This window comes from Malania oleifera, chromosome 11 (genome assembly GCF_029873635.1).
Source record: "Malania oleifera isolate guangnan ecotype guangnan chromosome 11, ASM2987363v1, whole genome shotgun sequence".
Classification (NCBI taxonomy): domain Eukaryota; kingdom Viridiplantae; phylum Streptophyta; class Magnoliopsida; order Santalales; family Ximeniaceae; genus Malania; species Malania oleifera.
The window spans coordinates 31,883,165-31,955,253 of record NC_080427.1 but is presented as its reverse complement, the minus strand read 5'-3'; the positions used below and the strand labels follow the sequence as shown (position 1 = coordinate 31,955,253).

The 72,089-nt window shown below is 36.7% G+C and overlaps 2 protein-coding genes across 6 annotated transcripts; one reads left to right on the top strand and one right to left on the bottom strand.

Moving 5' to 3' along the window:
- The first annotated feature begins 28,543 nt into the window (after nucleotides 1-28,543).
- On the top strand, nucleotides 28,544-55,145 carry LOC131167392 (mitochondrial fission 1 protein A). 2 transcript variants are annotated; one of them, XM_058126200.1, is made up of 6 exons: nucleotides 28,544-28,676; nucleotides 28,791-28,894; nucleotides 43,060-43,195; nucleotides 46,944-47,065; nucleotides 54,569-54,632; nucleotides 54,727-55,145. In XM_058126200.1, the coding sequence occupies exons 2-6, from the start codon at nucleotides 28,802-28,804 to the stop codon at nucleotides 54,810-54,812; spliced, it is 501 nt and encodes a 166-aa protein (XP_057982183.1). In that variant the 5' UTR covers nucleotides 28,544-28,676; nucleotides 28,791-28,801; the 3' UTR covers nucleotides 54,813-55,145. The 2 variants fall into 2 exon arrangements, with proteins under 2 accessions (XP_057982183.1, XP_057982184.1); XM_058126201.1 differs by having other exon boundaries at nucleotides 28,656-28,894.
- A 1,122-nt stretch (nucleotides 55,146-56,267) lies between these two features.
- Nucleotides 56,268-67,244, bottom strand: LOC131168147 (AUGMIN subunit 1-like). 4 transcript variants are annotated; one of them, XM_058127395.1, is made up of 8 exons: nucleotides 67,026-67,244; nucleotides 66,817-66,895; nucleotides 66,454-66,700; nucleotides 66,000-66,132; nucleotides 65,788-65,922; nucleotides 65,529-65,652; nucleotides 56,590-56,727; nucleotides 56,268-56,495 (listed from the first exon to the last, which is right to left on the bottom strand). In XM_058127395.1, the coding sequence occupies exons 3-8, from the start codon at nucleotides 66,692-66,694 to the stop codon at nucleotides 56,388-56,390; spliced, it is 879 nt and encodes a 292-aa protein (XP_057983378.1). In that variant the 5' UTR covers nucleotides 66,695-66,700; nucleotides 66,817-66,895; nucleotides 67,026-67,244; the 3' UTR covers nucleotides 56,268-56,387. The 4 variants fall into 4 exon arrangements, with proteins under 4 accessions (XP_057983378.1, XP_057983379.1, XP_057983381.1 ...); XM_058127396.1 differs by having other exon boundaries at nucleotides 67,056-67,230; XM_058127397.1 differs by lacking the exon at nucleotides 56,268-56,495 and having other exon boundaries at nucleotides 56,589-56,723; nucleotides 67,026-67,217.
- Nucleotides 67,245-72,089: the final 4,845 nt, after the last annotated feature.

Genomic DNA, 72,089 nt, shown 5'->3' with positions numbered 1-72,089 from the left:
GGTTGTACATGCATTGAAGATATGAAGACATTACTTATATGGTGAGAGGTGTGAAATATTTTCTGATCACAAAAGCCTAAAGTATTTCTTTACACAAAAAGAGTTGAATATGTGCCAGATAAGGTGGTTAGAACTCATCAAGGATTATGATTGTACCATCAGTTACCACCCAGGTAAAGCAAATGTGGTGGCTGATGCTTTAAGCTGTAAATCAGAGGGTATAACGCAGTTAGCAGTTGCAATTCAGCACCCGATTCAAATGAACTTGGAAAGGTTTAGTGTAGAGTTAGTAGAAGATGATCCTCAGGCATTTATTGCCAGTCTGGTTGTTCAGCCTGCATTGTATGAAAGGATTAAAGCTGCTCAAGGAAATGATCCCGAATTAGTGGAGGTGCTAGCTAGAGTGCACAGTGGTCAGGGAGAGGCATTCAGTATTTTCAATGATGGAGCTCTTAGATTTCGTACCAGATTGTGTGTGTAATGACCCGAAAAATAATGATATTTAAATATTGAGAGAGTGGAAAATGGAAATAGAAACGGAAGGAGGCAGCAAGTTTTGTCGACGACATTGCATTTTGGGAAAAATAGTCCGGAAGATTTTCCACAAGTCCTCGTCGACGAACATAGGGAGTTTGTGATGAGTGCATGAGGGAACTCGTCGACAAAGCTACACCTCATCGACGAGAAAATACCAAGAGATGGATTTGGGCTACTCTAAATTTCGTCGACAAAGGGTAAGATTTGTCGACGAATTTATTGAAGGACTCGTCTACGAGGTGACGTGTCTTGTCGATGAATCAGACCCTATAAATAGATAAAACTCGGATTTTTATCCATTTTTAACGCCGCTCTCTCTCTCCTCTCTCTCTACATCCCTCTCTCACTTCTCTCTTCGTTTTCGAGCCTATTTCTCGCCGGATCGAAGATCTGAGGCTACCACGACGCTCCTAGTAAAGTTCTTTACAAGTCTGCCAGAGCTGATCGTTGAAAAAGTTAAGTTGGATTTCGTCCCAATCTTAGGGTAAGACATTTTACTCAATATTTGTCTTTCCCTCAGTTATGAGAAATGTTGTAAGTAAGAAAATACTGATATTTTGTTATGGGGGATTGTGTTTTCAGAATATTGAGCTAGGAACCCTGCGGGTATAGAGCCAGAATTTTATAAGGGCTTTTCAGAGTTAAGGTAAGGGAAATATGCTATGCTAGGGTTTTAAGAATATTAACAGAGTTTTCATATACACATATATACCAATTAATATGCAGTTTCTATAGAATGAATGTTTTAATGTTGTGTGACCTGAGTAGATATTTATCTGATGTAGATTTATATAGATTTTTATTCAGTTTAGTATATCATAGTTTCACAGAATGTTATGTTTTCTTGAATACCATAACATACAGTTTATAAAGACAGATTATACAGTTATAGCATCGAGATGCTACAGTTACTTAGATTTTACAGTATAGAATTATAACGTATGGTTATTTTGGGAACATAATGAAAACAGCAAATGTATAAATATATATATAGATGTACTTATATAGTATCAGATTCCTGTGGAGTTATTACAGACAGATATAGTTTATAGAGCACGGTACCGTTGCTATATACAGATAGAGTGCAACCACATATCTTAGATAGTGTGTGGGTACCATCTAACTGTGCTCGGAGAGGATGCAGCTCCCCAGTACACTGGGTAGAGGGGGCCAGTTAGACGAGGTAGCAGCCAGTCCCGCACTTAGGAGTGGATGCAATTTGGCCGGACTGAGGTAGTGTAGAGTATGATGACTTATCTAGAGGGCCGACCAGATTAAGTCCCGCCTATGGGCCGTACAACCCTGTCATGAGAGTTTAAATCTTGACATACAAAGTCCCGGGGAAAGAACACAATTATATATATATATATATACGTATATAGATTTATAGTTTTCGTTGTATATAGTATGTTATAGCAGTATGAATGATAGAAATCTTAGATGATACAGATGTTTTAAGCTTTTATACATGTGTTTTATAGATTTGCTAAATCATGTAGTTTTTTTTAAATACTATTATTATAATTTTATGATTCAGTCACCACACACTAGTAATAACATATTTCCACTTACTAAGCGTTGTCTCACCCCATTACATTATCATTTTTCAAGTGAGACAGTTGGGCGAGCAAATTAGGCTCGCGGATAGAGAGTATATCGATTACCCTGGTTTAGAGGGTAAGTTTTGTGTAGGGTTTTTATTTTTGTGTAATGGGCACTAGGGAGAGAGATGTATTATAAAGCTATGGTTGGAAATACTGAATTCTGGTATTGTATATACATGTATGTGTGGTTATGTGATTTATGTTTTTCCGTTGCATAGGAATGCCCATTACATGCAGGTGTTGGAATAATTTATTATATCATAAAAAAAAACAGTGAAAATTTTGAGGATGTTATAGTGTGTGCCTGTAGATGACAGTATCAGGAGGACGATTCTACAAGATGCACACAGATCTCTATACACTGTTCATCCTAGCAATACGAAAATGTATAGTGATCTGTGAGAGTATTTCTGGTGGAGTGGCATGAAGAGGGAAATAGCAGAATTTGTGCAGCAGGGTTTGACGTGCTAGTAGGTTAAAGCTGAGCACCAGAGGTCAGCTGGTCAGTTGCAGCCACTTTTAATTCCTGACTGGAAACGGGACCACATATCCATGGACTTTATTACTGGGCTACCGCCGGCGCCGCATAGTTAGAATGCCCTTTGGGTGGTGGTTGATAGGTTGACAAAGACAGCTCATTTTCTGCCCATTAAGGTTAGCTACCCTATGAACAAGTTAGCAAGGCAATCAAGAGGTTACTCTATCTGCGAGCCTAATCTACTAGCCTAACTGGCTCACCTGAAAATGTTAAAGTAACGGGGTGAGACGACGCTCAGTAAGTGGAAATATGCTATTACTAGTGTGTGGCGATTAAGTTGCATAACTACTTTAATAATATCTAAAACTGTATAAAATGGTAAATTTGTATAAAGTATATCATGCATTTATTGTGGCTTAAATTATAACTATATCATCTAATTTTCTACTTTTCATACTTCTAGTATCATACTATATTTATCAATGTTGTAAAATTGTATACATATACATATCTATGTTTTTTCCCTGAATTTTTATATGTCATGACTCGACCCCTCATGACAGGGTTGTGTGGCCCATAGGCGAGACTTAACTCTGGTTGGCCTATCAGGTAAGTCACTGTACTTTACCCTTCCTCAGTCTGGCCAAACTGCATCCACTCCTAAGCACAAAACTAGAAAAACTACCTCGTTAAACCGGGCCCCCTCAACCTAGAAACAGGGGAGCTACATCCACTTTGGGCGCGGTTGATGGTACCTACACACTATCTGAGATATGTGGTTGCACTCTATTCTGTAAATAACAATGGTACCGTGCTGTATTATTTGTATCTGTCTGTAATATTTTCTCAGGGATTTGATACTGTATATATATATATATATATATATATATATTCTATTGTAATTACCTTACTGTTTTCATCATGTTTCCAAAATAACCATAATACTATAATCTGATATATATATATATATATATATATATATATATCTATATATACTGTGATATCTGATCACAAATCTATAGTAACTGACTGTAATAACTATATATCTGTCTGCATAATTTGTCTACAATATCTGACTATATAATCTGAGTGTTATGGTATTAGGAACATGGAAGTCTGTAATTATTGTAATATACTGATCTGAATAAAAACTGTAATGTACTGATCTGAATAAAAACTATAATACTCGTCTAATAAATATCCGTCTACATCAGTATATACTGTAAATCATGATATATGCTGGAAAAACTATATGAATTTTATATCAAGTAAACATCCTCTCAAGCCACACAATTATTAAAACTCATAATTTGTAAAACTAGATAATAAACTGGTATAAATATAATTCTACATAAAATTTCTGGTATCTCTGCTAAAATTTCCTAGTATAGCATATTTTCCTTACCTAATTTCTGAAAAACCTTTTTCTATATCTGGTCCCAAACCAGCAGGGTTCCCCACTCAACACCCTGAAAACCCCATCTCCCAAAACAAAACATCAGTATTTCTTCGTATACTACATTTCTTATAACTATGAAAAAGATAAATATCAAATAAAATGTCTTACCCTAAGATTGGATTGAAATTCAAACGAGCCCCACCAACGATCCACTCCAGCAAACTTATAGAGAACTTGCCCAGGAGAATCGTAGTGGCCTCAGATCATCGATCCGGCGGGCAATGAAGTTGGAATCGAAGAGAGAAGGGGAGGGGAACGTTTAGAGAGAGAGAGAGAGAGAGAGAATAATTTTCGGCGCAAATTTATCGTGAAAAATCGATTTTAAGAGTACTTATAGCCTCGAATTCGCCAATGAGACACGTCATCTCGTCGACGAGTCCTTGAAGAAGTTCGTCAATGAACCTAAACCCCTCGTTGACGATTTCAGACTGCCAAAACCCTCCTCTCGGTATCTTCTCGTCGACGAGATCCTCATGTACCCTCGTCGACGAATCCTCAGTGTTTGTCGATGAGGTCTTGATTAATTTCTTGCGTTATTACAATTTGCTTATGTATGTTTTGAATCAAATACGCACAACTACCTTTTAATACATGGCGGATTGACTGTGGTTCTACTATTCATGTTTCAAATTCAATGCAGGGATACCTTTCAATACATAACATAAAATAAAATGAGCATTTTATAGTCTTGGGAAATGGGACTCAAGTACTAGTTGTTGGTGTTGGAGCTTTACGTTTGGTTTAATAGTCAGGTCACTATTTGGACCTGTTTGATACTTTTTATGTTCCTATTATCTTTAGGAATTTGATTTCCATGTCAAGACTTTATTATGATGGCCATGCTTTGTATTTTAAACATAATGCAAGAACCCAAACAGTGATAAATGGGTTTAAATATTAAAGAAAGGGACATTTTGGTAAAATGGCAGATTTCGTCGACGAAGCCTTTGTTCTTCTCATCGACGAAATTCAGAGACTCGTCGATGAGGAGAAACCGAGAAGTTTCGGAAATCAGGAATATCATGATTCGTCGACGAGGCCATCAATTCGTCAGCGAAGTTAGTGAAAGATTCGTCGATGAAGGCACCATTTCGTCGATGAAATTAGGCTAGGTCAAAGGGCTATAAAAGGAAATTTTCATTACTTCTTCATTAAGTAACTTCAATCTCATCTCTCTCTCTCTTTCTAAAACTCTCCCTACTCTCTCTCTCTCTAGATTTTTTCGCCGATCGTTGATAGAATCAGAAATCTGAAGTTACCACGAGGATTGTGGAAGGATTCTTTACAACTTCTATGGATCGGAATCTCGTTTCAGAGATTTTCGGGTTTATGCAGAAAATCGAGGTAAGGCTCGGTTTTCATTTCTGATCTGGTAGTTTTGTAGATAACTATCTAGTGAGCATATTTTGTACTGTGATTTGTAGGTTTTGGAACTCGGTTCACTGTTTAGGGGCCTTGGAGTTTGAGATTGGTTATTTGGGGAAAAGGTAAAGGGAACTATGTTTATATTAGTTATTTTTGAAATCGGACTCGGTGGAACTATGGTCCACGGTCCTGTGTGCATTTTGGCTACTCATTTGGGGGGATCTAATGGTTAAAACTATAGGTTTTTCATTATCACAGTTTTGCGAAAAAGGGGGCGACGGGCTGAATCCCGGGTTTTGTTGAAAATTGAGTATATGTGTGATTTATACTGTGATATTGGGATGACTGTGTCTTAACTTCTTTAAGTTGTATTTGTTTGAAAAACCATGATTTAGATTACCAAATGGGTGTGGTTTGCTTGGTTATATGAGCATGCATGTGTGTGTGATATGTTGAAATGCTTGTAGGAACTGGGTTCTGAAATTGTTTCCTGTACTGAGAGTGTTCGACTCTATATCCAAGGGCGTGGGTTTATCTCCTGCCACGTAGGCAAGAGTGTTCGACTCTATATCCGAGGGCGTGAGCCTATATCGGTAGATCAGGCCGAAGGGTGTGGATCCACTAGTTAGCGCCAGTACGATGCCATGGGAGTCGGGGACTAGCCATGTGCCGGTGGCGCCATACTTCGCGGGTTGGTTGGGCCAACGCCGGATGTCGCAGACCGGCTTCAGGCTGAAGGATGTGATGACACCGGGTTGCTAATCATGTGTGCGTGTGCGTGTATGCACTGTGTGGATTAGTACTGGATTGCATTCAACTACGTGTATGTTATATCATAATAACAATCAAATGCCACGCACGGATATAATTTGTGTTCTTCCTTACTGAGAGGTGTCTCACCCCTGCTGTACGTACATTTTTACAGGTCCTTCGAGTAACCGAAACTAGCGTCTTGGTGTAGGGAGTGTAGTGGCCGGTGTACTGCATTTAGTGCTTGGGTAAGTGTTAGGACTATATTTTTGTTGGGTTGCCATTTTGAGATGTGTTTGGGCACCCATTTGTACTTTTTTTATAGAGCCATGTTCTGCTCTTGTATAGACTCAGGTATGGTATTGCATATGTGTATATAGATGACCTTTTTTCACTGCGTATATGATTGTGTTTGGATGTGTTTAGGGTGTCTGGGAACCCCACGGGGTTGGACCCTCATCTGTTGTACTGTATCTTTGGTTGTTTTATCAGATATAGGGACAGGTTAGATTACATTTTCACCTTTGGGTCCCATTTCGGGATTCGAGGCGTGACACATAAGGGTTTTCGTTTGTTAAGAAATGGTTTATTTGTTGGTGGTGGCATTTTATTTTAGGGGTTATATAAATTTAATCTTAGTTAGAATTTTGCTAAAACACTCCTCACCCTACATCATGAAGTTGGAAATAAACGTAGCAGAGTTAATGAAAATTGCTCTTTCTTGTTCCATAAAATATTGGGTTATATATCCAGAGAAAGAATGGAAAGATTGGTAAAAGATGAGATTCTTTCAAACCTTGATTTTACTAATTTCAATGTATGTGGAAAACTTTTGGAGATTGTTCATACTGATATTTGTGAACCTTTCGACTCAACGTATTTTGGTGGAGAAAAGTATTTTATCAGTTTCATTGATGATTTTTCACGTTACAATTATGTCTATTTGTTGCATGAAAAGTCTCAAGTAATAAATGCTTTAAAGACATATATTGCTGAAGTTGAGCAACAATTATATAGAAAGGTGAAAATCATTAGATCAGATAGAGGTGGTGAGTATTTCAGAAGGTATGATAGAATAAGACAATGTACAGGACCGTTTGCTAAATTCCTAGAAGAGCATGGTATTTGTGCACAATACACAATGTCAGGTACTCTTATGGAAACAGTTAGGAGTATGTTAAGTAACTCCTCAATACCCATTTCATTGTGGATGGAAGCTCTTAAGACAATCATTTATTTGCTTAATCGGGATTTTAGTAAGGCAGTTCAAAAGACTCATTTTGAATTATGGATGGGAAGGAAACCGAGTTTAAGACACTTCTATATTTGGGGTTGTCCAGCAAAGGTTGGAATTTATAATCCACATGAAAGGAAATTGGACTCTAGAACTGTAAGTGGGTACTTTATTGATTACCCAGAGAAGTCCAAAGGGCATATTTTTTACTGCCCTAACCATAGTATAAGAATTGTTGCAACCGAAAGTGTTAAATTCCTTGAGAATGGTGAAATTAATGGGAGTGATGTATCACGTAATGTGGTTATTGAAGAAGTTCGGGTGCTTATTCCTATGCCTAGCACTTCAACAAAAATTGTTGTTTCTCCAGTTATTGAACAGTATGATAACACTGAATAACAATCTAGTGATAAGTCACTCCATAATGAGAATGTCACCAATGAACTAGTTACAATACAATCATAAGAAATATCATTAAGGAGATCTCAAAGGGATAGGAGATCAGCTATTTTAGATGATTATTTGGTATATCTACAAAAATCTAATTATGATTTAGGGACAAGTAAAGATCCGGTTTCATTTTCACAAGCCATTGAAAGTAGTGATTCCGAAAAATGGATCAATGCTATAAATGATAAGTTGAAATCAATGGAGCAAAATGAAGTTTAGGACGTCATTGATTTGCCTGATGATTTTAAGACAGTCAGATGTAAGTGGGTTTTTAAGACCTAACACGACTACAATGGCAATGTTGAACAACATAAAAGCCATAACCTAAACCCTGTTTGAAAATCTCAAATCTTTGAACTCCAAGTAATTTGTCAAAATTCTCCTTTCTATTGGTAAACTTGTAAATGATGTTGCTTTCGTCCTTAATTTTCTTCTTCAAAGACAAGTTTTGCTTAATACTTTCATTAATTTTATTTTTCAAATTTTCGATTTTCTTTTGGAAAAACTCATGATCTATTCGAGAACTTTCATCAGGTTCTTCAATTTTTGTATTCAAAGATGCATTTTCTTCCTTTAAATTATAATAAAGACATATCTATTTTCTCTTACATTTTGAGTGTGTTTCTTCAAGATGTTTATCTCTCCTTTTAGTTGCAATTAATTCATTATAAAGTTTTCTACAAGTTTCTTCTAACTCATCATATGAAAGAAAGTATTCATCATCGGAATTTACCTCATCTTGCTCATCCGCCATGAAGTAGAAGTTTGTATCTTCTTCATTTTCTCCGTCAGCATAGAGTCCATTAAGCATGTCCCACTCAGTTGCATTCATGAAATTATATTTATCTTTATCCCCTTGTTGATTGTTGCCCTTTTTGAATTAGGGACATTCAGTTATACGGTGTCTAAGCTTCTTGCAATTGAAGCACTTTACGCTTGATTCTCCTTTATCCTTTTGCTTACGAGCCTTTTTGTTCAATAAGTATCTTCTGATTTTCCTAGTGATGAGAGCTATTTCTTCATCATCGTCGCTCTCTTCTTCTTCCTTAATTTTCTTTTTGCTTGCTGTTTTTAAAGTCATATCCGTTATTTTTTTCGACTTTTCTACTTCAACTGGGGCATTCTTCTTTTTGATCTTATGAGTCATGAGAGACCCGATGAATTCATCAAGAGTGACCTTAGATAGGTCATTTGCTTCTTCACTTGTTGTATACTTTGCATGCCACGATTCCAGCAATGAACAAAACACTTTCTGCACATTGTCTTCCATAGAGTATTCCCTACCAAGTGCTTTCAAGCCATTTGTTATATGTGTAAATCGAGTAAACATGGAAGTAATTGACTCACCTTCTTCCATTTTAAACATTTCATATTCTTTAACCAACATGTAAATTTTTGAATTTTTAACTTAACACATACCTCCATACATTACCTGGAGCTTTTCCCACATTTCTTTTTTTGCATCCGCAAATACAGTTGTACTCTTCATCACTTACAACACAATAGAGAAAATTCTTTGTTTTGTCATTTAGTTGAACTAACCTTGATTCGGTGTCCGACAACTTCTTGATTGGTATGAGCTCACCCTCATTATCTTTGAATACATAATCTCCTTGGGTGATCACATTACACATTTTCAAGTCATATGATTGGATGAAGATTGTTATTCGGTCCTTCCATGTTGGGTACTTGCTTCCGCTGAACTTTGGTGGACGATCGATAGTTTGTCCTTGGGAAAACATATTCGTCATTTGATCTTTGCGCGCTAGATGTTACTCCGAAGGTCTAGTGACTAGCTCTAATACAACTTGTCGGCTTGGGTGTGACAGTAACCCGAGCCCTTATTCCTCTTCTTCCACGATCCTTGACGAGACCCTGTCTGAGAACCAGAAGGTATTGTCCTCTTCCCCGATTCCTGATCCACCTCATCCTTTCGGATACGGTCTCAATCACCGTGGCCTTATCCACCAATACCAAGAACTCGCGGATCTGAAGCATACTCACTAGTCTGCGGATATCCTTCCTCAAACCCTTCTCAAACCTCCGAGTCTTCTCATACTTGCTCGAGATCAAACATGGTGCAAAGCGGGACAACTCCATGTACCGAGTCGCATACCCCTGCACTGTCAAACTCCCTTGAGTCGGAGTAGAAAACTCATCCGCCTTCGCATCACATACTGAAGCTGGGAAGTATCTGTTAAAGAACACCTCCTTGAAATGGCTCCACGTCATCTCCTCAAGACTGGCTCTCTGCTTCTCCAGCAGACTCACCGCAGTCCACCATTGACCAATCTCCCTAGATAGCTAGAAGGTAGCATAGAGGACTTGCTGCCTATCCGTGCAGTGCAGAACTTCCAGAATCCTTTTAGTCTTCTCCACCCAATCCTCTGCTATTGTTGGGTTAGGTCCTCCAGAGAACGTAAGAGGATACATGTGTGTGAACCTCTCAATGGTGCACCCCGTAGTAGTAGGAGACCGCTTGCGTCTCCTCACACTCCACCCGATCTCCCGTAATACCTGCCTCGTCAAACCTTAAGGCATAAAAGGGGACTCATCACTCGCAGTCTCCTCGAAACCACTTCCCAAGTCATTGTCCTTGGGCTCCATTCTGTAACACAATAGGAATCTATCAGTATTCCTACAACACATACAATTAACACAATGATCTACACTAATCGTGTTAACTACTCCCTGCCAGTTCCAAGTCTTTCCTATCGCACTAACACAAGAGTCGTCAATGATCTGCCCTACTTTTACTGAAATTGTCATTCCAGGAAAAACACGGAATACCGTCGACAATTCCCGGTCTAGCAACCGAACAACCCTAAACCAACTCTACCCGTATCCAACATCCTATACTCTGGTATGTACTCACAGCTAAGCCTAATCAAGTCTACAAGACCTAACAACCTGGTTAGCTTTGATACCAAGTTGTCATGCCCCGAACCCTGAAATGGGATCCAGGGGTGAAAATGTAACCTAACCTGTCCCTGTATCATTCAAATCATCCACAAATACAATATAAAGAACAAGGGTCCGACCCCGTGGGGTTCCTAGGCACCCTAAACACATCCAAACACAATCATATACACAGCGGAAAAGGTCATTCTATATATACATATGCAGTACCATACCAGAGTCTATACAAGAGCAAAGACATGCTCTATCATACCACGTACAATTAGGTGCCCAACACGTCCCAAAATGGCAACCCATCAAAACATAGTCCTAGCACTTACCCAAGCACTAATCGTAGTACACTGGCCACTACGCTCCTTAGACTAGGATGCTAGTTTCGGTTACTCGAAGGACCTGTAAAAATGTACGTACAGTAGGGGAGAGACACCTCTGAGTAAGGAAGAACACAACTTATATTGATGTGTGACATTTGAGTGTTATCACGACATACTAACATGCATAGTTCAAAAAGCAAAACAATCAAAACTAATTCTAGTATTTTCACAAAACAAGCAATACAATATGGTGTCGTCACACCCTTTGGCTCGAAGCTGGACTGTTTGGTGGTATTTCACACCCTTCGGTAAAAATCGACAATTTTGTGATATTTCACACCCTTTGGCCAACGCTGATAGTCTGGTGATATTTCACACCCTTCGGCAAACTCCGGTGCCCCCGGTAACCTGGCATAGCATCAGCGTCGAACCGGTGCAGATCTGGTGTTCACACACCCTTCGGCTCAAAAGTCGGCCAATCTAGTGGTATTGCGCACTCTTCGGCAAAAGTCGGATTTTCAAACCTGGAACAATTCGGAACCTTGTTTTTATTTCACCAAGATACAACATATGCATGCTCGTATAACCAAACAAACCACACCTATTTGGTAGTCTAAAATCACAATTTTCCAAACACATACAGTTTAAACAAGTCAAGGCACGACCATCCCTATAACATAGTATAAATCAACATATACGTTTGGTTTTCAAAAAAACCAGGGATGCAGCCCCTCGCCCCCTTTTTCCCAAAACTATAATCATGAAAAACCCATAGTTTTCCCCGTTAAATTCCCCCAAATGAGTAGCCAAAACATACACAGGATCGTGGACCACAGTTCCACCGAGTCCGATTTAAAAAATAACTGACATAATCATAATTCCCCTTACCTTTTCCCCAAATAGCAAATCCTGAACTCTAAGGTCCCTAAACAATGAACCGAGTTCCAAAACCTACAAATCACAGTACAGAATATACTCATAAGACTGTTCCATACAAAACTATTGGATCAGAATTGAAAACCGAGTCTTACCTCGATTTTAAACCGAAATCCAAAAGTCTTCAAAACGGGGTTCCAATCCATAGAACTTGTAGAGAATCCTTCCACGATCCTCGTGGTAACTTCAAATTCATGATTCTAACGACAAACGAAAAAGAAATCTAAAGAGATAGAGAGTAGGGAGAGTTCTAGAGAGAGAGTGAGAAAGAGATTTGAAGTTTCTTAATGGTTAAGTAATGAAATTTCTATTTATAGCCCCTTTGACCTGGGCAAACTCGTCGACAAGATGGTGTCCTCGTCGACGAGGCTTTATAGTCCTCTCGTCAACGAGACGGAGGATTCGTCGACGAATCCTGATATCACCGGTTCCCGAAACTCCTCGACTTCTCCTCATCGATGATCCTCTGAACTTTGTTGATGAGAGATGCATGGCCTTCGTCGCTGAACTCTGGCTTTGTCGACGAAGCCTGTTCAAATACCAATTTTACCCCTCTCTTAATTATTTAAACCTATCTATCACAATTTGGATTCTTACACTTCTCTGCAAGTTTTACGAGGTTCGACTTATGCCCATCCTATGTCCTCGCCTTTGGCAAACCACCAAAGAATTCACTAAAACCAGTTCCTTTTTGGGCGAAACAACACCTTTTTTGCACTCTTTCAGTAGGCTAGAGCCTGCCTCTCCAAGTGATATCCCCTCACTCGGTCACTCCTTCAATAGGCTAGAGCTTGCCTCTTTAAGCAATATCCTCTTGCTTAGCCAAAGATCTAAACACCTTGGAATCATCAAGAATACTATAAGAATACCAAAGATACAAGTTGCATACAAGTATACTCTCACAGAGAATATATTAGTACCATTTTAAAATTATATACTTCAATGTAATTCAAAATATAAAGAAATTAAAGCTCGATTGAATTAAATCAACGAATTTATCTTCCTTGGATTGAAATATTTAGACTTTGAAGACACAATTCGGAGTTAGGATCAACAGTAACTCAGTAGTAAAAACAAGATGTGAACAAGAGAGTTTTAGAGCCCTTTGAGAATTATTGATTGCTGAAAGATTTTCTTGGTTGATAAAATCCTTGCATTGGGGCCTATTTATAGATGTTTAAAAGTTAATTCCTTGTCCCCCAAGTTTGCTTGGAGTATGAACCAAGTTTTTGAAAAGAGTAGTGCTCAAGAAACCAAAATTAAAAATATGCTCGTTGGAATTTTTGAAGCACTGTTCGAGTGGCAATAGCCTGCGATGATCTAGCAGTCCCCTGCCATAGTTCAATCTTGAAACTCAGAAGGTAGGCAATTGCTTGCCAAAGCACAGGCAGGTGCTTGGCTTAACGACCCAGGTGCTTGGCAAGTTACAGGCAGTCGCCTAGGACTCTACTGTCTGTCAAATTTTAAATATTTAAAATGAGCAGTCGCGTGCTTGAGTTGGCAATTGCCTAGCTATTAGAAAACTGATTTTAACTTTGAAAACATATTCTTATCTAAGACCTTCATGATTTTAATTTTAAGAAAACATATTTTAAGGTCTTTATAATTGGTTTCTTAGTTTCTTTTTCTTAAAGAGCTTCAATTCAATTTATATTGAGTATTACATGAAGTACTTACATAGAGACTTCCTTAAGACTCTTAAACCCTTCAACTCTTGAAGTCTTCATACATGTCCTTGCTTTGAGTCCATCTTTTGTTCAAGCTTTTAATGTACTTTATGCTTTTAGTAAGTTCACTTTAATATACATGCTCTCATAATCTTCAAGCTCTATTAAATCATAAATCATCTTTGAATTCATGTCATAAGCTTCATATGATCATCCTTGTGAACACTTGACCTTGCTTTCATCATTGAATCCTGAAATGACATTACTCAACCAAATATATTAAGTTTCACTTGTTTGTTAGCATCAAAACAGGATGTTAAGCCTTGTAAGGCCAACAAAGGGAATAACAAAAAGTGAGTATATAGGCTTGGTATAGAAAAAATATGCTCTAGGAAATTCAAAAGATTTTTTAATAATTGAAAATTCTAATCACCCTTAATTTTTGCTAATGAACTCATATATATAGAGAAGGCTAAAAATATAATTGTTTAGGACATACAGGGAATTATTCAAAAAGTTTTAAATGAGTTTAAGAAATTAACTCTGTTTTATCCTAATTAACTGTGGTAAAATTTTTGCCAACTTGAGAATTTCGATCGACTGAGCCATAAGTTCGGTTACCTGAACAAACACAACAGGAAAAGTGAATTTTGAACTTTGGGTGCCTAAATGTTTGTTCGGTTTGCTGACCAAGACGATTTTCCATTTTGTCTGAGGTTCGGTCACTTGAACCAAAGTTCAGTCTACCGAACTGCCAAGTTTGGTCGCCCGAGGTAAAAATGAATTATAAGTTCGGGCACTCGAGGACGATAGAAAAGTAAGGGTGTGAGTTTGGTTGACCGAGGATGGTGAAGTCTTTTTTGATTCGGTCGCCCGAAATTAGGTCAACTATTTGACCGGTCCACGGTGCGATCGACCAAGGGAATTTGACTTGCCAGGTTCGGTCGCTCGAAGTCCTTATGAATTTAGCCTAAGGTTCATTATTTGATTTTAATTTTACCCCTGATTACATGTGAACTATAGTGGGGTCTTATGCACTAAGTGTGGGAACCTAAGGTCCATATAAAGCCAATCTGAGCATACAATCCTACCATGCATGATGCAGTTATTACATACCATATAGCGTTACAGTCCAATCACGAAGAATATACAAAATACAATTACAAATAAAGTACAATATTCTTCAATATTCCTTGAGGTCACCATACGCCATCATGATAGTGTTCTTATTCCATGCGTAGAGTGAACCTCCATGCAAGCTCAGGGTAAACATCAATACCAAGTATATTTGTCATTATCAAAATGGGGTTTGACCAATTAGGTCACTTATCTCCTCATTTTTTATGATGACAAATACTTTATACAAAAGTAGATACAGCTAAAAAAGCCCCCCTGGCTATATGCATAAAGATAATTAAAAGCTCAATTTTACCTAATGTACCTAATTTCGCCTCTTCTCCCCCTTTTGGCAACGCAAAAAGGGTTATAATAAATTGAAAGTATATAAGAAAGACATGGAGTTTGAATCATTTAAATACAAGATATGGTTGGGAAGATTTTTAGAAAATTTTGGCAGTATGCCATTTGAAAATAGAGCATTTTTCCAAAAATATATGTACCTAAGTGACCTGTTTGAGTTTAACAAATAATATACAGCAAGTTACATAAACTCAAACAACCCAGAATAACTCAATTTAAGAAGTCAAGTCAAGGATATAATATGATAAAGCAGCACACAATGACTAACGGACATTCTCACACGGTATAGAGTATAGCAATGACTGATGTGAGATTGCTTTTAATATTTTAGAGCCATAGTTTTCTAAGTGAAGTGGCTCCCCCCCCAAGATTATGCAAGCACTTAACCATATGAGGCAAGTATTTTAAATACTTATAAATACACCGCATGACAAAATAATTATTATTTAAGCTCATTTCATGCAAATTTGACTTTAAAAGGAATCCCCTTTTTGAAATAGTTAACAAGTGTTTTGGGGATACAATTGGCCACAAAATATTGAATTTAAGTCTAGCAAAAAAATCGAAGTAATCTAGAAACACAACCTAAGTTTAAAATGTTCAGTTTTTATAAAAACATAGGATATGTGCAGTGAATTTAAAAAAAAATGTTGGCAGCATTTCGTTTAAAAATACAGCTTTTCCCATTAATATGTGCATGTTACAAAACATTTAAACACATGCACAAGCTTCAGATATTTTTGACCTAAGTGCAAGTAGTTTAAAAATCAAAAATAGGTTTTGCATGCACATCATGCAATATTTTAGCATGAGTTTGAAAATTTTGGGAAAATATCAAACGAAAATCCGGAAGCATGTCGTCTGTAAATAGGACATTTCCCATATTAACTTGCATAAAAAGGATTCAAGAAAATAGTATATCATCCAGTTTTGAGCATGTGAGAACTTAACATATCTACCAGCAGACAATACACATCAACTGCATCCACCATATAGGAGGCATCAATTAGGCAAACATGTAATGAAAGACATTTTAAAATAAAACATGCACGGAAGTCATCATATATAGACTGAAACCAATCACCACAAAATAGTAAATATACGTATCTGTGTGTGAGTGTGGTGAGAATGTAAAGCAAAAAGTAAAAATAAAATTTGTAAAGTTATTACAGACCCAGATGTATGCATGTAAAATATAAGATAAGATGGACAAGAGCTGATCCAAAAAACCTCCTCTAAGCTTCTCCATCATCAGGCCCTTCCTCATCGCCACTCACGTCCATTTTCTCACATCATCCTCATCATTCATCTCCCTCAGGCACTCACTGAGGATGTGAAAGTTCACCTTTACCACTCACGTCCATCTGCTCCTCACCATCATCCTCATCATTCATCTCCCTCAGGCGCTCACTAAGGATGTGGAAGTTCACCTTTACCATAGATTGGAACTTTGAGAACTCAGCGTAAAACTCGAAATGCCTTGCCTAGGATGAGGAGGCCTTCTCCTTGATCTCACTCTGAATAGCAATCCTAAACTCACCAAAGGATGCAGTGAGACCAATGATAGCTGCCATAATCTTAGCATTTGATGGCACATGAGGCTGCTCCCGAGGAACCTCCTGAGGTGCTGGTCCTCTCTTGAGTATGGTAGGCAACCACATGTTGCTAGTCATCTCGTAACCCATCAATTTTAGGGTAGTGGAGGAGAAGGTGTTTGTGCTCTTGATCTTCTTCAAAAGTGCATACGAAATCCTAGTGACTCTCTCTCTCTGACAAAAACCTTAGTTAGGATGCCCCCATATGGTATAATGATCCTCTTGCCCACCGTATTCACGAACATCCACTTCAGGATCAGTCTCGGCAGGTCCAACTTCTTTCTTGAAAAAAGGCACCACATCACGAAGCAGTCTAGGTATGAGACATGATTTCCTACTTAGACTTTGGTAAGATATTATAGAAGATTAGGTGGTGCATAACTTTAGCTTCTAGAGTCAGCGACGTATAGCTGGGGGTGTGATTGAGATCCACCACAAGATTAGTCATAACCAAATTCACAAAGGTACTCACAGTGAAATCCTACTCATTGATCCAAGTTGACACCAAGCCGAGGCAGTTGAAATATCCTCTTTGAATATTGAGAGTCTTAGCCATATACCCATCGTCGAATCGACTATCAGTCTCAAAGACCCAAGAGTAGCATCCCTGGTCATCCTATCTAAGGTTGGCATAAAATAGCCTGACAAGGATGGGGTATATCCCCCTGGGCTAATAGCTGATGAGTTCGTACCACCATTGATATCTAAACATATCTAGCACATTATTGAAATGAGCCTGCATGAATTCAATATCGAGGACTTTACCTAGAATGGGTTCTTCGAGCCAGAAGACCCTCTCGTATTTGATTATCCTCTCTGGCGTAAGAAACCATTGCTCGAGAGCAATGTCAAATTCTATGCATCTTTTATCTCTTGACATGGCTAGGAGTATTTTTTTGAGGAAAAGTAGGCATATGATGGGTGTATGGAACAGTACGAAGAGAGAAAACCCGAGGAGCTCTCGAGAAGGATGAAAAAATGAACCTATTTTCGTCAGCAAAAATATATATAGACTGCGGTTTGGTCACCTGGTCCAACATTCGGTCGCCCGAACCATCATAATTACTTCAAATGTTGAGTCTGTTTGGTTGGCTGAACACTAGGTCGGTTGGCTAAATCTCAAGTCTTTTTATTTTCCAACACTCGGTAGCTCGAATGAACTTAGTTCATTTCAATTCGGTTAGCTAAACCAAGATTTGGTTGCCCGAAAATCCATTTGGTCTACCGAACCATGTTCGGTGGCCCAAATAGGTTTTGAACTGGAATGTTTAGGAGCCTGAATGTGGTCAAACATGCTGGTCAAACTTCATGTTCGGTCGATCGAATGGTCTAAGCTGAAAATGTTCAGCCGGCCGAACCAAGTCAAATTCTCCTATTTTGACTTTTTCTTAATTTGTATAACCCCCTATGAAATCGGGTTTTTCTTTGACTCTCCACACTTGCTTCATTTTGACCCCTTTCCATTTAAATAGGCAATCGAACTTTGTGTGCCCATTCTTTTTACATGATGCACAATAGGTATGGGTATGAGGGCTGGAGGAGGGCAATAGAGAGCTTTGAGAGATTGTAAGTTTTGATTGCAAGAGTACTGAGTAATTGCTTAGATGTTTTAATTCTTAGTATTAAAAGAGTATTTATAGGCATTCTAGGATTAGTTTCCTTGTTCCCTAAGTGACTTGGAGTGTCCACAAAGTTTTTACAACGTTCATATTTGAAAAACTAATTTTTGAAAATTTTTTGTTAGAGTTTAAAAAATAAAAAACTCGTGGAGTCAGTTGGCTGGACAGGCGACTGGGTAATGTGTTTCCACATGGTTAGTCAATTGGATAGGCAGTTGACACCCTTCTTTCTCCTAGAAATTAAATCAGGAACTAGTCAGTCGGCTGGTGTAACACAGTTCATTTTGGGCCAGTCAGCTGGGTATTGTCAGTTGGCTAGGTACTTTCAGTTTATTGAGTCAGTCGGCTAGATAGTTAATTTTTTTGTTGTTTCTCTGTCAGTCGGCTAATTGAACCAGAGTGTTTCTCATTAGTCGGCTGAGCAGACCTCTTATTGATTTTTCCTTTTTGGTCTTTCAAATTCAGTTTTACTCACATGTTTTAATCTTTCATAAAACATTTTCTAGGGTTTTAAAATAGGTCTCTAAGTCCATAAATATCCCCTAAAGAGCTTCATATTTTCTAAATTGTATTTGATACAAAGTACTTACAAACAACTTTTCTAAATATAGCATTTGAGTACTGAAACTTCAAGTCTTTTGATGGTCCTCTTGACCTCAAGTCCCTTTTGATCTTTAAGCTTTTTCATATGTCTTTAAATACTCAGTGAAGCTTTCTCTTGATTTGTCTTTGATTTCCAACTTGCTTCCATGACAAATGTGAGTGTTGAGTTATGTATTCCTGAAATAAAGTCACTCAACAACACACATTAAACCATCTTCATTTGTTATCATCAAAACAATATTGAAAAGCCTAGTTAGGCCAACATATAGTATCAGATCTCTGATGGACCAGATCAAATTACAGAACACGGTACCGTAGCTAATACATAATACAGAGTGCAACCACACATCTTAGATAGAGTGTGAAAATTGATCGGTTGATTTTGCCCAGAGGAGAGATGAAGACTTCCTAGTAGTCCGGGTTGAGGGGGCTAATCAAACCACTGAGATTTTCAATTTGACTTAACTTGATAGGCTAGCCAGAGTTAAGTCCCGCCCACGGGCCGCACAACCCGAGCATGCGGGGTTAATTCCTGCATACAGCTATCCATCCAGGGAAAATTTTCACAGATATATATATATATATATATATATATATGTATATGTATATGTGGATTTACAGAAGACAAAAATTATATATATATTAGCTAAAAGTATAATTAGATAGAAAATTCAGAAATGCACTTATTTTAAGTGACATAGGTGTGAGTTATGATATGATTTATACTATTATGTTATCTCGGTTACAGTTTGATAGATAGTTATATTATTCATGAAAACTATTATGCCACACACTGATATTAACATATTTTCTCTTACTGAGATGTGTCTCACCCCAAAATTCCAATATTTCAATTGATACTGTTAGACGAGCAGAACATGCTCGGAGATAGAGAATAATGTTAGTGCTACCCTGATTATAGGGTAAGTAGTGGGAAGGAGATTTTGGATGGATTTTTGGGGATATGTTCCTAGGTTGTTTATGGTATAGTCGGGGAAGCAGTGGACTTTGGTATTGTATTGTATATATATATGATTAGACATATTATGCTTCCGCTGCTTTGTTGACAGGTAATATATAAATAGGAACATCCCCGGTACCTATAGGTTTGGGTTAACTCAGGTTATGATTTAAGGGTATCAGAGTAATAATATTTTATGTTGGGAAAGAAAAAAAATGGTACAAAAATCAGGGCGTTACATCCTGCATCTGCTTGGGGTTATGCTATAGTGCATGCCGCGCCTTTGATTAGAATTAGACTAACTGCATATCACAAGTTTTTACCTTCACAACTTGTGTTTAACCACCAACCTAATATATCTCATCTTAGAATTTTTGGTTGCATTGTATATGTTCATATTGCACCTGCACAACGAAGTAAGATGGGACCACAATGTCGTCTTAGCATTTATGTTGGTTTTGATTTTCCTTCTATCATTAAATATCTTAAACCACTAACAGGTAATCTTTTTAGTGCAAGATTTATAGATTGTCAATTTGATGAATGAGTTTTCCCGTCATTAGGAGAAAGAAAAAGGTAAAGGATTAAGAACACAAGAAATTTGTTGGAACACACCAACTTTGTCTAATCTTGATACACACACAAATCAATGTGAACTTGAAGTTCAAAGAATAATTCATTTGTAGAATGTTGCAAATCAATTGTCAGATGTTTTAACAGACACCAAAAGCGTCACTCAACCACATGTTCCGATTGCAAATATTCCTACCACTTTGATTGTTCCTGAAGAAGACCCAATGAGAGTATTAGCTAATGAATCTAAAGTACGCCAGAAGTGTGGTAGAGCATTTGGTGCAAATGAAATTGTTCCTTGAAAGAAAAAAGGAAATGAATAAAAGTGACATTTCAAAAGAGGTGATTAACCCTCAAGAAGAGGTTAAAAGAAATATAAATCAACAATCCCATATTTCCACAGAAGCAACACCAGAAGTGGTTCTGGTACCGAAAAATTATGAGATCTCATTAAAATTTGGAAATATGCGGAGAAAAAATGAAGTTGTTGTTGACAATGCGTTTGCATATGCGTTTCTTTCATAAATTATTAATGATGATGAGCCTGAACCTCAAAATGTAGAAGAATGTCGATATTGAAATTATTGATCAAAATGGAAAGAAGCAATAAAGGCTGAGCTAGACTCATTAGCCAAATGTAAGGTATTTGGACCAGTAGTCCAAACACTTGAGAATGTCAAACCTGTTGGGTATAAATAGGTTTTTGTACGTAAAAGAAATGAAATGAATGAAATTGTGAGATACAAGGTGTGTCTTGTAGCGCAAGGTTTCTCCCAAAGGCTTGGTATAGATTATAATAAGACATATTCTGTAAAGACCTGAAAATTAAAAAGGATTAAAATAATTTAAAAAATATATATAAACAAAATAATAAATAAATAAATAAATAAATAAAAGGAATGGCGTGGGAAAAATAAGAAGAAAAAATTTAAAATAAAGAAATTAAATTAAATTAAGATAAATTAAATAATTAGTTATTAAATTAAATATTTTTACATTGGATTTAAAAAAAAAAAAACCTGATTGATAAATAAATTGTGTTATATGTACGTGTATATATTTCGATATGGGTAAAATGCCAACCATTTAAATTATATTTTTTCGAGTTTAAGGCTGTTTATTAGATATATATATATATATATATATATATATATATATGCGAAAATGATCGAATGAAAGTGAAAAAAATATTTTCAGTGTAATTATGTTAGGAATGAAAGGTATTTTAATTATATAAACGTTAAATGTTGGTTGGCTTATTATACAGCCAATGTTTGGATTTTATTACTAAATTGTGTGGCATGAGATTTTGTGCAAATATATGTTAAATGTATGAGATGCAGGCTAAGTAAGTAAAACAATGAGAATAAAATATGATATAGATAATGTTGCCTGTGTATGTTAAATGCAACCATGTAAAGGTACAACAGTTAAAAGCCAGGTTAGCAGATTCTAGTACATTTCTATGTGGACTAACTGATGACAGCTAAAAGGAGCTTTGTTAGTAGATTCTAGAGCATTTCTATGTGGACTAACAAATGACGGCTAAAGAACGGCTATAGTACAAAGGAATGAAATTAAAATGTTATGAAATGAAATGACAATGAATGACAATGCAATGAAATGAAATGTGAAAAGTGAATGATACAAATGGGAAAGAGTTACTTAAAGTGAAACGAAATGCAAAGTTAAGTTATGAACAGGAATGAATGTGCATGAATGTATAATGACAGAAAAGAATGATGTATTATGATATTAGAAGTATGTATGTACATAGTGCATGTTACGATTAGGCGAGACGTACCTTTCACCTGAGGCTTGCTGAGTAAGGCAAGTACACTAGTAGCTACAAATGTGGCAATAGCCGCATAACGTACTAGGGCAGAGGGAACCTACTTGTATGGGCGGGTAGATTTCCCTATCCTTAGGGCCTTTGCCAGTAAACTTTTGTATGAACTGTGTGAGCACGAGATCAATTTATCACTTGAGAGCTTATTGAGTAAGGTGAGTGCTTTGGTATGCTTTAGTTGTGACCTTTGGGTTGTCAAATGTATCAGAGCAGAGGGGTCCTACTTGTATGGACGGGTAATCACCCCTATCCTCGGGTAATCTCGTAGGTTAAACATTTGCATATATTTGATTAGGATCGGGGAATGATTTCAGAAATTATGTTAAGGATTTTCAAATGTTAAATATTTTGTTACATATAAACTCATGTTGGCCACACACTGTTTTAATATATGGTTTCTTCCCTTACTAAGATGTATCTCACCCGAATATGAATTTATTTATTTTTAGGATTTCCTCGAGATCGAGCTTTGAGGGCTCGAGGTTTTTATAGCATTATTGGGAAATAGAAAAAGAAAATGGTATATTTCTATGTTAATTTTGGGATGCAAATATTTATGTTTTACATCCTTATATCTTAAGTCTGTGGAGAAAAAAAAGTTTGTGAACATACTGAAATGTTTTGGAGATATATGTAATTATGGAAATGCAAGTGTTGGATGATTTATTATAGATTATAGTTAAAATTAGTAAACTCTGGTATATTGTTATATGGAGATTATGTTTATGTTTTCCGCTACTTATATGTTAATTATGGATTATCAGGAATTTTATTAGGTTTAACGTGGCAGACCCGGGTTTTAGGGTTCGGAGCGTTACATATTCCCTTATTATGGATGCAGTTACTTTCAGATTTTTGATTAGTTTAACATTTTTAAAGGACTTGACATTCGCCTCATGGACATAGTAACGGTTTACTTGTATGGCTCATTGGATAATGACATATATATGAAAATCCCTAAAGGATTTGAAATGCCTGAAGCATATAATCCTAAATAATGGCAAATGTATTTTGTTAAATTACAAAGATCCTTGTATGGATTGAAACAACCTAGACAAATGTGGTACAATTGTTTAAGTGAATATTTGTTGAAAAATAGATATGAAAATAATCTTATCTGTCCTTGTGTTTTCATTAAGAAGATGAATTCTGGATTTACTATAGTTGCAGTTCATGTTGATGACATAAACATAGTAGGAACTCCATAAGAGATCTCAACGACTATTGACTACCTAATGAAAGAATTTGAGATGAAAGATCTTGGGAAGACAAAATTTTGCCTTGGTTTTCAAGTTAAACATTTAACAAGTGAAATTCTTATTCATCAATCATCTTATATTGAAAAAATATTGAAAGAATTTTATATGGATAAATATTATCCATTAAGCTCCTCAATGGTTGTTTGTTCACTTGATGTGAAAAAGGATCTTTTTCGTCCTCGAGAAGATGATGAAGAAATCCTTGGTCCTGAAGTATCCTATCTTAGTGCAATAGGAGCACTCTTGTATCTTGCAAATTGCATTAGACCGAATATAGCTTTTGTGGTAAATTTGTTGGTAAGGTTTTGGTTCTACACCAACTCAAAGACATTGGAATGGAGTAAAATACGTCATTCGTTATCTCCGCGACACATTTGATATGAGTTTGTTTTACCCAAAGGGAGTAAAGTTAGAGTTGAAAGGATATACTGATGTTGTATATCTTTATGATCCTCATAAAGTTCGATCACAAACATGCTATATCTTTACATGTGGTGATACTACTATCTCATAACAATCTGTAATGCAAGCGATCACCATTACCTCTTCAAACCATTCAAAAATATTGGAAGTTCACAAAACAAGTCGTGAGTGTGTATGGTTAAGAACTATAATTCAACACATTAAAGGGACAAGTGAATTATCATTAGAGAATGACAGGCCAACAATATTGTACAAGAACAATGCAGCATGTATTGCACAAATCAAACGTGGGTACATAAAAGGTGATAGAACTAAACATATTTAACAAAGTTTCTTTTACACTATTGAAATTCTGAAGAAAGGAGATGTTGACATTTGTAAAATTCACTCAAGTGACAGCTGAGCAAATCTATTCATAAAAGTATTGCCAACTTCAATTTTCAAGAAGCATGTATATAACATTGGAATGCAACAACTTAATGACATTTCTTAATTAATTGTATTTTTTATGGGAAGTATGAATATTGTACTATTTTTCGTTAAGGTTTTTTCCCATAGGGTTTTCTTTAGCGAATGTTTTAATGAGACATATTTATAGTGTATAATCATCAAAGGGGAAGTATTGTAAAACATGTATATTTATGTGGATGACTATCTAGATAATAGGTTACAACCTTTGGTATGCCCACATAATTAGGGGTGGCAAAACGGGTGGGCGGGCCGGGTCCGGGCGAGTCACCAACGGGCCGGGTCATAAACGGGTTGATGTTAAACAGGTCACACACATGCTGACCCTAACCCGCCTGTTTATTAACGGGTCACCTGTTTAAAAAATATAATTTATTTATTTTAAAATTTTTCAAAAAATTCCATATAAAATGACTTTTTTTAAAAAATAAATACTGCATTATATTTATTAATGCAGGACTGTGGAAGTTGGAGGTGTGGACAGTAAAGATCCAAAAAATTAAAATGATTGAAATAATAAAAAAATAGATAAAATAACAAATAAACAAATAAAAGGAATGACGTGGGAAAAAGCAAAAATATAATAAAATTAAAGAAATTAAATTAAATTAAGATAAATTAAATAATTAGTTATTAAATTAAATATATTTACATTGGATTAAAAAAAAAAACTAATTGAAATAAGAGATATATATAAAGTAAAAGAAGAAAAAAGAAGAAGAAGAAGAAGAAGTCAAATTTTTTTTGATTGCACAGAGGCAGTCAAACCCCCCCTTGAATATTTTTCCTGCGCTGCAGCCACTTCCATCTCCGTCTCTCTCCTTCTCTTAATTTCTCGATGAGTTTGTGGTGGATCGAAAAACGGAAGGTGCCGTTGGATTCCTAGTTCTGCTGCCGACATTTCTACTGGAGCAGATTTTTCATGGGAACAGCTTAAGCACTGCTCCTTAGGAGAGATAATTTTTTCCCATTTTCTCAATTTCGCCGTTAATATGCAGTTAAATCGATGATCGGGTACCACCACGTGGTCTTAGTCACGATTGCTGTCATTTTGACGTAGATAACTTTTCAATTGAGGTTTTCTAGGCCCTACTCTAAAGCGAGAGTGAGATTTGAAAATTTTGGTAATTTGATTATATTTGTGGGTATAACTATTAATTTGGAGATTATGATCCTAGGAAATATTAAAATAATATTTTATTCAAGAATAATTTATTAGAACTAGGAATTTAATTTCAGGGTCCGGGTGAGCGCCGCAGGCATATTTTCTGGGTCCCCGTTGGCGTAGTGCAAGAAATCAGGTAGAAGAAAAATATATATTAAATCAGAATTTTTATGAATTAAATGAAAAATAAATTGTGTTATATGTATGTGTAAATTTTTCAGTATGAGTTTAAAATGCCAACCATTTAAATTATGTTTTTCTGAATTTAGGATTGGTTATTAGATATGTATATGTGAAATTGAACTGATGAAAGTTAAATATTTTTTTCTGAATAATTGTGAAAAAATTAAAAGTATTTTTCCAGTATATGAATGTTAATTGTGGGTCGACTTATTTTCAGGCAATGTATGCATTTTTCAGCTAAATTGTGTGACATGAGTAAATAGGAATGCTGTATGGAAATATGTTATATGTATGAGATGCATGATATACAGGGAATGAACTGAGTATGAAAATGTTAAATGAAATATGCTGCTTGTGTGTGTTAATGTAACCATGTAAACAACTGAAATATGCTAGGTAAAACAGCTGAAAGTGGCTGGGTAAATGTGTAATAGCTGAAATATGCTGGGTAAAATAACTAAAAGTGGTTTGGTAAATGTGTAACAACTGAAAGTGGCTGGGTAAATGTGTAACAGCTGAAAAATACTGGGTAAAACAGCTGAAAGTGGCTGGGTAAATGTATGACAGCTGAAAAATCTTGGGTAAATGTATGACGGCTGAAAGATGCTGAGTATGAAATGAAAAAAGAAATGAATGAAATGGAAATGAAATGTGAACAATGTAAAATGGGAAAAAGTCACTTAAAGTAAAATGCATTGCAATGTTAAGCCATGAATATAAACAAATGTGTATAATTGAATAATGATAGAAAAAATGATGTATTATGATATTAAAAGTGTGTATGTAGAACATGTTACGATTGGGCGAGGCGTACCTTTCACCTGAGGGCTTGCTGAGTAAGGCAAGTGCACTAGTAGCTACAGATGTGGCAGTAGCTGCATCACGTACTAGGGTAGAGGGAACCTACTTGTATAAGCGGGTAGATTTCCCTATGCTTAGGGCCTTTGCTGATAAACTTTTGTATGAACTGTGTGAGTACGAGATAAATTTATCACTTGAGGGCTTACTGAGTAAGTTGAGTGCTCTGATATGCTTTAGCTGTGACCTTTGGGTTGCCTAAATATCAAAGCAGAGGAGTGCTACTTGTATGGGCGGGTAATCACCCCTATCCTCGGGTAATCTTGTGGGTTAAATATTTATATGTGATTGATTAGGTCCAAAAAATGATTTCAGAAATCATGTTAAATATTTTCAAATGTTAAATTTTATGTTGATTATAAACTCTTATTGGCCACACATTGTTTTAATATATTGTTTATTCTCTTACTGAGATGTGTCTCACCCGAATATGAACTAATCTTTTTTAGGACCTCCATGAGATCGAGCTTTGAGAGCTCGAGGGTTTTTAGTCTTTTGAGGACTGTAAAAAAAATGGTGTATTCCTATGTTAGTTTTGGGGAATGTAAAAATTTATGTTTTATATCTTTATATTTTAAGACTGTTGAGTAAGGAATGATTGTGAATATACTAAAATGTTTTGGGAGTTATGTTGATTTATGGAAATGCAGGTGATGGATGATTTATTATGGATTATAGTTAGAATTAGTAAACTTTGGTGTTATGTTATATGGAGATTGTGATTATGTTTTCCGCTGCGTATGTTATGAATTATGATTTATCAGGGATTTTATCGGGTATAATGCACTGAATCCGGGTTTAAGGGTTCGGGGCGTTACATGGACTGTGGAGGCTGGAGGTGTGGACCGTGGAGGCTGGAGGTGTGGCTTGATCTGGGACCGTGAGTGGATTGTTCGCAGCATCGGAATTGCAGCACATAGCAATGCACCAAAGGAGAGCCGAAGAGGAGAGGATTGAGAGACCGAGAGTTGAGAGGAAAGCCAAAGAGGAGAGGATTGAGAGAGTGAGAGCGGAGAGGAGAGCCGTGGGCCGCAGCGTAGCAGCGCACCAGAGATCTAGAGGAGAGGAGATGATTGAGAGGGTGAGAGCTGAGAGGAGATCCAAAGAGGAGAGGATTGAAATAGTGAGAGTTGAGAGGAGAGCCGTGGGCCGCAGCGTAGCAGCGCACCAGAGGTCTAGAGGAGAGGAGAGGATTAAGAGGGTGAGAGCTGAGAGCCCGAGAGGAGAGCAACGGCCGGCGGTGCGGGTTAGGGACTCCGGGTTTTTTTATGTGGCTGTGTGGGTGGAGAGTCGAGATTGTGGAATCGCCGAGAGTCTTCTGAAGAGTGAAGAGTGAAGAGTGAAAAGTGAAGGTTGCAAAGAGTGAAGAGTGAAGGTTGGGAAGAGTGAAAGGCTGAACTGAAAATATATATATAAATGATCCAAATTAACGGGTCACTCGTCCGAACCCGATTGAACCCGTTTATAAATGGATCGACCCGTGACCCGCCCAATTATTAAACGAGTTGACTTCTTTAAACTCGAACCCATTTTAAACGGGCGGGTCCGGATAACTCGACGGGTCATGACCCGTTTTGCCAGACCTACACATAGTTAACCTTTGAGATGCCAATGTATTTGCCTATATAAGGATATGCTTTATAACAAAATGAAATAATAAGATGATTAACAACAATATTTAGTTCATGAACAGTTGAATTTAACTCCAAATTTTTGTATTCCTCTTTTTATTTACAACATTTTAGTAATTGTTTTTGGCATAAAGTTTTCCAATTATTAGGATCCCATTCATGAGCAGTCATAAATTTCTAGATCTAATTCAAACTCTAATTTTAAATTTAATAAATTTTAAATTGGAGCAGAGCCTGCGACTCGATTTCTTATTCGCCTACTCAGGTAGCTTACGCGGCTAAGCATCTAGACGACAGGTCAGTCCCCGACTCCCTTTCCTATAGGTGTAGCTTCACGCTCCGATGTTGACATTTTGAAAACAGTTTTTTGTTTCTGAAAACATGAGTTTCTCCAATCTGTGTTCGTCACAGTAGAAGCCGCAATGGAAGCTAAGGTTGGCAAGTTCTTTGAGTCCGTCGGCGCCTTCTTCAGCGGCGGCGATCGGATCCCCTGGTCTGATGGGGACATCATTAGCGTAAGTGTTTTCGATTCCGGAGATCTATGCCTTATTTTGTGTTTCTAGCTAGGAATCAGTTACTCTCCGTTTGGTCGCCGAGAAAATGGCGGAAAGTTAAAAATAAAAAGGTAAATAGTTTTAACATCTCCCGTTTTCTGTTTTGTGGATTACGAGAAAAATGAAATTGTGGATTCAACTGAGCCGTTGAGCTTAGAAAGTTTAGATTTTAGATGTTTCTTGCTTTTTTCCATGGAGTTCTCAACAAAGAAATGTATCGTTTAGGGTTTCTTCATTTTACTGCCACGACTTTGGATTTTTCAGTGGAACTTTTGTTTGTTTTATGTTAGAATATTAAGCTAGGATTGTTTGTTATAGTGTTGATGCTCGTTCAATGGCATCTAAGGCTTGTGCACGAATTGCGTGCCGGTAGACTAGTTGGATACGTTTCGGGGTATGTTTGGATTTGTTTATATGTATGGTGAACATGGAAATTGGGATGAGGGAAGAAGTATTTTTCTTCTCATATTGTTTATGATTTAAGATAAATATTTAAGGGATCCAAGTAATGATTTTTGCATCACTGAAATAATGTTGGAAACATTATGAATGTGGTGTGGATGCTTGTTAAGTTCTTGTTTTATCAATAATTTTGGTTTTAATGTTTAGCAGGTCACTAATATTTAGTTAAGAAGGTTCATGGATGTTAGTCTTATTGCCAGAGAAATGCAATTCATTTTGGATTTAATGTAAAAAAAAGTACATGTGCTATGACACAAGGTGCGCGCACACACATTGTTATGCCATTTGTGGTTCCAAAGGAATGTGGGTAGAGGTGGCAAAACAATTTTATTTTTCGAGATTTTAATATTTTATAAACATGATATCAGGATTGTCCGATAAACTAACAGGACACCCCTCACATTTTCTTTTTATTAACCAGTCTAGTACAGTGCAGTTCAGCCATCAAATTTCAAATTTTGAACCTTTTGGGTCCCTTCCTCCTCAGCCCAAATAGTTTTCCAGCTTCAGTGGCTTTGGGTCTCTTCTTTCAGGAAGTCCTCTTAGCCCTGGCCCTCCCTTCTTCCTTTTTTGGGCTTCCTTCTCGTGGGGCCTCCTCCCCTTAGCCTCCTCTCAAGCTCGATGCTTTCTCCCCCTTCTTTGCTTGCGCCAGCCCATCCATGTGTGCAGCTCTTTTCCCGCACTTTGGTCCTCATCTCCCTCAGCAAGTCCACCTCCCGTCTGTGCCTTTTGCCTGGGCATACAATCAACCTGGGGAGAAGGTCTCTTAAGTATGGGGCTCTGGCTGCTATTCTGGCAATCATCCCAGTCAAAGAGCTAGTAACCTCAATTGCAGAAGTCCATTTTATGCCCTCCCCTGAATGATTTTCACAAAATGGACTCTTGGCAGTCCCAGATTCAAACTGCAAGTCTTAGACTAGGTTCTTGGCAAAATGCATATTGTGAGTAAGGCAATTGGTATTTCTTTTGAAGGATTCAAACATGGAGCTTTGTCTTTCTTAGAGGAAATTTGAAAAAAAGAAAGAAAGAAAGAAGAGAGGATGGAAAAGCCAATGAGAAAAAGCAACAAGGCAGCTGCAGCCCTAAGAAGGGCATAAGCGGGGAGTGGAAAGAGCTTCAGATACAGGAGTTGCCAGTAGCAGTGGGACTGTCACTGACCTATGTTGAGGAAAACAGTCTCTTGGAATGTGAGGGGATTAATTAAAAAGACTAAAAAAGCAGTTATAAGGTCATTTTCAATGACTTGAGAGGGGATATCATTTGCTTTCAGGAGACCAAGATCCAAGATGGAATCCCTTAACAACTGGTTGGTTAATAGTTTATGGGGTTTAAAAAGCTGCAGATGGATTGCTTTAAATGCTGATGGTTCAATTGGAGGGGTTTTCAACATGTGGAATTATTAGGAGTTTTTAACAGCAATAGGGTTAGGGAAAAAAAAAGCACAAAAATTGGGTGGAAATAAAAGATATTACAATATTGGTGCATTTTTGAAGTCGCAGACAGAGGTGGGTCCCACTACAAAGTCAGGTTGGAATCCCTTCTTTGTCCAAGCGATAAAAATGCGGACAACATGTTGGGAAATTAATTGGCTATGTGGCCTACATGCGGTGAAGGGTTTTTTTTGGGGGGGGGGGGAGGAGAGCATTAATTGGTTCTAATTTGTTGAATTGCAAGAACAAATCAGCAATAATTGACCACATTAAATGGTCTCTAATGAATACACTAATATGGTTTGAAATAAATTTGAGTTTTTTCAAATTTTTTATTAGTATTTTTACCAAAGTACTATTGTTATTATTTCTTTGGAAAACACAACTGTATGACAATTCATGCAATATATATAGAATTGTGCTAAAGCATAACCAACTTATGGAAAGTCGGTTGGAAAAAGAATTTTTCGACTTTTGAAAAGTTGGTTAATGAACAAATTTTACATGCATGCAAACTGTCGACCAATTTTCCAAAAGTCAAGACTATTTATAAAGAGACCACCGACTTTTGGAAAATTAGTTAATGAACAAATTTTGCATGTTTTTTCTACGTGCACATTGATAGTCAACTGACTTTCCAAAAGTCTATCTATTAAAGGCCAATTGACTTTTGGAAAGTTTGTTTATTAATGAATTTTTCCACTGCATGTATGATTACGTGCAGTAAGGACTTAGGAAATGTAAAATGTATAAAAAGTGAGGATGATATTATCTTGGTTAAGGACGAAGACATTAAAGAAAGATGACGAAGTTACTTTAGTAAGTTGTTTAATGAAAACAAAATAGAAGGCTTAAACTTAGATTTGACAAATAAGAAAAAGACTAAAAATATGAGATTTATTCGCAAAATTAGAGTTAACGAAGTTGAGTTTGCACTAAAAAAATGAAAAATGGGAAAGCTATAGGACCATATAACATCCCAATTGAAGTTTGGAAATGCTTAGGTGATAATGGAATTATATGGTTAACTAATTTATTTATACAATTATAAAAACTAAGAAACTACCTATTGAATGGAGGAAAAGTACTTTAATACCTATGTACAAAAATAAAGGAGATATTCAAAATTGTAATAATTATCGTGGAATTAAACTTATGAGTCATATGATGAAACTATGGGAAGGGGCAATTGAACAAAGATTAATGTTAGAAACGAAGGTCTCAGAAAATCAATTTGGTTTTATGCTTGGGAGATCTACCACAAAAACTATATATCTTTTAAGAAGTTTAATGGAAAAGTTTATGAAAAAGAAGAGGGACTTGCATATGGTATTTATTGACTTAGAGAAAGCATATGATGGGATACCTAGGGAAGTTCTATGGTGGATTTTAGAAAAAAAAGGTGTAAGTAGTAGGTATACTAATGTCATTAAGGATATGTACGATGAAGTAATGACTAGTGTAAGGACTATAGATAGAGAAACTAGAGATTTTCCAATCACCATAGGTGTACATCAAGGATCTGCTTTGAGCCCTTATCTTTTTGCTTTAGTGATGGACCAACTGACTGAGAGTATTCAAAAGGAGGTTCCATGGTGTATGTTGTTTGCAGATGATATTGTATTAATTGATGAAATTAGGGATGAAGTAGAGACTGAGTTAGAATTATGGAGAGACTTTGGAAACTAGAGACTTTAGGATAAGTAGAAATAAGACAGAGTATATGAAATGTAATTTCAATAATGGTAGGAGAAATATTGGAGACAAAGTTAAACTTGATGATGAAGAAATAAATAGCATTTGTAGATTTTGATACCTTGGATCTATTATACAAGTTGAAGGAAAAATTGAAGATGATGTAATGCATAGAGTTAAAGCAGGTTGGGTAAAATGGAGAAGTGCTTCAAGTGTGCTCTATGATTGTCGAATGCCCTTAAAATTAAAATGAAAGTTTTGTAGGACATCTATAGGACCAGCTATGCTATATGGATCAAAATGTTGGGCGACAAAGAAACAGAATATCCAAAAAGTAATAGATGCTGAGATGAGAATGCTTAGATGGATGAGTGGCATAACACTGAAAGATAAATTAAGGAATAAACATATTTGCGGTAAGTTGGGTGTAGCTCCTATAGAAGATAAGATAAGGGAGGGACGACTTAGATGGTATGGACACTTGCAACGTAGGCCATATAGTGCGTCAGTGAGGAAGAGTGAGTTAGTTACTGTGGGGGGTAGTAGAAGGGGTAGGGGTAGACCTAAAATAATTTGGAAAAAGATAGTGAGTAAGAATTTAATACCCCCGAATCTGTCAAAATAAATGGTCCATGATCGCATAAATTGGTGGAAAAGGATTCATATAGCCGACCCCACCTAGTGGGACTTAAGGCTCAGTTTTTGTTTTGTTGTTGTTGTTGTATGTATGATTACGATGCATTTTGTAGACAACATACTTTTGGAAAGTCGGTTTATAAACAAATTCATACTTTTGGAAAGTCTGTTTATAAACAAATTGTCCATAGTTTTATGCATTTTATAGCCAATGACCCAATAAACTTTTGGAAAGTCTGTTAATTAACAAATTGCCCATGATTTCATGCATGCAAACATTTTAAAGCCAATTGGTTTTCCATAAGTTGGTTTATTGACACAATTTAGGAATGATTTTCTATGTACATGCATGCAAAGTTGGACTTTCCATAAGTTGGTTTATCCATAAAATTTTCCCGATCAATCATTACCCATACATGCATGTAGCCAACTCACTTATCACATGGCGGTTTATTGATAAATTCTCAACGCATGTTCATGTGCATGCATTGACTTTTGGAAAGTCCATTATAATCATGCATAGGTCTAGATTCCATGCATTTACATGTGAAAAACCAACATGCGATAGTTGCACGTAGAAGTGCGTGCATGTGAGAATTCTTACTATTGTTGTTGTGAAAGCCATCTCTTGTGGGCACTCTTATATCCTTATTCCATCTAAAACCATAAAGCCATTTAGCATCTAGATTTGTTATTTGGTAAGTTACATATATGATGAAACCATAAAATTGACAAAGAATAATAAATAAGCTCGATTAACTCTCCACGTATAAATAAACTGACTTTCCATAAGTCAGTTCTGAATTGGCCAATCAAACTTAAATGACTTTCCAAAAGTTAGTTTCCAAAAGTCATCTCTTGTGCACTCCAACAACAGATGAGTTTACAGCAACAACAATAAGAACTCTCACGTGCACACACTTCCATGTGCAACTATTGTATGTGGTTTTACATGTCAATGCATGGAATTCCAATGCATGCATGATTATGGACTTTCCAAAAGTCAAGTCAATGCTTGCTTGCATGCATGCATGTGGAAAATTTTGCATGCTTGGAAATATTTTTAATAAACCATCTTATGATAAGTACAGTGGTTACGTGCATGTATGGGTAATGATTGATTGAAAAAAATTGTTAATAAACGAACTTATGATAAGTCCAACTTTGCATGCATGTATGTAGAACATCATTCGTAAAATTTGTCCATAAATCAACTTATGGAAAGTTGGTTGGATGTAAAATGCCTGTGCGCAAAAAATTATGGACATTTTAATGAATATACACTTCAAAAGTTTAAGGGTTATAAAATGCATAAAATCATGGACAATTTGTTAATAATTCGACTTTCCAAAAGTTTGTTGGCTACAAAATGCATGCACATAATCATGCATGGAGTGGGAATTCATTAATAAATAGACTTTTCAAAAGTCAGTTGGCCCTTAATAAACAAACTTAGGAAAGTTAGTTGACTGTTCGCATGTAAGTAGAAAAAAATAGGCAAAATATGTTCATTAACTAACTTTCCAGAAGTTGATGGGCTCTTCATAAACAAACTTTAGGAAAGTCGGTTGACAATTATATGCTTATAAAATTTATTCATTAACCGACTTTCAGAAAGTTAGGGCTCTTTTTCAACTGAATTTCCATTAGTTGGTTGTGATTTAGCACAATTATGTATATATTGCGTGGACTATCGTACATTTGTGTTTTTTCCAATAAAAAAAATCATATTTTGGTAAAAATGCTAATAAAAATTATTATTTTTGGAAAGAACTTGCATTAGTTTCATATTGTAATAATGTATTTATTAGAGACCATTTAATGTGGTAAAATATTGTTGAATTTTTCTTGCAATTCAACAAATTAGAGACTAATTAATGCTCTTGGGCCCCTCCACCTCTCACCCTTTGTAGGCCACGTAGGCCAATTAATTTCCCAACATGCTGTTCACATTTTGATCATCAAGACAAGGGGATTTCGCTGGACTTTGCCATGGGACCCACCTCTATCCGCTTGCTCAAAATGTAATTATCTGCTTTATATCCTTGGGGGGATGGATTTCAGGGAAATTTGGTGCAGTTGGATCAATTAGTGCATATCCACACCCTCATTTTCAGTGCTCATTAATGGCTGCTCCATGGAGTTCTTCCGATCTTTGCACGGTTTGAGGCAGGGGACCTCCTCTCTTCCCTATTGTTTATCTTGGTTTTGGAAGTTTTGAGTCATATGATAGTCAAAGCTAATAAAGTGGGGTTTCATTTTTAAACTAGATTTTTAGAAAGCCTATGATAGTGAGTTGGAGTGTCTTGGATGAAGTTTTCGCGAGAAAGTGTTTTGGTGAGTATTGGCATCGTTGGATTTGTGGTTGTTTGTCTAACGTGTGATTTTCGATAATTGTGGATGGTGGACCTAAATCTTGGTTTGGTGCTTCGAGGGGCATTATATAGAAGGAGACCCTCTATCCTCTTTTTTGTTTGTCCTTGTAGCAGATGTTTTGATAGGATGGTGGATAGGGTAGTGGAGAGGGGTTTGGTTAGAGGTATAGAAGTGGGGAGAGAGGGTGTGGTGGTTTCTCATATCCAGTTCGCTGATGACACCATCTTCCTTTTAGATGATCACAATATTTTCTTCAAGAGAATCTTGGGTACTCTTCATATTTTTGAGAGGGTGTTTGGGCTTAAAATTAATATGGGGAAGAGTGGTTTAGGGGCTTTGAATGGCTAGTCGAGTGTGTCAAGGAGTGAGCTATTGAAGTGGGGTGTGGTATTTTGATTGGCCTTTGACTTACTTAGGTGTCCCTTAGGGGGGTAACCCTAGAGTTGCAAATTTTGGAATTTGATAATGGAAAGGGTGACGAAGAGATTAAATGGATGGAAGGGAGCCCTCTTCTCTCTTGGGGGTAGAATTACTTTGATTTAGGCTTGTCTTGCTAGCATCCCGTTATACTTGTTTGTTTTTAAGATTCTGAAGAGGATTGCTAGCAAGCTTGAGAGGATTATGAGAGATTTGTGGTCTGGTGGGGGGAGTCATAGGGACCATCTAGTGAACTGGGTTGAGGCTTGTAGATTTAAAATGGAGGGGTGGTTGGATCTTGGTAAGTTGGTGTTTGAAAACGAAAACATCGCTTTTCTAGCTAAATGTTTATGGTGCTTCCCTCTAGAAGAATCATCCCTTTGGCATAAGCAATAAGAAGTAAGTTTGGGATGGATGAGAATGGGTGGGATACCAATGATAATTTAAGGTGTTATTTGGGGAGTCCGTGGAGGTCCATTTCTCAGATCTATCCCTTTTTCGCCCTTCATACTAAACTTGAGGTGGGGAGGGGTTCTTATATCCATTTTTGGAAAGACCCTTGGCTGGGAAATGCACCATTTTCACTTCTTTCCCTTGTCTCTTTCATCTAGGTTTTGAGCAAAATAAAGACATTTTTTTTTTCATTGGTGACTTGAGTAGCCCTTTGACTTCCTAGATTCTCTAGTTTAGGAGACCTCTCAACTATAGGGAGATGGTGGAATTGTCAATCTTTGTTATCTTTATTGATTGAGAGTAACTTTTCTTAGGGGAGGGATGTTTGCTCTTGGTCTTTGGACCAGTTAGGAGTGTATTATTTGCAAATCTTTTTTGAATTTTTGATTCGTTCCAACTCTTCTTTTCCGATCTATTATACTATTTGGAAGGCTAAGGTTCTCCCTAAAATGAAGGATTTTTACTTGGTTGGTTGTACTTTATAAGATAAATACTAAAAAACTTGTTGCAAATTAGGAGACTTTTGAAGGCTCTCTTCTGTTGTATGTGTGTTCTGTTAGAAGAACTCTAAGACAACCTCTCATCTTCTTTTGCAATGTGAATTTGCTTGGAGGATATGGAATATGTTTTTTGGCATCATGGGAGAAATCTGGGTTTGTCCTCCTTTGATGGAAGACTTTTTAGACATATCCTTTGTAGGCTTTGGTAGAAGGAAGGATAGGGCAGCTTTATGGAAATGTGGTTTTTTCATGGTATTATGGGGGTTATGGATGGAACATCATACTTGGACAGTTGGATATTTTCTGGGAAAAAATTAAACTAGATGTTGATTTGGGAAAGTATTAAGTACTCAGCCTCACTGTGATGTGTTGGTTATGGTTTTTTCAGGGAGGCAAGCTTCCAGGGGTTTCAAAGAGATTGGAGGAACACACTGACTTGATAATCTCTTTTCTCTTGGGTATTTTTATTTGTTTAGTTTTGGAGTGTCCTAGTTTGTATCGGGAGATATCTCATTCTCCCTCTTGTGAATTCTTTTTCTTTTAATGAAATCTTCTTTTGTTATGAAAAAAAAGTGTCTTGCTTAAAAGGCTTAGCATTGGGAGGAACAGTGAAATCTTAGTAGTCTCCCACTTGCTCTTTGCAGATGATACAACTATTTTTTGTGAGGACGATCTTGATCAAATCCTGAACCTCAAATGTGTCCTTTGTTTCGAGGCTGTCATGGGTTTAAAGCTGAATTTGGGTAAAAGTGATACCATCCCTATGGGCTGACTGTTTGTGGACCTCTCCTCATAGTTATCTTAGACCGAAAGATTGGGACTTTTCCTATTTCTTACCTGGGCCTCCCTCTGGGAGCCAAGTTCAAAGACAAAGGTGTTTGGGATCCCATAATTGGCAGATTTTTTGAAATGAAGTTGGCTGGTTGGAAAAGGAATTATCTCTCCAAGGGTGGCGGACTCACTCTCATCAAAAGCATCATAGCCGATCTCCCAGTTATTTTTTGTCTTAGTTTCACATTCCCAGTGCAATTTCTAGAAGATTGGAAGGGATCCAAACAAGATTTCTTAGGAAAATGGTTGTGGAGTTTCATCTCTGAGAGATTATTTATAGAGGGGCGTTATTGCCACTAAATAAGATCATCAAAATGAATGGATCTCCTCATCTCTAAAGAGGTTACTGAAGGCTATGGCACAAGTGTTTGGAAATTCATCAAGAGAGGGTGGGATAAATTCGTCTCTCACATTACTTCTGCATGGGGAATGGGAGGATGTGTTATTTTGGCATGACATTTGGTCTGGCGATTCCCAGCTTAACTCCTCATTCCCTTCCATTCATAGGCTTGCCTGTGATAAAGATGCCCTCATAATGGGACCTTCTAGAATGTTCTCCTTATCAGGAATTTTTGCGACTGGGAGATTGATACTCTCATAAACTTCTACAGTAGCCTTTACGATGTTCAAAGTGAGGCTTCTTCCAATAAACCTTGTTTGGGCCTTGTGCAAGGAGGGTATTTTCACAGTCATGTCTTATTATAATCACCTTAGCAACCAATGCAGTGAGTGACCAATTTTCCTTGGAAGCTTGTTTGTAAAACAGCAGCTCCTTTGAAAGTTTCCCTTTTTACTTGGGAGGCTGCACTGGGGAAGATCCTCACCCAATAGTGTTTTAAAAGGCGTTCCTGAGGCGCACCTTGATGCATTTTGGGCATAAAATGCTCCAAGGCTTAACTTAAAATGTGAGACTCCTAAAACGTGTTTGCCTCTGGGGCTAAGGCATATGCCTCAGGCCAAAATGTGTGGATTTTACTCAGATGGGAGTATGTATGCCTTTTGGGAGCAGACATAATAATGTTTAAAATATTCAAAAAAAAAAAAAAAGATCTGTTATGCCTTGACGAGCATCAACCCCTCCCCTGTGACAAGTGAAGCTCTTGCGTAGAGGTCTTCTCTCTTCTAGCCTTTCATCTGTCTTTGACAATTCCCTCCAGCCTTTTTGTCTCTCTCTGACGACTCTTTCCATCCTTAGTTTTCTCTCCAGCAAACCCCTACAGTCTCTCGGCTTGGGCAGAGGTCTTCTCTCTTCCAGCTTTTCGTTTGTCTTCGACGACTCCCTCCAGCCTTTCACCTCTCTCCGATGAAGCTTCCATTGCCGAACGATCCTCTCTCACGACCGTTGACAATGTTTCAGATGATCATCTTCGTGACCTCTATATCATTCTGTGAGTAGCAACGACTGTTGAAGGACCTATCTTCCACTGCATGACATCTCTCCCATCGCATTTGGAGATTATTTGATAGAAAGAGATCACGGGGTTTGAGAAGAAAATGTGTGTGAGGGAGAGAGATGTGAGAAGATTCAAGAGATGTGAGAGATGAGAGTCAAGAGAGACAAAAGCCAGAGAGATGTGGGATTGGGATCTGCTATGGAGTTTATATATAATATATATGTTAGGGACACGTGGTTCTTTTCAACGGAGAAAAGCACACATGCTGAGATCTGGACTTGAAATACTGACTTTAGCCCCACTTTAAGTTATTTAGGGTTTAAAACTATATGATGAATTTTATTAGAATAAATTTTATATAAAGTTTAATATTTATAATTTATTTATATGTATTTTAATAAAAAATTAAATTTCCAAAAGGTACACTTCAATGCCTTGAGGCTTATGCCTCGCCTTGTCAGTGCTAAAAAGCTTCTCCTTATGCCTTCACCTTTTAAAACACTGAATTCTCCAGAGAAAGGGCTTGACTGTGTGAATAAGTGTTTTTTGTGCCTTGAAGTAGTGGAATCAGTGAAGCACATCTTTCTCCATTGTCCTTGGACCAGGAATCTCTAGAGCTTGGCCATTTCATTGGTCAAGCAGAAATGGGTCTTGGCAGCTTTGGTTGAGGGCGAGATTTGGCCTTGGAAAGGAATCTGCTCCAACAAGCCGAAAGGGCTGTTTGGAAAAAAAGAACAGAAGGGTTTTTGAGGGGGAAGGCTTCTTCTATGCAGACCATCTTTGATGGCTGGATGTCTACAATCTCTAGTTGGTATAGTGTGATGCCTGGGAGGGACTTGTCTGTTATTCTTGATTTCCTTGACTAGTGAGCGTGTATGTGTATGTGTTTTTTATTTTGCTTATTTGTTGCTCTCTCTGCACTGTTCGGCATCCCCTTGATGCTCTATTTTCTCTAAAATAATATTTTTTTGCTGATTAAAAAAAAAAAAAGTTTCCTAGTACCGGTATCTTAGCTCCCTCTCTTTCTACTACCTAAATTTCTCATTTCCCTTTCTTTTCTGCCAACTGTTCCATTTGAGGAAAAGGGTCTCATGCTAGGCTGATGAGCAGATGGAGCTTGCAAAGTTCATCTAACACCAGGACCAGAAGGCACTGATATGGTGAGCAGCTGGACCTTGCGATTTGGCGATCCTAGTTAGTAATACTTTTGCGTCGCAGATTATGCCAGCATGGAATTCAGATCACTAAAATGGCAACTGATATCTCCAATGAGATCAATCAAACTCCCAAAAATAAATATTTTTTTTTAAAAAGAAGACAAAATAGGAAGAACTGCAAAAATCAAACTGGGTACTAAAAAACACAAATGCAAAAAAAGAGAATTCACATACCCCCTACATTTTGAATAATTTGATTCAATTGTAAAGAAGTCTCTCAATATTGAGATGGATTTAGGGCTTCAGAGCTGCGAACGCTTCTACTATGCAAATACTTTAATACCCAGGAAGAATTGAAAGCTAATCCCAGAGTTCAAATTTCGCTCCACAGCTGCGAACACTTCTACAATGCAAATACTTAAAATGCCCAGAAGAATAGAAAGCTAATCCCAGAGAGACAGAGAGAAAGGGCCCAAGGATCCCTTTTTGGCCTGCCCAATTCTACTGGTGCATTGCATCAAGCACAGGCTAAGGATTCTTAGCCCAGCCTACTTAGCCTAGCCACTGAACCAAACACACCCTGAAAGAGTTGTAATGAGCAGTGCTTCAGTTCCTGGGGCTTTTCTTGTGATTTCTGAACTTTGAATGCTCGGTCGAACTTGTAGTTATGCCCAACACTTACAGCAGTTTGAATCAAATTAATTGTAAGTTGTTCTTCTGTGTGACAACAATGGCAGTGGCAGATGAATGTGGAAATGGTTTGAGGGATGCTCTGATACCAAATTGTTGTAGGACAAGAACAATAATTCAGAAATCAGAGAGAGAGAAGAGAAGAACAGAGAAGAAGAGAACAGGACATAACAGAACAGGAGGTGGGAGTAAGAAGACAGGAGAAAAAAAGGGGGAGGAAGGAGAAGAGAAGAGGGATAACATGGATGAGAGAGAGGGAAAAACAGTTACAGAATAACCCAACATTAATTGCAACTAAAACATATAGCTACAAAATTACCCCATCTAAAACATATAATTACAAATTGACCCCAAAGTACTTAAAAACACACAAAATAAACCCAAACAAGTAAACTTCTAAAATAACCAGAATTTTTCCCAAACTAAAATAAAAACCCTAGCTACGATATAAACACCTAAACTTCTACGCTGGTGGTTGTTTTCCCAAACTAAAACAAAAATCTAGCTACAAGATCAACACCTAAACTTCTATGCTGGTGGTTGTTTTTCCAAAGTAAAACAAAAATCTAGCTACAAGATCAACATCTTTGTCGGAGGCAATCTTGATACCTGGTGTACAAGAAACAAATTAATGTAGCAAGATCTATTGTGCAAGTAGAATATTGAGCTATGGCTCATGCTGCGAGTGATCTTATGTTGTTGAATTCTTTTATGCCAAAGATGGATTCTTGGTTATGAAACCAGTAAATATATTTTATGATAATCAAGCTGTCGTTTATATTGCTTGCAAATAGTGACTCAGTGTTCCATGAGAGGACAATGCACATTGAATTTGACCCTCATTTTGTGCGGGATGTTGTGTTGAAGAAGGTTGTGAGGGCTTCATTTTTGAAATCTGTGGATCAGTTGGGTGATGTTTTAAAGAAGACTTTTATTAAGCTTGCCTTGTCTAATGGTTGTAGCATACTGGGGTTAGGTGATATTTATACACCTACGGATTGAGGGGAAGTGTTAGAAGAGAATATGCTATTTTAGTAATTATGTGGTTTGAATGGAGGCATTTTTCTCGTGTCTTTTTTTTTATTATTAGTATAAAGTGGGTAGACCTGGAGCTGTATGTATGCTCTAGGAAACTGCTGCCTGATTTGTCCTCTTCTTTTATCCTTCTCCTCTTCTCTCCTTCATTGCTAACTTTACAACACCCACACACACACACAAAATATGGGAAGCAAAGGAAAAAAGAATAGGAAAGGTGGTGCGTAAGGGCAAAAGGCTATGAAATAAAAAGGGAGGGGGTGGGGGGAAGGGAGGGAGGAGATTCAGTATACATTTAGAAAGAAATTAAGCATTAGATGAAGTGGTGACATAAATGATAAAATGATTCAAGAAATGGAGACCAATAGCAAAGGCCTACAAGATAGAAAAGGGATTGGGAGGCAGCTTCTTATAACATAATTAGTGGTTTTGGTTGCATTTTTTTAATTGAATGATAGCAGTACAAATATAGATACAATAATCCATACTAAGAAGCTTCATACAAGATAGCAGAAGAACCCACAAATGGATTGAACTTGAACCTGAATATACAGATTTAAGGGCAAAGTTAACACACAGACGCGATATTTGTTAACTCAGAACATAAGTTGATCATTTATGCAGACCAAGTTAATAAATGCAAATTGCCCACAATAAAGGCTGGTGTGGGTGTGTGTGTCCCTTTTAATTTTTTTCTCAATTGGATATTCAATTGTCCATTGTAGTATTAAAATCGAGTGGATCCAATATCAAATCTTCATAATTGAGTGCTAGGTGCTGTAATTGGTTGTAATTAGTTTGTCATGTCATATTGTTCTTATAATGTTGTGATTATCAAGCTGCTGTTTACAAATGTTTTATGCTATAAGTTTGATATTTATGTTTCTGTATTGTAACAAATGGTACCTTATTTCTTATTACTATAGTAAAAAAAAGCAAAAAATTTCTTAACTTTGCACCCGCACACAGACAGTGGAATCAAAGTGTTGCCAAATTATCTCTTGCTTTTCATATGTTTGCCATTGGCTGAACAGCTGCTGTGCATGGCAGGGTTGTGAAAGAGAAATTGGGGAGGCTGAAGGTGTCTCAGATGAGCAGAAGAGCGAGAGCATCATGAGATTATCATGGGCACTTGTTCATTCTAGACAACCAGAAGATGTGCAGCGTGGAATAATGATGCTTGAAGGTCAATTAACTAAATTCATGACTTAAAATTTTTCTTTAGCTTATGATTTTTTTGTATTGGATGAAAATTTGTTAAATGGATCCCTTTTCACAAATGTAGGAAGTCAAATGTCAGGTCAGGCATCAGATTTATCATACTTTCATGCTAGCTGAACTCATGATCTTTTTTCTTTATTGCTCCCCTCATTCCTCAGACCCATGCATTTATTCTGCTGGTATTATTATTTTAGTTGCATGCTCTCTTTAAATCTCAACTTTGCTCCATCATTTTGTTACCCTAGTTGGTCTTATTGTAGATTTTACTGTACAAATTGGACATCAAACTTCTTAACCATATAAATTCAGAAACATTATTTCGGCTTCAATTTCTATTGATAATTTTTTCGTTTTACTGCCTTTAAGAAACTAAGTGAGTGGGGGAGAAAGCTAGAGAAATTGATAAATTAGGATTTAAACTTTGGTACACTGGAAAAGAAAAACATCAGAATGGAGTAGACATTATTATAGACAAAAACTTAAAAGATAGCATTGTGGATGTAACTAGAGTAAGGGATAGAATTATAAAAATCAAGATGATATTAGGACAAGAGATAATAAATATCATTAGTGCTATTGCTCCTCATGTTGGCTTAGCAGAAAATCTTAAGAGACAATTTTGGGAAGATATGGATAGTATTATAGAAGACATACTAGGGATTGAGAAAATATTTATAGGAGGAGATCTGAATGGACACGTTGGAAGAGATAAAAATTATGAGAGGATACATAGAGGATATGGATATGGAGACAAAAATGAGTTTGGGGAGATGATCTTAGGTTTTGCTATGTCATATGATTTTATTATGATGAATACTTGCTTTAAGAAGAGAGAAGAACACTTAATAACCTTTAAAATTGGACAAAATAGAAGTCAAATAGATTTTTTTTAACTAGGAGGGTAGATCGTTTATCATGCAAGGATTGTAAAGTTATTCCCGGTGAAAGCCTAACCACACAACATAGAGTCTTAGTGTTAGATATATGTATTAAAAAATGGAATAAAAAGGATAAAATAAACCAGTGTAAGAGAACTAGATGGTGGAACCTAAAATGAGAAAATATAATAAAATTTAAAGATAAAATGATCAAAGATGGGATTTGGACCATAGAGGATGGGATAGATACAAATACTCTTTGAAATATATTAGCTAGCTCTAATAAAAAGATAGCAAAAGAGATTTTAGTTGAATCAAGGGGAAGATTCTTGAATAGCAAAGAGAGTTGGTGGTGGGATAAAGATGTACAAAAAATCATAAAGACAAAGAATTTGGTATAAAGCGTGGCAAAAATGTAGAAATAAAGATAACTTTGAAAATATAAGGATGAAAGAAAAGATGCAAAAAAGGTTGTTAATGAAGCTAAATATGGATCATTTAATAGTTTGTATGATAGATTAGGTACAAAAGAAGGGGGAAAGAGATATATTTAAACTTGCTAAAGTTAGAGAAAGGAAGAGTAAGAACTTAGGAAATGTAAAATGTATAAAAAGTGATGATGATATTGTCTTGGTTAAGGACGAAGATATTAAAGAAAGATGGCGAAATTACTTTAGTAAGTTGTTTAACGAAAACCAAATAGAAGACTTAAATTTAGGATTGTCAAATGAGGAAAAGACTAAAAATATAAGATTTATTCGCAAAATTAGAGTTAACGAAGTTAAGTTTGCACTAAAAAAGATGAAAAATGGGAAAGCTATGGGACCAGATAACATCCTAATTGAAGTTTGGAAATGCTTGGATGATAACGGAATTATATGGTTAACTAATTTATTTAATACAATTGTAAAAACTAAGAAAATGCCAGATGAATGGAGGAAAAGCACTTTAATACCTATATACAAAAATAAAGGAGATATTCAAAATTATAATAACTATCGTGGAATTAAACTTATGAGTCATATGATGAAACTATGGGAAAGGATAGTTGAACAAAGATTAAGGTTAAAAACGAAGATTTCAGAAAATCAATTTGGTTTTATGCCTGGGAGATCTACCATAGAAGTTATTTATCTTTTAAGAAGATTAATGGAAAAGTTTAGGGAAAAGAAGAGGGACTTGCATATGATATTTATTGACCTTGGGAAAGCATATGATAGGATACCTAGGGAAGTTCAATGGTGGGTTTTAGAAAAAAAGGGTGTATGTTGTAGGTATATCGATGTCATTAAGGATATGTACGATGGAGTAATGACTAGTGTAAGGACTATAGATGGAGAAACTAGAGAATTTCCAATTACCATAGGTGTACATCAAGAATCTGCTTTGAGTCCTTTTATCCTTTTGCTTTAGTGATGTACTGATTGACTAAGAATATTTAAAAGAAGGTTCGATGGTGTATGTTGTTCGCAGATGATATTGTATTAATTGATGAAATTAGGGACGAAGTAGAGGCTGAGTTAGAAATGGAGAGAAACTTTGGAATCTAGAGGCTTTAGGATAAGTAGAAATAAAATAGAATATATGAAATGTAATTTTAGTAATGATAGGAGGAATATTGGAGACAAAGTTAAACTTGATGATGATGAAATAAAATAGCACTTGTAGATTTTGATACCTTGGATCTATTATGCAAGCTGAAGGAGAAATTGAAGATGATGTAATGCATAGAGTTAAAGCAGGTTGGGTAAAATGGAGAAATGCTTCAAGTGTGCTATGTGATCGTAGAATACCCTTAAAATTGAAAGGGAAGTTTTATAGGACAGTTATAAGACTAGTTATGCTATATGGATCGGAATGTTGGGTGACGAAGAAACATAATATCCAAAAGGTAAAAGTTGCCAAGATGAGAATGCTTAGATGGATGAGTGGTATAACATTGAAAGACAAGTTAAGGAATAAACATATTTGTGGTAAGTTAGGTGTAGCTCCTATAGAAGATAAGATAAGGGAGGGACGACTCGGATGGTATGGACACTTGCAACGTAGGGCACATAGTGCATTTGTGAGGAAGAGTGACTTAGTTACTGTGGGGGGCACTAGAAGGGGACTTAAAATAACTTGGAAGGAGATAGTAAGGATTTAATATCCTTGAATCTATCAAAAGAAATGGTCTATGATCGCATAAATTGGCGGAAAATGATTCATATAGCCGACCCCACTTAGTGGGACTAAGGCTTGGTTCTGTTGTTGTTGTTGTTTATTTTTTTCGTTTTACTACATACCCATCCTTAATCTCAGCCATTCCTTTTATTGTCTTGTGGAATCCTTATTGGAGTGATCCTGGCAGGTGGCCAATACACATTATCTGTTTGTGTGTGCGTACGTGTGTTTTTGGGGTTGAGACATCTTCTGTGTAAATAAAAGCCAACTGTTCAAAATTTCTCCACCACCTCAATGAAACAAGTGTGTGCCAAGGAGGAAGAGGACTGCCCCAAGAGAAGAAAATTTTTCCTTTGAAACTCCTTTCATTGCATTTCGTTTTGAGTGTTCAGTTGCATGGAAGTAACTTTCTCATGCTGTTGTTCTGCACTTCTGCTTCTTGCTTTGTTCACAATTTTTATGTCCCAACTCTTCATAATGCTGTCAAGCTTCTTGGTGTTAGGACTTAGGAGTCAGGGAATGTAGGTTCTTCTAATTATTAATTTCTATTGTTCTTTTTTTTTTTTCCATTTTCTTTTAGAGGGAGAGAGTGAAACAGCTCAGGTTAGGGGGGTTTTGAAGGTTTTTGCATTATGACACTAATATCATGCACCTTTATGTTACCATTGGCAGCTCAACTAGCCAATACTAGCAGCCCATTGCAAAAGAGAGAAAAGCTTTATCTTCTAGCCGTTGGATATTACAGAAGTAGTGAATATTCAAGGAGCAGGCAGCTTGTGGAACAATGCTTGGAGGTTTGATAATTCTCTCTTTCTTCTTTTGATATTGCAATTAATTGTCTAGAAATCCAATTTGGTGGCATAAATCTCCTATGTTTATCAATTACTTATATTATTGTGACCTATTTCAGTATGTTTCTCAAAATTTCAAAATAATAATTTAGCTTTTGTTTGCTTGTCTAAATGGGCTTTTGTTCCTGTTGTGAAATTGGTTGATGTTGTAGTCGTGGAAGACGTGTGTGTTTGAGGGTAGCAGAAAATTATGGGTGTATTTATCTTTCCTTTATTTTTCTTGAGTTTCAATTTCAAGAAAGCTTTAATTTACTCATGTGATGCTCTGAAATATTTTTGAGCCTGTTAGTGGAAAACAATTTTCATTTTTTATCGCCAGTTTTCTACATAAATACGTTAGTTTCACCTCGTTTTCTAGTTTCTATAATTTGTATAGGAAAAATGTAATATCTTGCACAAGGCTCCGATATGGTGGGGACTTTGGGGAGGGCATGAATATGCAGTCTTACCTCTACAATTGGAGAGATCGTTTCATGATTTGAACCTTTAGCCTTTATGTATGGATGTTGTAACATCCTTACCGTTGGGTTTAGGCTCACCCTCAATATTTATATAGGAAAGTTGAAATAGTAAAATCAAGACCTTTTCTTGTGTATTTGGTAAATTGGAAGACTGATATATCTCTCCCTCTTTATATGAAGTATTTCAATTGCCAAAATGCCTTTAGTAATTCATGCTTACTAACATAATGATAACTCATGTTAATAATGCTAAATGACCAAAATAACTACCAACACTCCCCCTCAAGCTGGGGCATAGATATCATATGCTCCTAGCTTGTTAGAAATGAATTAAATCCGAGCACCCTGCTAGGATTTAGTGATAATTCAGCAAGTTGGACCTCGTACTCTATGCGATTGTTTGTAATAAGCTTTTTTACAAGATTCTCTTGAACAATTTGACTATCAACTTCAATGTGTTTTGTCAGTAGAAGACTAGGTTGGAGGCAATATGAATAGGATCTTGATTATCACCCGTCAACTTCATAGACTGAGAATGTGGAAAACCAATTCTTTCAACATGTTCTTCAACCAAACAAGTTCACATGTAGTGAGCCATGTCCTTCTACTTTGACTCCGGGCTTGACCACCACAGTTTGTGTGTGTGTGTGTATAGAAAAAAAACTTTGTTAGCAAGAGAGAGAAGAATTTACCAGGGGTGGAGGATAATCCTCCTAAAAAACCAAAGAAGAAAAAACAAAATAAATTACAGCAATGCTCCCCTCCAATTCCTTTCAGAGTTTGACAAAAGTAAACCCTGAAAAAAACCCAAAAGAATGAGCCTTAAAAGACACAAGGAAAACCACTCTATCACATAGGAGACAAGGTGGGGTCACTTTGCTATTAAAAATCCTTTCATTCCATCTTGTCCGTAGAGTCCAAAGGATAACAAAGATAGCACGTCTCCAAAGAATCATCTTCCTGAAGCCTCTATAAAACACACTTTTAAGAAGGCTTCAACTTTCCATGGAAAGACCACAACCTCACCAAAAATTAATTTCCTTAGCCATCTAGTAATGAATGAGCAAGTGGTCGTTAGTTTCATTAGAATCATGGCATATGAGATAAATATATGGACTTATAGCATTGTGAGGCCTCCTCATCTACAACAAATCATTGGTATTAAGCTAGTGAAGGACTCAAGTCCACATGAAGGCTTTTATTTTGAAAGGAACCTTTGCCTTCTAGATAAAGTTATTCAAAGGGAAAATGCAGTGACTGGAGGGTTTTAGGTCATTGTGCTAGAAAAGTTGGGCCGGAGATTGGAGGGTTGGAAGAGGGCGTACTTTTCACTTGGGGGTTGTGCTTCCTTCTCCAACATCCTAATTTATTAGCTGTTCAAAAACAACAACAACAACAACAACAGTAAACCAAGCCTTAAGGTGCGGTCGCTACATGAATCCTTTTCTACCAATTTATTATCTTTCCTTGTTTAAATTGCCCTTGAAAATAGCCAGATCTTTAGAGAGGTTGATGCATGATTTCCTTTGGTAGAAGAGACCATCTAGTTAGTTGGGAGGTGGTTGGCTGACCTAAATCCAAGGTTTTTTTTTGGGGGGGGGGGGGGGGGGGGGGGGTAGTCTAGGCATTGGGAATTTGGTATCCAAAAACATCTGTTGTATAGGCAAGTGGCTTTAGAGGTGCCCTCTGGAAGTTGATTCCCTATGGCATAAGTTGATAAAGAGCAAGTATGCGATCTAACAGAACAGGTGGGATACGAGAGGCACTGATATCATCTTTTATACGTGTCCCTGGAAATCAGTGTTCTATACCAAGTTAGTTCTTTCCTCTCATTTGGTTCAAAATCGGCAATAGTAAAAAAGTTCGGTTTTGGAGGATGAGTGGGCGGGGAAGTCCTCGTTTGATCTAAAGGCTCCTCTATTTAAGCTTTCATCTTTGCATAACATTCCCATAAGTTCTTCCATTCCTACTGAGGATGATTCTTCTTCATGGGATTTCCATTTTTCCTAGTCTTAATGGAAGAGAGGTCAATGAGCTCACTGTGCTTCTTCCATTGTTGGATTGACATTAGGGATGTAAATGGGACGGGCTTGGAGTGGGAGGGGCAGAACCCAAATCTCCCAGCTAAGAATTATTCGGCTTGCCTACTGCTCTGAATCCACCTTGGGGCATTATTTATCTGCATCCTTGCCTCATTAGGGGATCCACATGCCACTAGGGATCCAAATCCACGCTACCAACTACAAAAAAAATACCAAAAAAATAAAAAATACAATTCTCATGTCTTTGTATTATGACAACAACATAACTTATCTTATTTTTAGTATGATGATAGATAACATTACTTTTTTGGTAGAATAATACAAAAAATATTTAGAAGCTATGAACAATTGATATAAGAGAGAGAGAGAGAGAGAGAGAGAGAAAGAGGTCTTGGGTCACAAAATTCATTCCAATTATTGTCTCGATCCATTTGGGAACTACCATATCTGCCCCTATCGGAGCGGATCAGGGCAGGATTTCCACGAGCTGAATCCATTTACATCCCTAACCAATATTTTCTTTTCATTATAGAGGATAAGAGAGTGTGGTAGGGTGATTCATCAAGCATGTTCAATTTAAAATCCTTTTGCCCAAACCTTTTGGAATCCCCATCTCCTAACATTTCCCTTGGAACCACATTCTTGGATGTCTAAGGTGCCTGGGAATATTTGGGCCTTTGTCTAGACTGTGATATTGGAAAATATTAACATGCATGATCTGCTTTAGAGAAGAAGGCCCTACAAGGCTCTCGGTCGTGACATGTGCATTATGTGTTGTGAATTCGGTGAATTGCATGCTTATCTCTTTGTCCATTGCAGGGTGGCATTGCAGCTTTGGAACACCTTTATGTGGGGGAAGAGTGGGTGGCACTGGGGAGGTGAGAAAAAATAGAGATGGTAGAGCTCTTTGGAGCGAGGCAGTATTCGCCATTCTTTGGACATTGTGGTTGAGAGGAATGCTAGAATTTTGAAGGGCCATGGAATGGAGTGATATTCCTCCCCTCCTTGTGGTTGCACACTCTTGGTCTTTTTTGGGGGTTACTTGTCCAATCTCAAAAGAGATTGGAAGGCAGCACTTTGATATCTAAATAGGCATTTTACTATTATTATTATTAAATTAATATTATTAATTTTTTTAATGTATTTCTTGTTTTCTTGTTCTTTGGGCCTCTAGGGAGGACTCCTTGCCCTCCAAGAATTTGTACTGTTCTTTTTGGATATTAATTAAAAAAAATGTCTTCTTTTATCCAACAATTTAAAGATGTTATCTAGCTTTCATATATAAATATTTTAAAATTGGAAACTTCTGTATTTTTTTTTTTGAAAAATTGGAAGGGAAGTAGATGTTTTCCACAGCTAAACTGACCTTCTGTTTCCATGGGGCACCAAACTACATTGGAATATATATATTCATTGGTCACATGCACGTGTCTTCCTCCTTGGCGCAACACCCCCTCTGACATGCAAACATTATGAATGATGATGAATGATGTAGATGTTTGGAGTAACCCCTAATTTTTTTTTCTTCCCTAGGTGTGATTGGTCATCTAATTATTTTACCAGCCTTAGCTATAAGGTCAAAGGTCAACCCGATATAGACTAAGATGGTAGGGGTCAGTCTGTTTTCAAAGCACAGGTTTGGGAGTACAGCTATGTGCAGGGAAGTTAAAGATTGTAGCACCCTCACCCCAGCGCATGTTCCACGAAAGGTACCTGTTAATGCATAAGCTATAATTGGCCTTAATATGATGATGCGTCTATCAAACATATTTAGTCCTTTATCTCGTATTTAAATATTGGTTCACCTTACCTTGCTAACTCTCCTGGCTAAGTAGAAATCCCCTCTCCTTTGGAGTATCTTCCAAGATGCCACTATAACATTAGAGAGGTTTCGTCATTGGATTGATTAAGAAATATCCAAACAAATAACATACAAAAGAAATGCCATCAAAGATTCGTTATACTCTTATTTAGCCATTTCTTCAAATATTTAGTTGGTTTATTATCCAACTCGCAGTCCCATTGAAGAGTCCTTTCACTTCATGAGTATACTTTGGCCATCACTATGACAATTAACAGTAACACCATCAGAAAGGCACTGTCATCGGATTGATTGATTAATATTCACCAACTTAATCATGTGCATCATGTATAAACACCAATATTAACTAAATATTAAATACTAAAAACTCGATGCAGAATGAAGCAACAACATATTCAAGGACTCATCTCAGGGGCATGTCACCCTTTCCCTTCATTTGTAGAATATGGGGGGCTTTCTCTGCATCACTGGCCATGTGTTACATTTCTCAAGATGAAAGCTTTTTGATCTTTTGGAGGAGAAAATTCACATTTTCCTTTTTGTCCATTTCAGTTAAATTTTACCTTCTCCAATAGTGTGCCCCATTGAACATATTACGAGGCCTCCTCTTTGAGGTGTGGCACACACATTTGTGAATAGAAAACCTGATCACATGAAATACTTTGTCCTAGATGGATGCTTTTTAGAGGAGAGCATGAATCAAATCACGTACCTGTTGAAAAGCTTGTCCAAACCTAAAGCGCCCGAGTATGAAAACAATTTCTATTCCATAAACAACACTGAACCATAATTCATCATCTTCATTTTAACACCAAAGACCGGTACCCGAGCTCATCAAGTCATCTTCACTATCCTTTCTGTCACACCTCCATAGCCAACCTACAATGAACCTCTGGCATACATCAACATCCCAGATGAGGATGCTTTTGAAGATAGGAAGAAGCAGACTCCAAAAGATACGAAACAAAGTATAGATCTTAAGAAGATGAGAGCCATCTGGGGCATCTATTCCTTTGGTGCCATAAATGTTCATGACCTCTGCTGGGCCTGTATGTGAGACTTCAAGAAGTACAAAAGAGGAGGCTGCCTTAAAATTCATCTGACAATGTGTTGCCCGAGTATAGGTCCTTATAGAAGCAATGAAAAATTGATGATACATTGCTGTCAAAGTAGTTTATCTGGCTCTAATTTCTGATGATTTCTTCAACATGAGAAAAGGCACATGAGCTGGTGTGATTTTGCTAAAACATACCAACACTGCCCTTAAGAGGGACTAGCTTAGAGGAAGGGAAAAGAAAGAAGAAGAAACTTTCAAAGATTGTGGACAGAGATGGCACAAGATTGCCTCTTGAGTTCAACCACCTCTGGCATTGAAATTGGGCCCACACCATTAGGCCCTTTAGGTTTGTAGAAGTTTTTCAATATTTCCATGTTGACTGCTTCTCCCCAAAGCATCCATCCTCTCGAGGGGAGAGTTCATATCTAGGGTGTTCAGTTTTTTGCCATCAGGGTCTGTGGTGTAATGCATGCGAATGTGTCTGAATCAGGCTTTGGAGAGGAGGCTTTGTAACATACTTTTCGCAGGGTGCAATTTTGGAGAAAAATGAAATTTTACTGAAAAGGAATGAGTGATTTGTCAAAAGGCAGTATTTGAAGGAAGGTACATTTCAATTCTCTTCGAAGTGATTTTTCTAAAAGCTTTAATCTTGATGAATGTCATGATTGACTGATGCGTAGAGAAAGCCCCCACATTCTAGAAGGGAGGCGATTTACATGCTATGAACTTCCTAATCTTAAAAAGAACAATGCAACATGGATTGGTATGTGAACTAATTAGGAAGCTTCCAAAGCCATTGGTCAAGATTATGCAAAAATTGATTTACTCATGGGGGGTTAATCTATACATCCCGTATTCTAGAAATGAAGGGAGCAATTTACATACTACGAGCTACCTAATCTTAAAACCAATGTAGTGTGAACTGATAGGATGTGAACTAGTTGGGAAGCCTCAGAAGGGCCCGATCAAGATTATGCAAAAAAGTATCTACTCATGAGAAGCAACTTGATAAGGGAAGCTCTACATTTCCCTGTTATGCATATGCATGCAGGATGGATGATCTACAAGATAAGAGTATCTAAATGAATGCTGACAGAGTGTGAAATGAAGAGAAAAATAAATTATATACAAAGATGAAGGTACTGGAAGATGCATATTGCTCAAAAGAATTAAGGAAAGGAAAGCTTGCAGACTAGTTTAACAAAGACCTTATGTGTTGTAAGAATTGGAGAGATCCCTATGGTTGAGGTTCTTCAACTGGGGTAGGCTCTACTTAAAAAGGTTGGTTTCTATGTGCATGGCTTAGGTGTAACTTCTGGTGGGTCAATGACTGTTCCATTGCCCTCATGGTTGTGCCATACATGGGTGAGTAAGGCAATCCTCACCTAGGACATCTTTAAATGGAAAGTTTCAATTTGAGTGGGGGGTTTTTCGTTTGCCCCCATAGAGATTCATGCTGCACAAGTGCCATCACTACTTCACTCCTTGCTCTAACCCTAAAAAACTTAGAATTTGAGTATAGAACTCGGGCAGCGTGCTGTGTGAGAAAACCATTAGAGCAATTAAGAAACAACAATAAGATCAAATGAGGAGAAATAAACACTAAGGATCATTTAATTAAGGCCAAGATATCCATGATTAACCATTGGCCTGTCTCAAAATTCCCCAGAGTTGCCTGTGTTGCAATGTCTCCTCATGGAGCTCTCAGTGGGTGAAAATTTACAATGGTGAATTAAAAAAATGGGGAGACTAGGGTTTCCTTGGGGACTTCTATACCAAAAATGCGTCACCAAATACGGTAGTAAAGGGAACTCAAGTGTCCAAAGTTCCCTGTAATCTTTTTAACTTTGTCACATTACCCATCCGAAGGAGGAATAGAAAAAATCCAACACATCTGTTTGAATGGGCTTTTATTTTGTGCATGGCTTGGCTTATTGTCATGTGTGTTCCTCCTTTTTCATGTGCTAATACTTTGAATTCTCCTCACTTGTGTACTTTTGGTCCATTGAAAAATTGTGCTTACTGATCACCGACAAAATATATATATATTTGCGTGGTATGTAGATTGCACCTGATTGGAGGCAGGCACTAACCCTTAAGAAGACAATTGAAGATCGAATTGCTAAAGGTATATTAGCTGAACTCGTTTTCTTTATCATTGTCCATCTGAACTCTGATCACATCCCCAACCTGCTGGCTGCTAACATGTTTGCTGGATGCAGATGGTGTTATTGGAATAGGTATCGCTGCCACTGCTGTGGGACTCATAGCTGGTGGGATTGCAGCTGCACTGGCTCGTAAGAAATGACGTTTGTGCTTTCCTCCATATGGGTTAAAATGCAACACCAGCATTTCCCACAGAATTTCTCGCATCAGTGTTTTTCAGCTTTTCTGTGAATATGCTCTTAAATAATTTAACGTAAAACGAAGTACCTTCATGGATTTTTCTCTAGAGAATGTCAATTTTGTTATTTTTCTTGTGTAATGGATTTATTAGTATGAGATTTCGAGTGTATCAGATGCGGTTGTGGGTGTTGGTGATTGGCAATCCATGCTTCTGCTTTGTAATACAGCGGGTTTCTGAGTAACCAATTCCTGCAGTTTTGGTGCAGAATACTATATGCAATTTTGCATTCTGAGAGGGAGTGCTGTGATTTCTTCCTTCATTTTCATTAACTTTGTGGAGTAATGAAGGATCAATTGGGCTTGTAACGATTTTTGTTGCATTGTAGAGCCCTACCAGGTGGATTCACTTCACTAATTTGTCTGAAGTTCTTTAAGGAAGTAAGCCTGTGCACGTTGAAGAAAATTGTTTACTGCAAATTTGGCATGTAGGAGTGGAAAGGAATTGAAAGGAATGGAATCAAAATTTTAACTTAAATTCATCATATTTTTTGTTCAAAATTTTCTATTCCATTGCTTTCATATCTCATGTTATTCCATTAACCAAATGATACTTGGTGACTTGACTCGGATGAGCATTTGAGAGCAGCGGGTTTAACCATGTTTGGAAACATAAAATTCAGGTCTAGGGATTCATTTTATGCATTTGATTCCGAACAGGTTCTTCCTCCATCCTCCATACTTCATCCTCCCCAAAAAAAAAAAGGTTTAAGTTTGCATGATTTAAAATTCAGGACCTCCATTTTATTAGTTATCAAATGCAGCTCCAGTGTTTTCGAGAACGTAATTCCTATACCGCGATGTTGACAGGCATCACCAGCTTGTTGGTTATGTTGGTTTGAAATGATAGGCGTATATGCCTCCACATCCACCCTAGTGCCCTAACGCCGTGCTTTCAAAATTTTTTCCCATTTCCAACATTGCAGTAATATTTTGACAGCGGAGCTAAAAAATGGTCCAGGGTAGTCGTGGCATTAGAGCACCAAGCAAGTTTTTGCAACGACGGCACCATACTGTAATTGCAAAAAATGGTGCACAGCATCAAGGGACCCTGTAAAGGATTTTGATCCCCCCAGTTACATAAAAGAGTGAAGAACAACCCAATTGTAACATTCGAACTACCACTATTTAGAAAAATTTTAAGAACTGTTTAGTTGTGAAAAAAATTTGAGCCCTATTTAGTTGTGAAAACCCACTTTGAGCTTTTCTACATGGTAGGCTGGTTTACATAGAAAAGCTCTGGGACCCATCATTCTGTTTTGAAACAAAAAAGTGCCGAACATGGGGGAAAATAAAGAGAGGAAGAAACACCGAGCACCCAATGGAAACACTTGAGCTATGGCAACACAAAATGAGCACATCTCAGCAACACACCAACACAAAATTTTAACTCCAAGAGTGAGTTACATAGTAAGTTAAAGTGAAGAATAAATAATGCAGGGAAGGTGATAATAAAACAATAATATGATGATCTCGGGTTCTACTCTGTGGTAGCAAGGGCCGACTGCAATACATCTTCAAGGTACTTTTCTGCAGCAGCGTACTGCCTTTTCTTGTCCTCAATAGCTAATGCAGCCAGGGCTTTATCCTGCACAAAGAAAATGAAGTTAACTGTCATTATTTTTCCTGTAAAATAGTATACGCGTTATAACTGTGTCCTGCTAATTGAAATTTGGCTTTACAGGGGGCAAATCTTGGTAGCTTCTTAAGGTGTCAAGAATGGGCTTTGTTTTCTTCTCCAACTCCTTCCTGTGCTCGGCCATTTCAACCAACACTCCATGGCTAATCTCTGGGGTGTAGCCCACTCGATTGAGCACTGCCTGCACCCAAACAGTCATTTGTCTTAGCAATTTAGAGAATAAGCAAAAATAACCAAAAAAAGTAAGTCATAAATCATCCACTTGATCGCATTTAAATTGAATATACCAACCATCAATTGGTCGCAGCCAGAAATTTATTTCAAACCTTATCCACTGACTTACAGCAAGGACATGTTTGCTGAAAGGGAAAAGGGGATCCAGCAAGACTTCTACGTCTGGAAGATTGATATAGCATGATAAGTTCAATTATTCTTCAAAATGCACCAAATGACAGTCTTTTGCAGGAGACATTCTGATAAGTAGGCACCTCATTCAGGAAAGTTACCTTTTGTTGTCATTGCTACTGTTGTTTTTAAATGCCTCATCAAATGGGCACTAATAAAATTATTTCCAAAATTTATTTTGCGTCTCCATAACAAATCATGAATTCCACCCTCTAAAAACAAAAATTTCTCACCATAAAATATCAAATTCTACATGCCTACAGTTCAGATAATGCACTTAGACCTCCTTCATAGATGGGTATGCAAAACAAACCTTATTTTATCTTAATGAAACACTATGACAGTAAGTCAAACTTAGCAGAAAGAACTATATATGCATATCTTGGAATGAAAGAAAAAATATATTTTGGAAACATTTGAAGAACAAAGAAATTTTACCTTCCATTGTAAAACACACTCTTTTCCCTTGACTATTATACAACAACAACAACAACAACAACAACAACAAAACCAAGCCTTAAGTCCCATTAGGAGGGGTCAGCTATATGAATCATTTCCACTAATTTATGCGATCATAGACCATTTCTTTTCACAGATTTAGAGCTATTAAATTCTAACTTACTATCTTATTCCAAGTTATTTTAGATCTACCCCTACCCCTTCTACCCCTACAGTAACTAACTCACTCTTCCTCACTGGCACACTATGTGGCCTACATTGCAAGTGCCCAAATCATCTGAGTCGACACTATGTGGCCTACATTGCAAGTGCCCAAATCATCTGAGTCGTTCCTCCCTTATCTTATCTTCTATAGGAGTTACACCTAACTTACCACGAAGATGTTCATTTTTTAATTTATCTTGCACTGTTAAACCACTCATCCATCAAGCATTCTCATCTTGACAACTTTTACTATTAGGATATTTTGTTTTTTCGCTGGTCAACATTCTTATCCATATAGCATAACTGGTCTTATAGCCGTCCTATAAAACCTCCCTTTTAATTTTAAAGGTATACTACGATCATAAAGCACACTTGAAGTGTTTTTCGATTTCACCCAACGTACTTTAATTCTATGCATTACATCTTATTCAATTTCTCTTTCAGCTTGCATAATAGATCCAAGGTATCGAAATCAACAAATGCTATTTATTTCTTCATCAATAAGTTTAACTTTGTCTCCAATATTCCTCCTACTATTACTGAAATTACATTTCATATATTCTGTCTTATTTCTACTTATCCTAAATCCTTTAGATTCCAAAACTTCTCTCTATAATTCTAACTTAGCCTCTACTCCGCCCCTAGTTTCATCAATCAATACAATATTATCGGTAAATAACATACACCATGGAACCTCATTTTGGATGCTCTTAGTCAGTTGATCCATCACTAAAGAAAAAAGATAAGGTCTCAAAGCAAATCCTTGATGCACAACTAGGGTGATTGGAAATTTTCTAGTCACTCCATTTATAGTTTTAAACTATTCATTACTCAATCATACATATCTTTATTGACATCAGTATACTACTACAAATTTTTATTTTTATTTTTCTAAAACCCATAATAGAACTTCCTTAAGTACCATATCATATGCTTTCTCTAAGTCAATAAATATCATATGCAAGTCCCTCTTCTTTTCCCAAAACTTTTCCATTAATCTTCTTAAAATAAATACAACTTTTCTAGTAGATCTCTTAGGCATAAAACCAAATTGATTTTTTGAGACCTTCGTTTCTAACCTTAATCTTTGTTCAACTACCTTTTCTCACAGTTTCATCGTATGACTCATAAGTTTAATTCCACAATAGTTATTACAATTTTGAGTATCTCTTCTATTTTTATATATAGGTATTAAAGTGCTTTTCCTCCATTCATCTGTCATTTTCTTAGTTTCTAAAATTGTGTTAAATAAATTAGTAAACCATATAATTCCGTTATCACCTTAACATTTCCAAACTTCAATTGGGATGTTATTCGATCTTATAACTTTTATATTTTTCATATATATATATATATATATATTTTAGTGCATACTTAACTTCGTTAACTCCAATTTTGCGAATAAATCTCATATTTTTAGTCTTTTCCTCATTTGTCAATTCTAAGTTTAAGTCTTTTATTTGGTTTTCATTAAACAACTTACAAAAGAAACTTCGTCATCTTTTTTTTATGTCTTCTTCCTAAACCAAGACAATAACATCCTCACTTTTTATACATTTTACATGACCTAAGTCCTTACTCTTTCTTTCTCTAACTCTAGCAAGTATAAATATATCTTTTTTCCCTTCTTTTGTATATAATCTATCATACAAATTATTAAATGATCTATACTTAGCTTTACTAACGACCGTTTTTGCATCTTTTCTCACTTTTTTATACTTCTCAAAGTTATCCATGTTTCTACATTTTTGTCACGTTTTATACCGAATTCTTTTGTCTTTACGACTTTTTGGACATCTTTATCCCATTATTAACTTTATTTGCTACTTGAGAATCTTCCCCTTGATTCACTTAAAATCTCTTTTGCTATCTTTTTAATAGAGCTAGCTATCCTACTCTAAAGAGTATTGGTACCTATCCCATCCTCTACAGTCCAATCACCAACTTTGATAATTTTATCTTTAAATTTTATTATATTCTCTCCCTTTAGGTTCCACCACCTAGTTCTCTTAAACTGATTTATTTTATCCTTTATCTTCCATTTTTTAATACATATATCTAACGCTAAGACTCTATGTTGTGTGGTTAAACTTTCACCTTGAACAACTTTACAATCCTTGCATGATAAACGATCTACCCTCCTAGTTAGGTAAAAATCTATTTGACTTTTATTTTGCCCACTTTTAAAGGTTATTAAGTGCTCTTCTCTCTTCTTAAAACAAGTATTCATTGTAATAAAATCATATTACATAGCAAAGTCTAAGATCATTTTTATCTCCATATCCATATCCTCCATGTATCCTCTCATAACCTTTATTATCCCTTCCAACGTGTCCATTCAAATCTCATCCTATGAATATTTTCTCATTTGCTAATAGCCCTCGTATAATACTATCCACATCTTCCCAAAATTGTCTCGTAAGATTTTCTGCTAAGCCTACTTGAGGAGCATAAGCACTAATAATATTTATTATCCCTTGACCTAAAATTATCTTGATTTTTATAATTCTATCCCCTACTCTATTTACATCTACAACGCTATTTTTAAGTTTTTGTCTACAATAAGTACTACCCCATTCTTATGTTTTTCTTTTCCAGTGTACCAAAATTTAAATCCTAATTTATCAATTTCTTTAACTTTCTTCCCCACCCACTTAGTTTCTTGAACGCAGATTATATTAATTTTTCTTCTATTCATTGCGCCCACAATTTCCATGCTTTTACCTGTAAGTGTCCCTATATTCCAAGTTGCGAATCTAATCTTAGTCTCTTGAACTAACTTCTTTACTTGCCCCATGTTCAGAATAATTCAGGAACCCTCACATATTTGACACCGCAGCTGGGCGTTGACACGGCGGGTTGCTTTGGGGCGATGACCTAGCCCACCCTCGCCCACTTTTTGCTAAACCTAGATGATACAAGTACTACGTGTCGCTTGTAGGGGGCACTCCAGTAAATATTCGATAAGAATTCATATCATAGTGATCTGAAAAATTTTACATTGGTTGTCAACTACCTAATGCAACCCTCCTCCTTTACCCGAGCTTGGGTCAGACTGTGTGTGAAAATAGTAAGACATTAAGTGCATCACAAGCGGAGTTTCCCTTGACTATTAATTTTGCTTTTGAAGAATGCATTAACAGAAGGGTAGCAGAAGGGTAGCCCCAAGCCAATCAATTCCCAAATGTTTGGAAGACTAGAATATAAAAGTTTCCTCCTTAACTTATCATATTGGTTAAAGCTTGATAGACATTGTTGGGGCACAACTTAAGAGTTAAAGATTTTAGGTAAAGTGGTAATCTAACATGGTATCAAAGCTGGTTACTAGGAGGTCTTGGGTTTTAGTCTTGTTGCTTGCATTTATTATGTGATGTTTAATAAATTATTATATTCCTTGTAGTGCGTGTTATTCATCATGTGTATATCTCTCCATATGCTGTTGGGCTGCATGTGCAGGGGAGTGTTAAAGCTTGATATACATTATTGGCCCACAACCTAACATCTTAAGCTTTTAGGTAAAGTGGTATTCTAACAATACCTCAACGAAGACCAGAAATTGTCTTACTAATAACTATTCCACCACTCCTCAACATCCACCTCAAGTATTTAATTGAAAACAAAATGATCTAGCAACATGTGTGACTGCCATCTTCAATTGACTTAATCAAGAAAGCAATCTAGTCATTATAAGAATTATATGTAAATTTTATACATGCACTGCTTACTGAGTAACCAGCGTGGCAGCATAGATCTGATTGCAATAAACAAATCAGGAGGCACGACCTAGACTAATCAATGGGAGTTTAATTAATAAGATGAGGATAAAACTTCAGTAAATGGACATCCAACTACTACATTATCCCTCAAAGAAAAGCAATGATTTTGACATATATCACAGAAGGAAAGTTAGAAGGGTGCAATGAGATAATATAAACATGGTAAACACTCATGAAAAGAACTATGGTGATATGAGCTGATGGCCTTCACAATCCCCGTTTCTATTGCTTGGTCAATTACTTTTCAAGCAGGGCGGTGAACCAATAAATTTAGCAACACTTAAAGTCTTCCTCGATTTGCGGTTAGCAGTGAGTAATTTCTACAGTTAACTTGAATAATCTGATAAAAGTCCATCTCAAGATATTTAGCTATCAAGGAATCAGAAATTGTCGACCAACAGAAGTCCTTCAAGAATACATGCCTACATAATTATCTAGATGCATTTGCATGCACCTGAAGATGTTCTAAATAATGTAATTTCACCGTCTTCCAAAATATCTACTGTTCCCATAAAACTACTGTTAATTCTTCTTAATAGTTTTCTAATTGACTTGGCAAAGTAGAAAACCTGCAAAAGAAGGCCTGATGAGGGAGGACTAGCGGTATGCCAATTTTACATCACAAATAACAGGCAAGTTCCCATTATTGCATGCTTAAAAAAACCTCAAAATGCACCTTAGCCATCTATTTAAAACAATATAATAAAGAAGATTCCTTGAAAAAAAAAAACAGAAAGCGGGGGGTGGGGGGGGATGTGCCTTGTTTTGAATTAAAGTTTTGAAACCCCATGCTGTTTTAGCCACTCAAGCTTTGGCCAGTATCCAGCTCAGGGCCTTACAATGATCTAAGTGAGAGCAGGAGATGTGGGCTTCCTTCATCCAAGTGCCAAAAACCAATGTTTTAAAAGACAAAGGAATAAGGTGAAGCATTCTAACCCTTAAGAGACGAGGCTTAAGCCTTAAAGTATTGGCGTGTAAACCTTTTGAGAATTTTTATTTTTAGATAAAAATATATAAATAAATTACATATATTTTAAAAATGAAGAAAAAATTAAGAAAATCACAAATATAATGTAAAAAAAAAAAATCAAATAAAATTTGCAAATTACTTGTTGGCCATTCAAAAATTGCTAACTTGAAATCATTATATAAATCATGACAAGAGATATCTACAACATTACCAAGTGTAAATTATTTTTCAAGATCTAAGATACACTCAATAATTTTGGAAAGGTTGAAGTTCAATAGAAATCAACTCATATTATGACATTCCTCTTATAAAAACATAGATTCTAGCCAAATCCATCTTGAGAATCACACACCCACAATGCATAAGCCTCAAGTAAAAAGGTGCAAAAAGCGTGTCTTTTGTACAAAGGCTTAAGTGTCAATGTGTAATGTGTTAACCTTTATGAGATTTGGTATTTTAGATTGAGCCTCAACTTGTTGAGGCATGCCTTGCCTTCAGGTGAGCCTCTATTAAGCCTTTTAAAACATTGCCAAAAACAAATCAATTCAATTATTGAGTTCCAATGAATATAATGAAATTAATTCTTAAAAAATTGAAAGGCTGATAAACTATATCTTGCATTACAGACTAAGATCCATCCAATCTAGTTGAAAATTACACACACACACACACACACACGTGCGCGCGCGCATCTTACTCTTCGGGAAAGAAAAAACAGAAGGTTCAAATTATGCCACCTTTTCCTTTGTCAATCTAGAACAAAATTCCAAGTTTCATTCTGATCATAGATTCTGCGCGCCCAATTGGCTAACCAAGTTCCCACCCAAATATTTTCATTGGCAAACAAGTTCCCACCCAAACTCTTTGCATCTGAACATAGATGGCAATTCAGAAGCTATGAAAAATTGATGAACTTAATCTTAAAGGAAAACAATTTCGATGGGATCACAAAAATGCAGCCTTCCAAGCTCATAGGATCAAATGTTTTTAAAAGAACAATCAAGGCAAGTGGGGTTTATGCATTTGCGATGAAGGTCTGCCTTTTTTGCCCTTTTGACTGAGGCTCATGCATGCGTTTGGTATTTATGAATTTAAATGAGATTCAGTTAGTACACTAGAGGGCAGGCCTTGGATCAATGGTAAAGTTGCTCCTCTATGACTGGTTGGTCATGGGTTTAAGTCCAAGGAAACAGCCTCCCCACATAAAACGTAGGGGTAAGGCTGCATATACCATGATGACCCTCCCCTTACACTTGCAAAGCAGGGAGCCTTGTGGCCCAAGGATGCTCTTTATTTAGTTGTTAAACTAAAACTAGCGAAATTTGACTATTGGCAAACTAAGACTAGCGAAATTTGACTATCTCTGAAACTTTTGAATCTAAACACTTAAAATACAAATGAGAATTTTACGTTGTGAACACACAGCATCTTAAATCATAAATGCAATTTGTACCTTGTAATCTTATGATAATCTCTCAGATAGTTTCCCTGAATAAGTTTAAGTTTGTACGCTTGAATGATCAAAATTAGTTTACAAAACTTATTTTGAATTCCTCATATACAAGAAACTCATTTAAATTTTATAATTTTATTAGTAATTTTTCTAGTTTTTCCTTATGTTTTCAATATATATAAAATTTTTTCTACATAGTTTTATACTTAAAAAAAATCCAAATGGCTTAAGTCAAATCCTTGAGGCTTACACCTCACTTCATTAGGGCTGAGAGCATTGCATAGGATAAAACCCCTAAGTTATGCTACACACCTTCCTTTGAATTATAGGCTGTCATAAGTGATGTTCATCCTCCAGCAACAATCCTTCACCACACAAGCCCTTAATTGCCTCCATAGTCATCCTCGACTTCGTCAAGGAGTTGAGAACATCATCTTTGTCATGTAGTATTGAGACAATTAGCCTGACCAGCAGATGTCAGCAACCAATCCACTAGATTATCACTTGGGTTTTTTCCTCTTTCCTCCTGCCCCCTGGAACTTAGAGTTGAGCCATCTCTCATCTCAGCAGTTACAGTTGCTAACTGTAACAGATGGAAAATTTAAAATATATTCAATTTAAGCCATTAATATTAAAGTTTTATTTCTCTAGCACTTTCCTCCAACACAATATTCTCCAGATAGACTTTGCTCACAAATGCTAACAGAGCTGCAGCCATTTCTTTTAAGGGAATGGAAATATCCTTGAGCATAGATTTCTTCAGGAGTAATATCAAAGATATCTGCTCTGCTTCAACATGTGATTTTCGAAACTTTTATCCCATTAAAAGGATATAGCCTAATAACTTTCAGATGTGAAAAACTAACCAGAGTATGTACATGCAACCACATATTTCTCAAAGTAAAAAATGACATGATGACTTCTAGTAATGGTAAAATTCCTGCATATGCATCAGACATTATGAAATCTCCCGCTTAAGGCCACTCTGTATAACATCTGCAAAAACAGGTTTTGGGCATATTATCTTGTAAACACCCCATCAGAACAGATTTTCAACAAGACTGGAGGAAAGGAAGCATGAGGCAATCTTGGATTCTCGGTATATTCAGACACATCAGGCAGATACACATGGTGTGCCAAAATTTCTGATGAAAACTGGAGAATTATAAGAAGATAAAGCCCTCAATGTTCTTCAGATTTTCATACCATGTCAAACTACTAATTACACTTATTGCTGGCTATTTTAGACCAACTTTCCAGCCTTGTATCAGTTTACCAGTAAAAGAAAAAAAATTCTAAAACTAGGTTGGTCTTTCAAATGCAACATATTGCTTTACCTTTTTTGTTCTTTTATAGGTCAAGTTTTGACTCTCCTGTTCACATTCTTCCCCTATCATTCCTGATAGGTTTCCTATAACTGCCTCTTTTAGTGGGTTATTTTTTTACACTCCAAATTCAATACAATGTATCTATTAGACATCCCTTTTATAAGGCATGATCTAAAAATGAAGCAGATACTCCAAAAAATTAAAAAGAAAAAAAGAAACCATTAGCAAGTAGCCAGGTCAACCATCGACTGCATATGAATCAATTTGACAAAATCATGTGATTCAAACCAACAAATTTAACTTTGCTCAAGATCAGTCTCTGAAATGAAAAATAAAATCCATCCATGGGGCTCAAAAATGGCAAAATAGAGAATGAAGGGATGGTACCTTGTAGTTGGCATGTTGCTGCATGTATTGTCGCTCTTTTGAAGCCATAACTGCCAAGTTTGTCTTCCAGTTCTCCATTTGAGCCTCACAAGGAGCAACATCATCCTCCAGCTGTGCAAGTGTTCTACCAAAATAAAATAAAATTATTAAAGACAAGAATTAGAATCCCATCATCAAATTCTTTTTAGCTAGTTAAACAGATGGAATTTGAACTGGAATTTTCAAAGTGAACTAGAAATGAATTTATGTATGATTTCACCTTTTCAAATAGGTTAACCTTGCAATTGCTTTTCGAGTGTAATCAAGAAGAATTTTTGACTCCTTCTGTACCTTAGCTCTCTTGTCCTCCACTCCCGTCTTTCTTAATGAAATATCCCCCATTGCTACAAGAAAACTAATTGCAATTTTCCTAGTAAGACTGAAATTTGAAGAATAAATAATTGATGAAATTAGAGAAGAAAGACAACTCACCTGCTTAGTTCAGTATCTCTTATGTTCAACAGATTAGCCACGTTTGCAAGAACTTGTGCCGATCCAACCACATTTGGCGGCAAACCCTCTTGTGCCAATCCCACATTCTCCAGTATTTCTCTAATCCTTGCAGCTTCAATCATAAAAATATTCAAAATATTGTTCCATTACATAAGGGATTTCAAATGTGTATATACAAGAGGATACCCGAGAGAGAGAGAGAAAGCAACAAATCTTCTCCCAACTCGCTCATAGAAAAAATGTAGCAAGAGAAAGAAAATTCATTTTTGTATTCTAAATTTCTCACTATTCGCTCCCCACCTATGCATTTGGCTTAATTGAGTTTTCCAATTTCTCAGAAACTAAAACGTTATATTCTATTGTGTCCTCTACATTTCTCAGCAACAAACGTAGGGTAAAACGTGAGAAACATAAGGAAGAAGAGCATAGAAACCTTGAGACCGATACTCGGCAGCCTTTTGGCGAAAATCAGCTGCAACAATTTGAGCAGACTGAGTCTTGGCTTGTGAAAGGGTGGCAAGATTATGTAAATACGCAACGGTTCGAGGGGTATATTCGAAATCGGGAACGTCTTTTCCGGCGGCATCAAATTGAGAAGCAAGCCATGCCTTGACTTCAGCAATTTGAGCGGCATCAAAGCCACTCTTTGTGTCGCTTGCTGAAGATTCGCTCATCTGAATCTACGATAACAGAACAAAGAACATAACAACGGCACCATTGAAGTGAAAATGTACGTTTATACCTAACAATTTACAACATTGTCATGTGTATCTCTGAAAGCATTAGAATCTCTTACATTTTGTAAAGCCAGATGATCTTCGAAACAAGGCCAATGATTTCCGTAGAAATACGAGGAAAATGAACGATTATCCAAACTGGTGAAATAAAGATGAACCGATAAATAGAAAAATTATGAATAATTCGATATTAAAGAAAGAATCATAGAAATTAGGAAAATAACACAGTAATCCATACAGAGAAAGTAAGAACAGAAGTGAAGCAAACCTCAATGACAATTAAGAGAAGAGATCTGACCGGAGAGAGAGAGAGAGAGAGAGGTTTGGGGTTGGTGGCAAGCAGCGAATACATCCAAGTGAAGCCTGGAAACTCGAAAGGTTCAGCGGGAAGAGAAGTGTTCGGCGTGCCGGAGAAAAGCAGTTCTTTTTTCCTTTTTTTTTTTTTTTGTAAAATTGTCTCGCAGCGACGAAACGACAGCAAATTGGATTAAGAAAAATGAATTCGTTTAAGCTCCTTCCAAAGAACAATTTTTTTGTTTTTTGTTTTTTTTCCCCCGTTTAATGGATGATAAAAGCATGCAAATGAAGGCTAGGGGTGGTGAAAAATGGGCGGATTCCAATTAGTTATAAATGGGTTGGGATTAAACGAGTTCGGACGGGTGATTATTATGTAAATTCAAACACATCCGTTTAATAAACGGATCACTCATTTTAAAAAATATAATTTATTTATTTTAAAAATTTTGAAATATTTTACATAAAATGACATTTTTTTTATATAAAAAAACACTATTATTTTTAAACGAATTATAAATGGGTCACTTGACGGGTGACCCGAGCCAAACCTGGCTAACCCGTTTAATAAATGGGTTGGATCCGAATTGACCTGTTTATAAACGGGTCAGCTTGTATCAAAATAAAATCTGATTTAAATGAGCAGGTCTTGGGTCATCCGTTGAGTTTCGATTCATTTTACCACCTCTGATGAGGGTTGATTGATTTGATTTTTGAATTTGAACTATGTCGTTTTATGATCAATTATAGAAAATTAATTTAGAAGAAATTTTTTTTTTTGGTTTTTAAAAAATAATATATGTGTTTTATAATAACAACATAATTTTTTATATAAGTAATTGTAATTGACTGATTATAACTAATCTATTATTAGAAATAAGCATTTCATGAACCATACACAACCTTAATTTGCACTACAATAAGATCGAAATCAGGTTTCAACTTTCAACCCCCCTTGTTATGTAATGTAATGTAATAACATAACATTGATAATAACATTGGTAAAATAATGTGTGATTGTTTTAGATGAGATTTACAAAACCTATTACATATTTATATGTTAAGTTTGGAGGGGAAAGAAAAAAATCTTTTTGATGCTCTACTTTTACAAGAGATACAAGGGTATATATATACATAAGATAATTGAAAAATGGAAATTGCAGATTTTTCTATATGGAAAGGGCATATTGCTTTAATACTCCCCCTCAAGTTGGAGCATGGAGATCTGTAATGCCCAACTTGCATGATAAATTTTGGAAATGATCACAACCCAAAGCTTTGGTGAAGATATCGGCAAGCTGACTGTGGGTAGGAATATGCTTAGTAAAAAAGAGGTCAGCTCGTAATTTCTCACGAACAATGTGACAATCGATTTCTATATGTTTTGTACGTTCGTGGAAAACTGGATTCTGAACAATATAAAGAGCCGCTTGGTTGTTACAATATAAGAGCATAGGTTGAGAATGCGGTACTCCAAGATCATGTAAAAGAGTTTTGAGCCATGTAAGTTCACATGTAGTGGAAACAAGTGCACGGTACTCAGTTTTGGCGGAGGAGCGAGACACGGTAGTTTGTTTCTTAGTGCGCCAGGAAATCAGACTAGTGCCTAACTGAATGAAAAAACCAATGGTGGAGGGACGAGTGAGGGGACAACTAGCCCAATTTGAATTAGAATAGGCTGAGACTTGAAGAGTGTTGGCAGTAGGAAAAAAATAAGCCCTGTCCTGGAGAAGTCTTAATGTAACGAAGAACACGTACAACAACATCATAATGTGGCCGTCTAGGCTGGTGCATAAATTGACTGAGAATGTTGATCGGAAACACAATGTCGGGACGAGTGATGGAGAGATATATCAAACGTCCAACGAGTCGTCGAAATGAGTTTGGATCGGAGAAAAGATCACCATCATTATTATTGAGCTTGAGATTTTGTTCCATGGGAAAGTGGGCAGGACGAGCACCAAGATGACTGCTATCAGTGAGGATGTTAAGAGCATAATTGCGTTGATTAAGAAATATGCCAGTGGGAGAGCAAGCAACTTCGAGGCCAAGGAAATATTTCAATTTGCCAAGATCCTTTAGTTTGAATTTCTGAGCAAGCATGACTTTGAAAGTACTAATATCGGAGAGATCATTACCTGCCATGAGAATGTCATCAACATAAAAAGGTATGAGAGTAAAAGACTGACCTCGAGAACGGGTGAAAAGAGAATGGTCGATCTGAGATTAAGTGAAACCTGCAGCAAGTAAAACAGAAGATAATTTAGAGAACCAATTGCGAGAGGCTTGCTTAAGACCATAAGGGATTTCTAAAGACGACAAACGCGAGTCTCCCCTTGTTTGCAATAACCTGATGGAGGGAGCATATAGACCTCCTCATCGAGGTCACCATGGAGAAAAGCGTTGTTGACATCCAATTAAAGGAGATGCCAATTCTGAGTTGCAGCCACTGCAAGAACACACCTAACAGTAACAAGTTTAGCAACAGGAGCAAAACTATCATGATAATCCAAACTTCTACCTGAGTGTAGCCCTTGTCCACCAAGCGAGCTTTGTGTCGCTCTATGGATCCATCAGCTCGAAGTTTTGTTTTGAACACCCATTTACAGTCAATTGGTTTTTTTCCAAGTGGAATATGTTGAAGAACCCATGTATGATTAGTTTCTAAGGCTTGGATTTCAGAAGCCATGACATCACGCCAATATGGGTGTAACACAGCCTGAGAGTATGAGGTCGGTTTGGGATGTTGGGACATGACAAAAAGAAAAGCCAAATGTTGATTAGAGAAACGATGATAAGATAAAAAAGATGAGAGACAATGAACCGTACCTGAGGAACATCTTGAAACCTGTGAAGCCGTGGAGGACTTTGGTAAAGTAGGGCAGATATAATCACGCAAGTAAGAGGGATGTGTGACGGCTCGTTTAGGCCGAGAAGAGGTGGGTGGAGGGGGTTGTGGAGGGGGCGGGGGTGAGGGTGTTGAGGAGGATACCAAGGGAGGAGGGGAGAGAGGTAGGGGGCTAGGGGTAGGTGTGTAGGAAGGGTGTATATCAGGAATAGGAAGGGGAAATACGGGAGAAGATGTAGGAGTTGGAGGTATGAGATGATAGGGAAAGATATTTTCTTGAAATATGACATCACGGGAGATGAGAATTTTTTTGTTTTCAAGATCGTATACACGATAAGCCTTATGATGAGTAGGATAACCTAAGAAAACATATAGAAGAGCACGAAGAGAGAATTTTTCGCGATGTTGGCGAGTAGTTTGGGTATAGCACAAGCACTCAAACACATGCAAGTGTGTATACAATGGTGGTTTTTGAAAAAGAAGTTCATAAGGGGACTTATGATTGAGGCTGGGTGAATGAGTGCGATTAATTAAATAGGTGGCTGTTAGAATGCATTCGCCCTAAAAATAAATGGGAAGATTGGCTTGAAAATGTAAACACTGAGCCACATTAAGAAGGTGGCGATGTTTACGCTCGGCAACACCATTTTGCTGAGGTGTATCCACACATGTGCGCTCGTGAAAAATGCCTTGATCATGGAAAAAGGTTTGAAGCGGGGTGGATAGAAATTCTCGACCATTATCAATGCGTACATGCTTAACAGTGCAATTGAAATGATTTTTGACCATGGCGCAAAAATTTTCAAGGCAAGTGAAAGTATCAGATTTCAGGCGCATAAGATAGACTCACGTAGCACGTGAGTTGTAATGACCTGAAAAATAATGGTATTTAAATAATAAAGAGAGAGGAAAATGGAAACAGAAACGCGAAGCGTTCGTCGACGACATTACATTTTGGATGGAATAACTAGGAAGTAATACACAGGGCCTCGTCGACGAACACAAGGAGTTCGTCGACAAGTGCATAAGGGGACCTCGTCGACGAAGCTGCGCCTTGTCAATGAGAAGATACTGAGAAAGGTTTTTGGGACATTCTGAAATTCGTTGACGAGGGAGGAAGTTTGTCGACAAAATTATTAAAGGACTCATTGGCGAGGTGACGTGTCTCATCGGCGAATTCGACTCTATAAATAAAGAAAACCCGGATTTTAGACGAATTTTCAGCGCAGAAGGGTCTTTCTCTCTCTAAAAACGTCACTCCCTCCTTCTCTCTTCGATTCCGGCGCCGTTTCATGCCGGATTGACGATCTGAAGCCACCACGACGCTCCTGGCAAAGTTCTCTACAAGTCTATTGGAGCTGATCGTTGGTGGAGTTGGTTTGGATTTCGTCCCAATCTCAGGGTAAGACATTTTATTCGGTATTTGTCTTTCCCTCAGTTATAAGAAATACTATACACGAAGAAATACTGATGTTTTGTTCTGGGGGATGTGGTTTTCAGGGTGTTGAGTGGAGAACCCTGCGGGTATAGGGCTAGAGTACAGTAGAGACTTTTCATAGATAAGGTAAGGGAAATATGTTATGTTAGGAATTTTTATAAAATTAACAGAAATTTTACACATATGTATATACCAACTTATTACCCAGTTTTACAGAATATGAGTTTTAAATATTTGTGTGGCCTGAGTAGATAATTATTTGATGAAGAACTTATACAGTTTCTACAGTATATCATACTATACAGAATACAAAGATATAGACAGTATATTACAGTTTTATTCAGATCAGTATGTTATAGTTTTATACATATCAGTATATTACAGAATTTCATCGAGAATAGTATATTGCAGTTTACTCAAATCAGTATATCACAGCTTCATTCAAAACAGTATATACAATATTTATAGTTTGTCATGTTTCCTATTACCATAACACACAGAGTATAAAGATAGAATATATATATAAACAGAGTATACATATAGATATACAGAGATAGCATCAAGATGCTACTGATACAGGATATAGAGATTATAGAGTTTACAGTACAGAAAGATAGCGTTATGTAATTTTGGAAATATGATGAAAATAGTAAAAAAGTATATATGTATATATATAGTATCAGATCCCTGAGGAATGTTTACAGACAGATATAGATAAAGAATATAAAGCACAGTACCATTGCTAGATATAG

Bases quoted from the DNA above. Each gene is read 5' to 3' on its own strand.
- LOC131167392 (XM_058126200.1), top strand. From the start codon at position 28,802: ATGGAAGCTAAGGTTGGCAAGTTCTTTGAGTCCGTCGGCGCCTTCTTC. The intron at 43,196-46,943 runs GTCAATTAACTA...TACCATTGGCAG, and splicing joins TGGAATAATGATGCTTGAAG to CTCAACTAGCCAATACTAGC. The intron at 54,633-54,726 runs GTATATTAGCTG...TGCTGGATGCAG, and splicing joins TGAAGATCGAATTGCTAAAG to ATGGTGTTATTGGAATAGGT.
- LOC131168147 (XM_058127395.1), bottom strand. From the start codon at position 66,694: ATGAGCGAATCTTCAGCAAGCGACACAAAGAGTGGCTTTGATGCCGCT. The intron at 65,923-65,999 runs GTGAGTTGTCTT...AATTGCAATTAG, and splicing joins AGAGATACTGAACTAAGCAG to TTTTCTTGTAGCAATGGGGG. The intron at 65,653-65,787 runs GTGAAATCATAC...TTATTTTGGTAG, and splicing joins AGGTTAACCTATTTGAAAAG to AACACTTGCACAGCTGGAGG.